This window comes from Tachypleus tridentatus, chromosome 10 (genome assembly GCF_004210375.1).
Source record: "Tachypleus tridentatus isolate NWPU-2018 chromosome 10, ASM421037v1, whole genome shotgun sequence".
NCBI classification, from domain to species: Eukaryota; Metazoa; Arthropoda; class Merostomata; order Xiphosura; family Limulidae; genus Tachypleus; species Tachypleus tridentatus.
The window spans coordinates 18,953,374-19,005,411 of record NC_134834.1 but is presented as its reverse complement, the minus strand read 5'-3'; the positions used below and the strand labels follow the sequence as shown (position 1 = coordinate 19,005,411).

At 36.2% G+C, this 52,038-nt stretch overlaps 1 protein-coding gene across 1 annotated transcript; it reads left to right on the top strand.

The window, feature by feature from the left end:
* The first annotated feature begins 19,783 nt into the window (after positions 1–19,783).
* On the top strand, positions 19,784–49,811 carry LOC143228020 (tyrosine-protein kinase Abl-like). The gene is made up of 5 exons (XM_076459364.1): positions 19,784–19,979; positions 20,407–20,705; positions 26,930–27,202; positions 47,842–47,926; positions 49,305–49,811. Exons 1-5 carry the CDS (start codon positions 19,787–19,789, stop codon positions 49,682–49,684), a joined length of 1,230 nt encoding a protein of 409 aa, XP_076315479.1. The 5' UTR covers positions 19,784–19,786; the 3' UTR covers positions 49,685–49,811.
* Positions 49,812–52,038: the final 2,227 nt, after the last annotated feature.

The window sequence follows — 52,038 nt, the reverse complement described above, 5'->3', positions numbered from 1 at the left end:
TTAACAGACAACTGTAAATTCACAGTTTGTGTTAGATATTATACAGCATACTTAAATGCTTACAATAGAAGTGTTACTTTATAATGAAACAATTTATTTAAAAAACAATTTTGAATTAAAACTATCATTTTGTTCTTAGAAAACTATCAAATGTATTATAGTTTACACAATGTTTTGTATTAATTTACAATACAACTTTCATAAATGTATTAATGAAGTAATAAAATGCTTTATTCATTATTTAAGGTATATTAGTTTGTGGTTTAAAAATGTTGCTAGTGACTTATTATATAAAGTGTGTTGTTATAGTCATAAATGTTCTCTGGATGGAAGAGTGTGCCTTTGTGAAGTTTGTCTTCATGCCTTCTATAATCGGTGTAATGAAGGCGTGTATCTGGTTTTAGAATACTAGTGAGTCATTGCATTAATCAGATAAAATACGAACTTGTACAAGTGTATGCTTACCTTTGTAAATGAAAAGGTGAAGTAATGAACTAATGTTAAACTATGGCATCATTTTTTGGCACATTTCAACAAGTATTTCTTTTAAGTTCCACTAATTTAGCACAGACATGTTTCTAATACTCTTAGGCTTAACCATGTGATTGAGATAAACAGGTTTTTCTCTTTCCGTGCTATTATTGAAACTAAGATAAAAAAATATGACTTACTAGTAGTTTAAGTTTTGTTTTTTACCTGAGTATAGGTGGTTAAGCCTAATAAAAATAGTAATTTATTAGCAGTTTTTTACCTAAACATTCATTGGCTAAGCCTAATAAAAATAGTAATTTATTAGCAGTTTTTTACCTAAACATTCATTGGCTAAGCCTAATAAAAATAGTAATTTATTAGCAGTTTTTTACCTAAACATTCATTGGCTAAGCCTAATAAAAATAGTAATTTATTAGCAGTTTTTTACCTAAACATTCATTCATTGCTCTAATGAAAATGCAAAAGATCTTTGCACAAATTATTTAAGAAGATTTAGTAAAAGGTGTTTAAATCTTTTGCAGGGCTACTAAAATAATAAAACCAACAGGTAATAAATGCTCTTTTTTTAATAGAAGTATCAAACAAACTTTTGGTGCTGTATTGATTTGTGGTACTTGAATATACTCTTTTGATCTTTACCAGTGTGCTGAAAATAACATTATCAGTAGGTGAGTAATATCAGTTTCTAGTGTGGTACCCTATCAGTAGTAAACACTAAAATTTAGATTTATAAAAACTAGTTCCAAAATTCAACTGTCATTAGTACATTTTACATAGTGCACGTTAAATCCAGCAACATTTAGAAAAAATTCTTCAAAATTTGTAAACTTTTTTATATTGGAGATATTTTTTTCTAACATTAGTCTCAGAAGCACTTCAGTTGAAAAGTGTTCATTGTATTTTTTATATGACGTGGAAATATTAAATCAGACACTCAGTTCTCACCACACACACAGAGAAAAAACATTTGCTGGTCTTGTTTCTTAGAGCATTTTCTTTTTTGTGTATGTGTCTCAATCTGTTCTCTTCGCATTAAACACTTTTCTGTGTTATACAGTTTTTGTGTTATTTATGTTACCTAAACAAATCTTTAATTGTGTCTGTAGAGAGACATACAATTTTTCTGTTTTTTCTTCTTCCTATTGCTAATCAATCGGTCACCATTCCTATGTTTTTCAACAGATTGACCTGAAACTTGGTTCAGTTATAACTTGGTCTACTTTTTTAAATTTTTTGATTTAGGGCTTTTTAAGGATTTTATGAGGTCAAAAGTCAAACAACCCCAAAACGTAATTTTCGGCTTTAGTACAATAATTGTTTTCAGCAATGAGGATGAAAATTGACACAATTGTAAATTTCACAAGTTCAACACACATTTATATGCAACAAGATTGGTTTTGCATTCCCTTAATGTTTTTTTCAGGGGAGTCAGAGCTTACAAGATGTTTAATTTGTGGTATTTGGTCACTTACTAGTGATATTTTGACTAATTTATATGGGAAGGGTTCTCCACATCAACAAACAAAAATGGTGGTTTTGCCCATTTTTGGGGTGGGGTGGTCAAAATGACACAAAAAGCATAGGTTTAAAGGTTTCTATCAATTACTTTAATGTATTTTGGCCAGTTTACATGGGATGGGGTACAAAGATGTTTTTGCAGGTCCTGTATATATACATACAGGATTATGTACATTATTAATTACTTAGCCACATTTTGACTGATTTATGTGGGATTCAGTATTAGGATACTCTTTGCAGGCCCAAAATAGATCTACAGATAATTTTGGAATTTTTCAGTGAGGAAAGCACAGTTTCAGGTTTTTTGTGAACTTTTCATATGTACATCAACCAACTTGCATGGAATTTTGTACAAAGATGCCTTCTTGGAGATTCCAAGAAATGATACAAACAGTTTTCAATTTTTTTCTGAGTTTTTCACAGTTTTTATTGTGTCAGAATTGGTCATTCTCAGATTGCTTGGCAGAGACATGTTACATTTGTCTGTGAATGTTGACCTCTTTAATCAAAGTTTAGTTGATCCAACTCTAATAATGTTAGAAATATAATAGTTTTTAGTGAGCATTCTATTGCTAAAGAAGCCTCTTATGGTTTAGCTCAAACAACATGTATGTGTGTGTGTGAAAGTCACACAATGTCAGTTTTTAATTTTTTTTTAAAAATTAGTAGATAATTTGATTGTCTACTGTAACTTGCTTTGTGTGATCAAAGATCCTTTGTATTCTGTTTACATATACAAGCAAAGTTGCTCCATTATTCTCAGCTACTTCTGTATCTCTGGGGAAGGGAGGGTGAATATAAAAACATACGCCCCAGAAGAATACTTGTTTGTGGTGCCTGGGCAAGTGCAGTATGTTTGGTTGTGCTAGTGTGTGAGAGAAAGGTTTGAACTGTTTCCAGACATAGCTCCTGGGCCCAACACGGCCAGGTGATTAGGGCACTTGACTCGTAAATCTAAGGGTCATGGATTGAAATTCTCTTTACACCAAATATGTCTGCCCTTTTAGCTGTATAGGTGTTATAATGTTATGGTCAGTCCCACTGTGTGTTGGTAAAATAGTAGCCCAAGTTGGCAGTGGTTGGTGATTATTAGTTCTTCTTTGTTCTAGTCTTATGCTGCCAAGTTAGGGATGGCTAATGCAGTTAGCCCTCGAGTAACTTTTGCGCGAAATGCAAAACAAACAACCATGGGGCTAAATCTTACTGTATCACGTTTAGAAATGTCTCACAGAAGTAAAACTTTTTCACCTGTTTAAAGTTTACCTTTTTTGCTTCTATCGTCCAATACAGAACATTAACTATTTTCTGGACGCAGTAAAAGCAGTACAGACTTGTGATTTAAAATGTGTTAAGAAATAAACATTTCTTAATGATTTTAAATGTTTATAAAAACTGTTTGCCATGTAAAATATTTAACGTAACTTTACAATATTTAAAACGGAATATGTGAAATTGACAGTTTTCTCTCTTCTTTTTTTTTTTAAATTATGACAACGTGGAATTGTCCAGTACTTATGTAGGACTAGTTTGAGGGCACTATTTAAAGTTACTATAAAAGAAACTTGTAAAAGTACTAAGTAAATAATACTATGAAAATATAATTTTTACAAATGTTTCCACATAGTATAAAATCTCCAAAAATCAGCCTTTAATACTATAAAATTTGTTTTTGTACTTAGTTGTCGAAGACGGTTTTTGATCGACTAAAATAACCAACCCCTGGCCTCTCTTCTAGCATAGAATATAATAAGGATCATAATTTAACTAATATATTAACATTGTTTATATTTGTTAGTTTTAATAATGTTGGCTGTCTCTTTTATTTATCTGTGAAAACGTTTTACGGCATCAGAACTCTCAGGTCTTTAGAAATTTTTTGCCCCACGTAAGTTTCATTGGTATAAGTATGCAGTGAAAACATTTATCGTTCGGGTTCAAAAAGAATAAATAAAATAAGTATTTTGTCAAAGGCAAATTTTTATTTTATTTTTGTTCTGAACATGTATTTAAAAAAATCGCATTATGAATAACGAAACTCGTAAAGTTCTTGAAACTGACCATTGTTACGAGTCTCTCACGATGGTGGTTTTTGGAATGTGGACAAACGAATAGATTGACTCCGCCTAAAATTTATGCCTCATGTAGAAGCTATGCAGAGGAGTTTTCCAAGCATGAATTTATTTCTGAGTCATTTTGCACCGCTAAGTAGCGAGTACGTCTATAATTATATACTTGAGCGATGTTTTTAAAGTAACTGGGTTTTGATAAATAAATTAGATGGAGTGAAATTAATTATTTTGAAGACGTCAAACCAATCGTTCATGTATAATGGCAGTGAAATTAGTTCAGTTGGTAGATATGGAGAGTTATAAATATAAAGTTAAGAAAATTGGAGATTGGAGTTTAAAGCAGCATAACATATATTTTATTATATAATTTACTGTAATCCTGTTCCTGTACTCATTTAACATAATTAATGTGAGTGCACGGTATTGTACAGCCATATGGAGTGTAACGTTCCGTTTCTTACTGTGAACGTGGAGAAGGGAACACGACCTAACCGTTCCCCAGGTGCTGAATCCCACCGGAAGCTGACAAGTTTACCCGGCGTGCTGTTCTGGTAGGGGTCATATAGTGGTACACGTGGTCGTGACGTCATTGTACTCGTATTCAATAGGATGTAAGAACGTGGGCATCAGATTCCCTTGGTTACTTTTGTTTTTGGTTAAACATCTTATGTTTCCTGTTTCGTCATACTCTTAAAGCTATTGCAAAGGTTTTCTGTCCGATAAATCAACCTCTAAAGTAATTCGCTCTGTATTATCTGTAAATAAAAACATATTTGTATTCTACTAACCCGACCTTTTGTATTCAAATCATTTGCATGATAATTAGCAGAACTTGAAATTGAACCTAGTCAACCGAATGTGACTCTAAACGCCCTTAAAGTATCTTCCGAACCTGTTCAGGCCAGTCCACGGTCGACTGGGTGCATACATGATAGAAACACCTTAATTTTTTTTTATGAGATCGGGCAAGGTGACGACCTTACTTAGTCAGCAGGGTCGTGTAGGTTGTTTCTCTTGGATTGTGTCCTGTTTTGTTCTATAGTTCACATGTTGCGTTACCTGCTCAGTAATGACTATCTGCGTTTGGTGTAACAGTAACATATGAAGCTTGTTACTGGAATTTGATCGATTCGTTTAACATAACAGCTTATCAGAAAATCAGTGCAAAGATATGTTTGTCGGAGAAATAACCAAGAAATTGCACGTAAAAAGGTACTTTGTTTTTATTCGCATAAATTTTTGCAACTTGCGTCATCAAAGTCGTAAATATGTATCTCAGAACGGCTGGTATGGGTATTAACACTTTTATTGATAAGGAGAGAACAACGTTTCGACCTTCCTAGGTCATCTTCAGGTTAAGAAAGAGAAACATGATTACAATTAATTATACTTAAGATATTACTGTTAGGCTTACTATATTTTTAGCACTGTATTCTTTATATGCCTAGTAATAATGAGTGCATGTATTAGTTATCTATAATATTGTTTGGTAGCACCAAAGTATGTTTGTCAGATTGCAGTTGAACCGCAGGCAGAAGTGTGTTGATATACTTGGACAATGGAACTACTTTTGACCTTATATAAAATAAACCTTCATTTTAGAACCTTATCAAAACGTTGCAGTACAGAAACACACATGGCCAGGTTGTTAAGGCACTCGACTCTTAATCTGTGGGTCGTGGGTTCGAATCCCAGTCACACCAAACATGTTCGCCCTTTCAGACGTGGGGGCGTTATAATGTGACGGTTAGTCGCACTGTTCGTTGGTAAAATAGTTCACGAGTTGGCGGTGGGTAGTAGTGACTAGTTGCCTTCCCTCTAGTCTTGCATTGCTAAATTAGAAACCGCTATCGCAGATACCCCTCGTGTAGCTTTGCGCGAAATTCAGAACAAACAAACAAACAGAAACACGCACACATAAACGAGTTTTGAACTTGTATTCTAAGAAGTTTTGTTTATGGTATCAGCCTTCTGTTTCATCAATCAGAGGAATGGTTCTCTGGTCCAAAGAACATTAAAACAACTGTTTATCAATTTCCTGTTTTTACAACGTAAAGAATGTAACGCTATAAATGTTACAAGCTAAATATTTTGTTAGTTTTAAAAATTACAAAAAAAATCAAAAAAATTTTTTGAAGTTAGAAGTGTTACCTTCAAGTTAGTAATTGTCGTTACAAACACCATCCTTTGTTTCTATTGATTTTAGGGTGTGTTTTATGTTCCTTTGAAGTCTTTTGTTTTTGCTCCAGTGTTGAAGTTGAAAAGGCAGGTTTCACTTATTTGTTTACAACGTTAATCCTAGTATCTTCGAACATTCAAAATGACACAAGACATAAGAATTTAACATTCTGAAACTCGAACGTGCCAAATAAGAGCATGCTTCTCATTACAAAAAAAATCCTGTAAAATAATAGTTTTTACACTTTTCCATCACCCGAAACGCATGAAAGAGGTTTATAATTAACGAACAGAAACTGGTCCACCCAAGAACCAACAAGCCACTACATGACGATTAAATGACCTGCAGAATACATACAATATACTTTATATAAACGCCATTTGAAACTCGCACAGACACAAAAGAAACTCGCCATCCACCAGTAGTAAATCATCACTAAAACTAAACCTAGTCATACCACACATCAGTAACACATCACTAAAACTAAACCTAGTCATACCACACAACAGTAACACATCACTAAAACTAAACCTAGTCATACCACACAACAGTGACACATCACTAAAACTAAACCTAGTCATACCACACAACAGTAACACATCACTAAAACTAAACCTAGTCATACCACACAACAGTGACACATCACTAAAACTAAACCTAGTCATACCACACAACAGTGACACATCACTAAAACTAAACCTAGTCATACCACACATCAGTAACACATCACTAAAACTAAACCTAGTCATACCACACAACAGTAACACATCACTAAAACTAAACCTAGTCATACCACACAACAGTAACACATCACTAAAACTAAACCTAGTCATACCACACAACAGTGACACATCACTAAAACTAAACCTAGTCATACCACACAACAGTAACACATCACTAAAACTAAACCTAGTCATACCACACAACAGTGACACATCACTAAAACTAAACCTAGTCATACCACACAACAGTGACACATCACTAAAACTAAACCTAGTCATACCACACATCAGTAACACATCACTAAAACTAAACCTAGTCATACCACACAACAGTAACACATCACTAAAACTAAATCCTAGTCATACCACACATCAGTGACACATCACTAAAACTAAACCTAGTCATACCACACAACAGTAACACATCACTAAAACTAAATCTAGTCATACCACACAACAGTGACACATCACTAAAACTAAACCTAGTCATACCACACAACAGTAACACATCACTAAAACTAAACCTAGTCATACCACACAACAGTAACACATCACTAAAACTAAACCTAGTCATACCACACAACAGTGACACATCACTAAAACTAAACCTAGTCATACCACACAACAGTAACACATCACTAAAACTAAACCTAGTCATACCACACAACAGTGACACATCACTAAAACTAAACCTAGTCATACCACACAACAGTGACACATCACTAAAACTAAACCTAGTCATACCACACATCAGTAACACATCACTAAAACTAAACCTAGTCATACCACACAACAGTAACACATCACTAAAACTAAACCTAGTCATACCACACATCAGTAACACATCACTAAAACTAAACCTAGTCATACCACACAACAGTGACACATCACTAAAACTAAACCTAGTCATACCACACAACAGTAACACATCACTAAAACTAAACCCTAGTCATACCACACAACAGTGACACATCACTAAAACTAAATCTAGTCATACCACACAACAGTGACACATCACTAAAACTAAACCTAGTCATACCACACAACAGTAACACATCACTAAAACTAAACCTAGTCATACCACACAACAGTAACACATCACTAAAACTAAACCTAGTCATACCACACATCAGTAACACATCACTAAAACTAAACCTAGTCATACCACACAACAGTAACACATCACTAAAACTAAACCTAGTCATACCACACAACAGTGACACATCACTAAAACTAAACCTAGTCATACCACACATCAGTAACACATCACTAAAACTAAACCTAGTCATACCACACAACAGTAACACATCACTAAAACTAAACCTGGTCATAACACACAACAGTAACACATCACTAAAACTAAACCTAGTCATACCACACAACAGTAACACATCACTAAAACTAAACCTAGTCATAACACACAACAGTGACACATCACTAAAACTAAACCTAGTCATACCACACAACAGTAACACATCACTAAAACTAAACCTAGTCATACCACACATCAGTAACACATCACCAAAACTAAACCTAGTCATACCACACATCAGTAACACATCACCAAAACTAAACCTAGTCATACCACACATCAGTAACACATCACTAAAACTAAACCTAGTCATACCACACAACAGTAACACATCACTAAAACGAAACCTAGTCATACCACACAACAGTGACACATCACTAAAACTAAACCTAGTCATACCACACAACAGTGACACATCACTAAAACTAAACCTAGTCATACCACACAACAGTGACACATCACTAAAACTAAACCTAGTCATACCACACAACAGTAACACATCACTAAAACTAAACCTAGTCATACCACACATCAGTAACACATCGCCAGAAGTAAAAATAGTAATACCATTAGTGACATATCAACAAATGTAAACCTGATCATATTGTATATCATTGATACATCACCAAAAGTAAAACTAGGTATGCCATACCTCAGTGACACAGTAAAAGCTTAACTAAAAAATCTCGCCTTCAGGTTAATGCAGACGTGGGTAAAACCTCAAAGAACAGTTGCCCACTCTACTTTTAGCTCGGGGGAAGGGGGTCTATTACCAGAAACAACGGAGCTGGAGAAAAATGTGTAGCCCAAAATATAATATACGACGTCGAATGGAAGTCTTGTGGAGAGAGATGTATATCGGTGACAGAACGACCCTGCACACTGTCTTCAGTAGTCTACACAGGTTCTCTTGTTAAACTTTAAAATGATCATTGCCCTTCACCAGTAAGTTAAAATTAAAATCAACCTTTCCCATTTAAACAGTACAACTCAGCAAAGACAAAATACTTCAGAGACAGAAATTATCCGAAGTAATCCATATCTGGGGGGGGGGGAACAAACAACAGCAACAAATACAATCAATAGAAATAAAGTATTCACATCAACTAGTTGCTCTTTGGTAAGTTTACGGTCTTCCAGCGCCAAAAATCGAATTTATACACCTGGGGTGGGCATAGCACAGACAGCCCATTGTGTATTTTTTATAACTAGTTTGTGTCCTGAATTAGAATTACAGTTTGACACAGCTGTGTGTCATTTTGAAAACTGATAATGTTTTTTTAACTTACCGTTCAAACATCGAGAGATGGCGCTGTTGAACCGTTAAAGATTAATAGGCCTAAATCTCTAACTGTCACGCATATGAATCTGAATCGGAAATGGGCAAATGAAGAGAAATGTGTAAGAATATGGATGTTTACGTACCTTATATAATGAGAAATGTGCAAGAATATGGAGGTTTACGTGCCTTATATAATGAGAAATGTGCAAGAATATGGAGGTTCACGTACCTTATGTAATGAGAAATGTAAGAATATGGAGGTTCACGTACCTTATGTAATGAGAAATGTGTAAGAATATGGATGTTCACGTACCTTATATAATGAGGAATGTGCAAGAATATGGATGTTTACGTACCTTATATAATGAGAAATGTGTAAGAATATGGATGTTTACGTACCTTATATAATGAGGAATGTGCAAGAATATGAATGTTTACTACCTTATGTAATGAGAAATGTGTAAGAATATGGAGGTTTACGTACCTTATATAATGAGAAATGTGCAAGAATATGGAGGTTTACGTGCCTTATATAATGAAAAATGTGCAAGAATATGGAGGTTTACGTACCTTATATAATGAGAAATGTGTAAGAATATGGAGGTTTACATTTACATATAATGAAAATGTGTAAGAATATGGAGGTTTACGTACCTTATATAATGATGTAAGAATATGATGTTTAAATATAATGAGAAATGTAAGAATATGGATGTTTACGTACCTTATATAATGAGGAATGTGCAAGAATATGGATGTTTACGTACCTTATATAATGAGAAATGTGTAAGAATATGGAGGTTTACGTACCTTATATAATGAGAAATGTGCAAGAATATGGATGTTTACGTACCTTATATAATGAGGAATGTGCAAGAATATGGAGGTTTACGTACCTTATATAATGAGAAATGTGCAAGAATATGGAGGTTTACGTGCCTTATATAATGAGAAATGTGCAAGAATATGGAGGTTTACGTACCTTATATAATGAGAAATGTGTAAGAATATGGAGGTTTACGTACCTTATATAATGAGAAATGTAAGAATATGGATGTTTACGTACCTTATATAATGAGGAATGTGCAAGAATATGGATGTTTACGTACCTTATATAATGAGAAATGTGTAAGAATATGGATGTTTACGTACCTTATATAATGAGGAATGTGCAAGAATATGAATGTTTACTACCTTATGTAATGAGAAATGTGTAAGAATATGGAGGTTTACGTACCTTATATAATGAGAAATGTGCAAGAATATGGAGGTTTACGTGCCTTATATAATGAGAAATGTGCAAGAATATGGAGGTTTACGTACCTTATATAATGAGAAATGTGTAAGAATATGGAGGTTTACGTACCTTATATAATGAGAAATGTGTAAGAATATGGAGGTTTACGTACCTTATATAATGAGAAATGTGTAAGAATATGGATGTTTACGTACCTTATATAATGAGAAATGTAAGAATATGGATGTTTACGTACCTTATATAATGAGGAATGTGCAAGAATATGGATGTTTACGTACCTTATATAATGAGAAATGTGTAAGAATATGGAGGTTTACGTACCTTATATAATGAGAAATGTGCAAGAATATGGATGTTTACGTACCTTATATAATGAGGAATGTGCAAGAATATGGAGGTTTACGTACCTTATATAATGAGAAATGTGTAAGAATATGGATGTTTACGTACCTTATATAATAAACTTTAGGCTCACTGGTTTCTAATGCCTTACGTGTATTTTAGATTATTTATTATGTAAATACCAACTGAGTGATACTCCATCCGAGTTTTGGTATTGTGCGAAAGATCTCTTGACACTGACTAGTGTTAGACAAATGATAGATGTGCAATACAATCTTATCGTATTTAATTACTGTAATGCATGTACCTAAATAACTTATCAGAAGATACATCATGTCTTCCCGTTCATTCCGAATGATGAGGTGTTGTACGAAAATCCTCTGTCAATGATTTGTGTTAGATGTGGAAGACTAATTTCACACGTCTATGATTCTGAACCCGAAATGAAGACAAATGCCGAAAAAAAATTAGTTTAAAGATTTTTATGACGTCACACGTTTAAATTGTAACATTCATAACAATGCTTAAAAATGTGGTGTACAAGAACTTGCAAGAAACTTTCGTGTTTAATACACTTTCATTCTAAAAATATATCGTCAAGTACACGTTTGAGACTCATATCTCGTTTGTTTCTCTAGCCAAGCCTCTAGATGAAGGTGTCTGACCAAAACGTTAAGTATTTCGTCTACCCGGCATAGACAGGTGGTTAGGGCGCTCGACTCGCAGTCTGAGAGTTGTGGGTTCGATTTCCCATTTTACCGAAAATGCTCGCCTTTTTAGCCGTGATGGCGTTATAATGTCACGGTCAATCGCACTATTCATTGGTAAGAGATTTGGCGATGGATGGTTATGATTAGCTGCCTTCCCTCTAGTCTTAGATTAGGGATGGCTAGCGCATATGGCCCTTGTGTAGATTTGCGCGAAATTCAAAACAAACAGGTATTTAGTCTGAAATCATATGTCGCACAGTTATTCATGCTTTAAGATATGTATCTGTTCATCTATTTTTTTAAAAAGTTTCCTTGAACGAACTTTCGTAACCGTTGGACTTTGATAGCCGGACTCTTCATAATAAGTCGGAAGTATTAGGTTCGTTCAGAGTTGCTGACATGAACTTTGTATTTTATTAAGCACTTCAGTGAGGTACGTTACGCTTGTAGGGAGTGTTTGAGTTTATACACAAAAATCGCGGTCATTGTGGCCTTAATATCTGACCATACAATCAACACTGATTCTACAGGGTGTTCGGAAAGTCACTGTGCAGTTTTGAAAGCAGCGATAACAGCATTCATTCAGTCTATTTCAAGCCAGCAATTGATAGCGGTGTTTAGAAACAAAATAAGAAGGATACAGGCCTGTATTGATGCCAACGGGGGTCACTTTCAACATTGTTTATAATTATCATTCATATTTACCTCCTTTATTCTATATTGAAACAAGTCTGTTAATAAATATACAAGTGCACAGTGACTTTCCGAACACCCTGTTAAAGCCTGTCCTGTAGAAACCTGATCAATATTACATCCTGTCTCTCCACAGCTCGCGTAACAGTATTTCACAATTCGCTGTTGACTTGTAGTTTCGTGTATTAACGTATAAAGTTTCAATTATTTTTTTCTCATTTAGAAAAGCATGTACATATTTTAATTTTTGATTACTTTTTCTTCTGAAACGTCATCAGTACGTTTGTGCCATTTTTCTGTTAAAAGGAAAGAGTATGGGTTACAGCAAGAAGGTTAGTTGTAGTAGGTTTTGTTTTTGTTATCACAATTTGATTCCAGTGTCACTTCAAGCGGTCAAAATGTAAAAGCGAAGAGAACGAAAAGTCGCCCTGTAGGAAAATCGTGCCCATACTATTGTGTCTGCCGATGACACATATACGTATGTATGCTTCGTAACCTAGGAAAACTGAGCTATATATCAAGTTTGCATAATACAGTGACAGCCTAGATCAGATAAGTCTTTCTATAAAGTTGCTTTACGTAGGGTTTGTGGAAGGATTTTTTGGTGCAATACAGAGTGAAAAGAGTGTACGTTGCAGATGAAAATTAGCCTATAAATACTCTAGTAGAGAGAGAGCGGAACGTGATGATAGATTTCTTGGCCTGCTTTCGAAAACGCGGGTCAAAATAAGTTAAGAATGTGCGGTATATTTGTACATATATTCACACGTGCGAACATGAAAACTCGAATCCCGTGTAGTGAGCAAGGGATCTTGTTGATACAGACATGCGTGTATGCACGTTCAGTCGTGCTTCCGTTCTTACTGTTTTCAAAACAATCTGTTTAGAATGGAGTAATGGAGTGTGATACGTCGATTTGTATTTCACGGTAATACAGTGCACATAGGATGTCGTCTCTTAAGTTTATTATGTATGATTCAAGACTCGTGTTCTTTTCCGGTACAATGCGTTTTAAACGTGAGATTTATGAAATGTCGGTGTTTTAAGATTCAAATGTCAGATACTTTTGACGCCATTTTTACGATAGTGCCACCTATCGTAACAAACATAACGACAATAAAACAAACGAAAAAATACCCTTTGATAACGTTCGACCATTTACTAGTTTTTAATTAAAGACATAGATAAAATAGTTATTTACGACGAAAGGCACTAATTAGGCACCTTTAAAAAAATCCATATAAACTTGTACACTGAACGTGACGATTATGTGTTTATAACTTTTTAAAAGATTTTTTTGACGGATCCAAGTTTGTTAATGAAACTGTGCTGAACGATAAACGTTCTATCTCTTTCAAGTTATTATACACGTCACGCACACGTGCTGGACTTAACTGGTTTGTAGTCGTGATCGTGTTACGTTCGTGAACTATTACCATATTCTACGCAAACTATGCCATTATAAACTGTTAAGATATAAGTAAGTATGACCCGCCAAGATGGTGCGTACCGAAACTCGCATTTCTGCTTCTACTGAAAGTGTTATATTCTTCTCGTATAGGGACCAGGTGGTTAAAGTACTCGACTCGTAATCCGAGGGTCGCGGGTTCGAATTCCCGTCACACCAAACATGCTAGCCCTTTTAGCCGCGGGGGCGTAATAACGTTACGCTCAATCTCACTATTCGTTGGTAAAAGAGTAGCCCAAGGGTTAACTGTGGGTGGTAATGATTAGCTGCCTTCCCTCTAGTCTTACATTGCTAAATGAGGGACGGCTTGCCCAGATAACCTTCGTGTAGCTTTGTACGAAATAAAAAAAACCAAAAACGTCTCGTATATTTTTACTGGTTCTTTCACCTCCACCACCGAAAGTGGACGGAGGTTATGTTTTCACCCCTCCGTGTCTGTGTATTTGTCAACAAGGTTCCTGATAAAAAAAACAAAAAAAAACTGAATAGATTTGAACGAAAGTTGGTATAAATTTGAACTGTGCCTCAACTTAGAAGTGTGTGTTTTTTTTTCTTATAGCAAAGCCACATCGGGCTATCTGCTGAGCCCACCGAGGGGAATCGAACCCCTGATTTTGGCGTTGTAAATCCGGAGACATACCGCTGTACTAGCGGGGGGCAACTTAGAAGTGATTAGCGTTTGGGGATCAAGGTCAAAGGTTACGAAAATCCGAAATATCCCTCTGCTGACATGGAGACGGATTTTTCACACTTTTTTATCTCTGTAACTCGAAATATTCTGATTTTGATGAAACGTGACAGAAGTATGCCCTTTACCGACTGCTCCTCTAGTTAATTTTTTTTTAAAACCTTTAAGATATACAACTGGCCCAAACTGCATGAGGAATTACACTTTAAATAATCGTTGTTGAAAGCTGTGGATGTTGGTTATATCCATCTTACATTTAAAATATATACTTCGAGTTAATATGTGAACGTATGGTTAATTCCGTAAACAAGACAGACCTGCGAATTTAAACTTCGTAAAATTATGGATTTTTTCATAATTCAGCAACGCAGATTTCCAAAATAATACATATTTTTTCCACCACTTAGGGATTTTGTTTTTCACAAATTGGGATCCCGAAAAAAACCTTTTACTCGGGTCAAATTATTATATCCTTTACCCCAGTGAGTATGTTTAATTATTGTGTTTATTAACAAAACTACAAACAAACTGAAGGAAAGGGTAGAGCGTTCGTTGATGTTACACGAGTATGATATTGTGTTTGTTAAACATGCGTCTTTTAGTCTCAAAACCACGTGTTGTAGTCTTTTATGTCTTGTGTCTGGAGATTCTTGTTTCAATGTCCATCAGTAATCAAACATCATGAAGTCAATTTTCTGATCTAAGGTCCAACAAAAATCACTTCAAGTTTTGTTTCTGAAACAACTAGGAATTGTCCGCATAGATACCTGAAACAGTCACCGCCTTTGTCTGAAACATTTACAGACTGCTTCTTCGAGTCCAGTTTTATATGAAGTGGAGCTAATAGGACTTCTTTGTGTTAACTTTCACGTTCAATGTGTTTCGATCCTTGTGTCAGACTGACTCTGTATGACCATTACTTCTGTATCCAAATCTGATTTCGTGCTCTGCTGTCCCATTCACACAAAAAACATAGAAACTTTGTATAATCAGATCGTCGAATTAACAATATACAAAGGACTTTTAAGTCTTCACAAAGTAGCCAACCATGTTATTTGTATTTGGTCTTGTTAAGAAGTTGGAGATTTACGTACGTTTCCTTCAAGTGAACCGAATGAGCAATAGGAACAGATGCACATACGTTACCATTGTAAAAGGGAACAAATTTTTAGTTCTTTTGGAGAAATCAATGAACAGTCCATATTCACTTGGTTCACAGACTGCAGCTCCTAGTAATAATATTAATTCAGTGATATTGTTGTAATAAGTAGGTTGACATTTGTGCAAAAAGTATGTCATAAACTCTTTCTCACCATTTCTGTACCAGTAGAGTAATGTCCACGGAGAAAGTAAAGTTCTTACCTCAAAGTATGGACTCCAAAATATTTGAATAATTATTTGGAAGGCCCATATCTCTCACCAAATAAATCATTAAGTTCACCTTGTGTGAAAAGTTGTGGTTCACCAGATGTTTCAGGTTGAAAACAATCTGTCATAATTTCTGTTGACATCAGATTCAGAACCAGATGAAACTGTATCAGCAAATGGATATGTGTTGTATACCGTGTTATAGGTACAACAGGTCGATGGTTTGGATAAGAAAGTTTCTGTTTATTTTAAGTGTTATAGTCTTGCATGTTACTTGAGGAAAGGTAACAGTCATCTTTGTGGTTTCTAGGCTCCCGCCAGACCTCTTTAATTTCAAAAGGCAAATATATGTTTTCTTACCTTTAGTCCATTTCCTCAACGCTATGACACAATTGTGCAAATTTTGTAGGAACACGATTTGTGTTGGTCCCCAAGTTTTATTCCAAAATATGCATTATATGCTTTTTTGACACATACTGTAGTGTTTTGCCTTTATTTCTTTACCACAAATATAACAGTATGTTTGGATTATTTGCATGACCTCTTGTTGACATAGTGACGAATAAATAGTATTGAAGATAACAAAATAATGTCAAATTGCACGCATAAACAAATAATAACCAGAAATGGCACCCCTTGCGGCCTGTTAACCGTTTATACATTAGCACTGTGTCGTTTATTGGTTCTAGAATGATCGATAACAATCGCGTCGCGATTGGTCCAAAGGAATCTATAGCCAGTGGTTGTCAGCATTTTGAGCATAACAAAATGAAACTCGACTTCAATGAAAACGATTAAATTATGTAAAAGTACATATGATAGTTTGTGAAAAGCTGCACGTGGTGGAGAAAAACGGACATTTTCGAATTCAGCGTACAAGAATTACCATCTAACGTAAATATGTTAAGACAATAAAACCATCTCAAGCCTGTGTTATATATTATATAAGGCGAGAAAAGATTAGCATATTGTGAAAAGTGTTTAGCTCGTCTGATACCAAATGGGTATTTCGGCGACGATCTAACGAAAAAAGAATTGGACCTAGCTGGTTTTTAGTCGCCTTGTTGTTTGGTGATCAAAGGCTGTGATAAATTTTCAATACAAATTTAAAAATAAAGACATACGTCATCACAGTATTAACATTATGAACGTATAATTTAGTACAATCGTCACAAGTTTTTAGTCAAATCTTTTACAGGCAGAACTTCTGATGCAGTTCAAAATGATAGGTATAATAATTGGGTTTTGAACTGGTTAACCCACAAGCACTCACACTAAAAACGGTCTTGTAATTTTTCTGGTGAAACAATTTGTCTAAAAGTTATTATACAAATAGTTTCGTGTGTTTAGCTTCTATCTGATGTTTAACGAAACCTCGTATGAACTTAAAGACCTTTTATGTGTTCTTTATTGTAACGTGTAATACACCCAGACGCATCATAGTTTCGTTTTCTGTGTACATTTTAAATGGAACAACAACTAAGCGTGCTGAGCAGTTGGTGACGTGTTTTTCATTTTTCCTCTTCCTGTTCTTCACCCCTTTAATTACTACTTATTCAAATAAGCAATTCGTTTATTAAGTAAGACAGCGTTTCGTTGACCGACTATTCAGAATGATGTCAAAGTTATAAACTGTTTTGAACGGTGAAATGTATATCAAGTGTTGAGTTATTTAGTTGCGTTTAAGCCTCTCTTTTGGGTTATGGATTGAATAGAGACTGGATAGCCACACATTTTGCTTTAAAATTCCTCGTTCTTTGTGACAATAGCGCGTTCGTTTCAAAAGATATCTGCGGTGCTTTGTTGTTAACGCTGCTTCTTTACCACACGTTCTGTTGCAGAAGTGTGCATACCTTAGTGGTCAAATTCTAAGAAACGACGTATGTATTTTAAGGTTAGATAATTTGGCAGGCTGATGCATGCATGTAATATGTTCCCTTCGCTTGATTTTGTAGGTTCGCTGAGCCGAAACTTTCAGCCCGTCCAAATAAAAGGCGGCACCGGCGCTTGTTTTGCTTGATTAAATGTAGCAAGAAGACGTGTGGTTCCTTTTTAATTTTCCGTTCGTTTTTTTTTTTCCCTCATTTAGAAACGTGTGCTTACTCCGTATGAAATGGTAAGCCTAAGCCTAAATGAGGTTATCACGCATGAAACTGATTCATAGAAATACCGTCCTTCATTCTAAATGTGTTAATATAACAAGAATGTAACACGTTTTTATAATTATTGTTATTTGAGACCTTTAAACGTAAATGTATGCTGGCAAGATTTCAAAACCGGTAATAAATGTAAAAAAACGATAATCATTTGTGTACTGGTATTAAATAATACAGTGTTAAAAATATGCCGTTTTGTATATAAAAAAAATGAATATTTCACAGTCGGCTTATATTAACCAAGTAAAATATTTACAGAATTAAACTCCACCATATTATTCAAACGTCCATAAGAAAACTAAGTGAAAAGAAACAACTCGAATCTTTCATTGAGTAGATAACATTAAATATGATACATTAAAGACTCGTGTACTGTTAACTTGTATACTTTATGTTTGAGGTTAATGTACGTACATGAATTTTTGTCAGGATTTTTCTGTGTAACAAAAAGATGAGTAGATAGAAAAATAGATGAAAAGCTAGAGAACACACTTTCATGGAATAATCTTTTAACTTGTGAATGAAAATGTTTAATCCCTGTTTCACTGTTCTGGAGTTCACAACCTAAACTTAATTAACTTTATTCTGGTTAAAATTTCAAGAATAGAATGTATTGTTTGTTTGTTTGGTTTTTTTAAATCTTGCGCAAAGGTACACAAAGGCTATCTGTGCTAGCCGTCTCTAATTTAGCAGTGTAAGACTAGAGGGAAAGCAGTTAGTCATCACCACCCACTGCCAACTCTTGGGCTACTCTTATACCAACGTATAGTGGGATTTACTGTAACATTATAACTCCCCCCACGGCTGAAAAGGCGAGCATGTTTGGCTCGATGGGTGGAGCAAATAGAATGTAATTCAGTTTTATGAGTTTTAATTACAAAAGTTACACTGAAATTATCTAAACTTAATGCTAAAAACAAAGTCTATAGTTGCATGGAAATTAATGCTTAGCATATCACTATGTGAATTAATAATAATTTCTACTATATTTGAGTTTTTGTGTGAGTTACCTTCCAGACGTTAAGTGGTTCATGTAGAAAATGAATGAATGAATGATATACTTTGTGAAATTAAGTTAAAAAATATCAATGAGTTGTTGAAGGTATACCAAAGGGACCATAAAGCATAAGGTGGATATATTATTATGTGATTGATATATAACATCTTAGACAGGTAACCTTTGTCAGGTATAGGTGCCACTAAATATATGACTTACCAATTTTCTACTTAAGGATGAACATCTTTTTTATCTGTTGAATGTGAGCCATATAATAATATACTTTAATGTCTCTGTTGGATTTTTCAACAACTTAGTGTTGTAACATACATGTAGTATTTATTGGATAGGTTTTTTTTAAATTATTTCGTTAGGTAAAATTGAGCAGAGTTGAAAAAGCAGGATATAATCTGTGCAATACGTTCAGTTTATTTAATGTATTTTATGAAAACCAGAGTAAAGGTAATATTTAAATACATATGTATGTCAAAACATTAGCTTTTATTTTAATCACTTGTTTCCAGAAGCCCTGATGCAAAGCAGGCCTTTGCCAGATATTCCAGACTTTGGAGATCATATTAGTAATTTATCCATCCCTAATGATGGATCTTCACGGTGGATGTCCAAGGAGAATCTCCTGGCTCCAGAAGACTCCGATCCACAATTGTTTGTAGCACTGTATGATTTCCAGTCTGGTGGAGATAACCAACTTTCTCTCAAGAAAGGTATAGTGTGGTTATATTTCAGTTCTTTTAAGTTAAATATAGAAATATTATTGAAATATTAGAATTAAAGATAATTTGAGCATTGTTTGATTCAAAATTTGTTTTCATTTGTTGTTGTGCTAAACAAGCATCATGAGTTTGGGCTGTTTTTTTTCATCATGATGTTTCCATATACTTAGCAATACTGCTTGTTCAGCAAAAGGCTTAATGTGAAGGTAAATGTACATACTAAAACCTTTTTCCTTTTTCATTTATATGTTTAATCACATGTTCAAAATTAAATTGAATTGTTTTGGTGACTTAAGGTAATTATACACTTAGCACCAAGTAACCCTAAGTTTAAAACCGCAATCTTAAACCTGTAAATGTATGATGATAATTTTGCTTTTAAGTTTCTTTATCTTTTGCTTTCAATTTTGTTAAATAGGGGACCAAGTACGAGTGTTATCGTACAACAGAACAGGCGAGTGGTGTGAGGCGCAATCACGCTCAGGTCAAGTTGGTTGGGTCCCTAGCAACTACATCACTCCTGTCAACAGTTTGGAAAAACACTCTTGGTACCACGGACCCATCTCTAGAAATGCAGCGGAGTACCTTCTCAGCAGTGGGATCAATGGAAGCTTTTTAGTCAGAGAAAGTGAAAGTATTCCTGGTCAAAGGTCAATATCTCTACGCTATGATGGACGAGTATACCACTATCGAATTAATGAAGATGGTGAGAGTAAAGTGAGTATGTCATCATATGCAAGTATTTTGTACAGTTTATTGTGTGTTTTCTAATAGCAAACCCACATTGGGCTATCTGCTAAGCCCACCGAAGGGAATCGAACCCCTTATTTTAGCTTTGTAAATCGGGAGACATACTGCTGTACTAGCGGGAGGCATTTTGTACAGTTTAGTAGAAGGCAATCAGTGTTGAAAACCCATGCTAAACTGGCTTTTTAATCATTAAATTTTCCATAGGTTTAAATATGGTGGCCTATTTTGAAACAGTTTAGTTCAGGGACGAAATCTGTCACCTTAAGGACAGAGTGTACATGACGAACTACACAATTTACCTGAATAATAACCAAATCTGTTAGTTTTTAAAATACTAACAATAATGGTAATTTGTGTTTCAGTTTAGCCAAGTTTATAAAAACAGCTATTAAAACAAGAACTAGCTAATGTATGAAAAACATCACACAAATATAAGCCTACATATGTAAAAACAGCTGGTATGGGTAGAAAAAAGCGGTATGTAGAGGAGCGAACAATGTTTCGACCTTCTTTGGTCATTGTCAGATTCACAAAACCTGACAAAACATTTTCTTCCTGTTGAATCCTTATTGACTCCTTTACTTTATAATTTTTCTCTGTAAGACGTATTTTATGCCTTTGTTTGAAGTGAATAAAAGGCATTTGGATATCTATGCTCTTCGAGAATCTTATTTTTCATTTTCTTTGATTTTGTATTTCTATAAAGATAGAGCCTCTCTACTTAAAAGATGGATTTTAAAAGAGAGGGTAGCCATGTTTTCAATTGTTGTGTTATCTGTTCTGACTGACCCAGATTCTCATTTGGAAGATCATCTCTTATCAGGGCTGTTATTTTGCATGCAGGGATCTTGGTCAGAAAAAGACTGATTTCATGACAGTTTTTTTGTTTTTTTACTCTGATGTACCTAAATGTATCTTTTGTGCTCATCAGATTTGACTTTCTGAAGAATGTCTTGTATATCTGTTGATGGACGAATATGAATATTTTTTAAACCTTTAATTGCATCTCATCTCTTCAGCTTTAGGATTCTGTTTCTTTGTTCCAGTTATCCAAACCAGGTGCAGTGTTTAACGGATAAAGTTAATTACTTTTAAGACTTCTCTCTTCTATCAAGAGATCCTATATTTCAGTATTTCCACCCATTAAGGACTCTCATATATTCTGGTACATCTGTGATTGTCTTATACACTATTTCACTTTCTGTGCCTTAACTACATGATAAGGTGATGCCATGTTGGAATGAATAAAGGATACTGTCACTTAGTAAATGACAGGTGGGAATTTTCCTGTCTGTGTATGCGTGTCCTTGTATGGCACTAAAGACATCAGAGGTGAGGCAGCCATTCACCATATGATGTTTCTTAGTTCCAACTAGTATGAGGAACAGCTTACAATTTTAATTTTTTATCTTTGCTTAACTTTTTTTTTCTGGTATGTCCATTGAACTTTTCTTTATTTTGAACCCATTGTCAGACTTGTTTTTTTAATTCTTTCTGAGTTTCTGCTGACTTGGCTAGTTTCATGACTTACCTTTTTAGTTTCAGAAGATGGCAAGTTTACTTGTAGGAGCACTTAGGTTCCTACTTAATTACTGGTCTTCTCCAATAAAAATCTACTGACAAGAAGGTATGTGCAACATCTTGTGGTCTTACCCTAGATTCCTATCTAGCCATCTTCTGGAACCACATCTACGTAAGTGCATGGCTTTCTGGAATATCTCAACCTCCCCTATATATTTCTAATTTTAGGACATATACAACAAAAACACTGTCAAGAAAAATAATTTTAGCTCTAATATCTGTAACTTTTAGTCTAGTCTTTTCTAGAGACTGTTCTTCTGCTCATTTCTTCCAGATAAATTCAGTGTAGCATTTATCATTTTGATTCTAAATTCTCATTGGGCTATGCTGGATATTGTCCATCAGTGTTGTTATGGTCTGGATCGGTGTTTCCCAATCTTCTTGACCCAGTGATACTTAATGTGATATTTGAGTCTGCTTAGCTGTACACTGAAGTTTTACTTGTATTGATAGTGCTTATGGCTGCTCAAAGCTCCTGATCAACTTTTTGTTTTTTATGATATATGTAGAACAAAACAGTCATAAAACCCATATTGCTTGAAAGTTAATAGCAGGATATTGGCTGGTCACAAGCAACCAGAACTTTCCCAGTGTCATTTCAGAAAATTTCATTTTTAAGTTTTTATCCATACTTATTTCCACCAATTCTGTCTGTTCTTGTATTTCTGACTTTTCAGCACTTTAAATAATACTTTTGAAAACAGATTTCTATCCAGTCGAAGTTACTGACTTCAAGTGATGAAAAACAATGTTTCAGGCTTATCCTGAAGCATTGCTAGATGCTATTCAGTAGTTTCTTTCACTTTGATCCAGATGTGCAAAATTATAAAACATATCCAAATGACCTTTTCTCAATATTCTTCTGCACAAACATAACATTAAACCCATTCAGCTGATCACAGAATGTGATAATTTTATTTTAAGATTTAACATATTCAGTAAACCAAGTATTTTGGAGAGATGTGCTAATTTTGCACACCAGTAATTGTCACATAGAAATTTAAGAAAACACGAGTTCTCTTGTGAAAATAAAAAACTTTCAATTCTTGATACAATTCGTACACTCTTGTAGTACACTTTTCTGTTTGAAAACCATCAAAATTCTGTGTGTGTTTGAATAGAGAATTGTTCTCAGATTCCATTTTTAAAGGTAAGATAAACTTTTGAAGGTAAGATAAACATGAACTTCAAGTGCAGTGTGTCACAGTGATTGAAAGATTTTCCTCTAACCTTAGCTGTGAACTTGCTTGTTTTTCCAGCTATAAATGCTGCTCTCTCAATACAGACTCCAATACAACTTGACCTCCAGACGGTCTTGACCATTTTTTCCCTCTACATAATTATTCATGACATTGAATACTTCTTCACCTGTAGTCCTTTGCAAAATAAAGAAAACAACCAATAAAGTTAGATAAAACAACTTGCAAAAAGTAGAAATACACATTACAACTTGGTGAGCATTGTGGCACACCCTGGGTCTAGATATATTACTGTCCTGTCACCAAAACTCATCACCCAGTGTGTTCTGTTGCCTTTTATGCACTCTTTGGTTCTGTCCTTTAATATAATGTGTATATTCTGACTTACAATAATTTATTGGGAGGTTTACTAATGTAAGTTTAATATTTTTAGAATTATATTGAATTTCAAGTATGTACTTCTGAAATATAGTCCTAACCACAGTCGAGGGAAATGTTTTCATGACATCATGACTGAGAAGTAAAGAAATCTGATTAGTAGTGGAAAAGCAGAGCATGTGCGATCTTCCTTGCACTGTGCAATAAATCATGTGAAAAGTACGAGAGATAAGAATATGGTAGTGTATTTAATACTTTAAATACATTCAGAACCCAAAGCCACATGGTCATTGACAAAGTGAGAACAGTGTTTCTGATGTAATTACCACTTTAAAATTCATTTTCATTCTGAAAAGGTGAAGTTCATATTTTTGTAGTGTACTTAATTTCAGCTATGTATATACAACCTACCTCTGAATAGATTGAAATAAAGCTGATAGTTTTATTTTACTTAATAGCAACAGTAAAAACAGTGCTGGATAATTTAATGTTTTTCACTTAAAATTGTTACAAAGCTAACAGAATTATACATGTGATTAGTAAGTGGTAATTTTTGGTGTATGCATGTGCAGTTTGACGAGCCATCTTGTCTTTAGCACTCATTTTACACAATCATAAGAGTCGTGTGGTTAATAAATGTCAAAGATTTTCCTACCTCTTTTAAAATGAATCTGTGTCTGTTTTGTTTGGAAAAGTTGATGCTTATAACAATCAAAACTGGATGTTGCAGTAATGTATTTTTGAGTGTTTCAACTGAATCATCTGCTATTGTCTTTGACTCTCCCCTCCAAACACACATTACATCATCTAAAAAGGAATGTGGTAGCTTGTTTATCAATCTTCTGGAAATATATAAGTGATTTTAAACATAAAGTAGTTATAATGTTATTCATGTTTATCCAATCCCCTCAGTGTAACATGTGTGAGTAAAGTGAGATAGGCTTCTGGTAAGAAGCAAAATGTTTTTATTTGCATCATTTAATCCTGATGTAACAATTTATAGCAATTACAGTTTTTCCTTCCATTTCAATAAACAATTTATTTTGAAAAGTGTTACTACCTGATTGAGGATTTTCTACTTAAAATTTGAGGCTTTTTAAAGCAGTGAGAATGGGAGCAAATATTCATCCTCAGAACCAGCCAATGAAAATCTTTGGACATGATCATATCATATTACATTAAGCCATGTAAATATTGTTCAGTACAAACAAAATTATACATTTATAATGGGTAGTTCACATTGTTTTAGTTCCATAATTTTATGTAATTTTTATCATCTATGTAAGAATTTAATTTACAAACTTTTAAAGTTGTTTTAGTTGTAATAAATCATTTTTAGAAACAGGCAACATACATTGCATTGCCATATACACTTTAGAAATGAATATGTTGCTTTTAAATGGATGTTTATAGTAATATGTATGATATTTTTGCAAAACACTCGGGTGTTATAACAAATATAAAAAAATTTATTAATTTTTCTGTATAATTTAACTTGTGCAAAGTATAAGGTGGTAATTCCTGTTCAACAGTAAGTCAGTTATACAAGGTAATCTCGCTAACTCATATTTTGCCTGTCATTTGTACATTTTTTGCTAAAATTTATTATCTAAGTAAGCTTGTACAAATAATGTATTGTCATTTTTTTAATCTGCATTTCTTCTGTTTAAACTTACTTGTTAACCCACATAAAATCAGTAGAATAAAGTAAAACTTGAATAGTTATTTATTATGGAGGTAAGTAACAAAATGCAAATACATGGATACATAAGTTACTGATGTGACAAACTTTGGTTAACATACTGTGATGTATATGTAGAAATTACAATAAGGGTTCAGCAAGTCGTGGGTTCGATCTCCATACGGGCCAGTGACGTACAAATTTTTTTATGCACCCTGGTGGTGAAAGTTTTCTTGGGTTACTTTAGATCTCAGCCAAGGCAACATCCTTGCCCAGCCCTGAACCATTTCGTTTAAGTTAATGTTTAGTGTCGTCTGCCGTCCAGCTTTTTGGACTCTGGCCAGGCCTACTTCCCTTGTGCAGCCTGTGTCTCACTCTCCATTCTCACCCATCATTTTCGTACCGCCCCACTTCACTTCATCACCTTAAACAGGTCAAATCAAAATACAGGAAAACTCCCACATAAAGGTAAATAATCTTCCATGAGCAGCGACGATGAGAAACTACAATGAGTTCATCAGAACTAGAATTCATCAGACTTCTCCCTCTCTGAACTAAACCCCTGACAAGATTTCATTTTGTTTCGGGCTCAGCAAGGTTCATGGCTGTGGAAAATAGAAACAAATTTGAGTAAGGATTATGGGTATGAAGGAAATGAAATGTTGAGTGATAACCATGCTTATAGAAAAGAAAAGAGTTTGATAAAAAAACATGGTTTTGAAGAAAGAAAGTAAGGATAATGGACACTTATAGTTTTGTAAGTTATCTATCTAACTGGCAGGCCCAGCATGGTCAGGTGGGTTAAGGTGTTTGACTCGTAATCTGAGAGTCATGGGTTTGAATCCCTGTTGTGCCAAACATGCTCGTCCTCTCAGCCATGAGGGCATTATAATGTGATGGTCAATTCCACTATTTGTTGGTAAAAGAGTAGCCCATGAGTTGGTGGTGGGTGGTGATGACTAGCTGCCTTTCCTCTAGTTTTACACTGCTAAACTAAGGATGGCTAGAGCAGATAGCCCTCGTGTGGGAAATTAAAAAAAAACAAACAATCTAAGTGATCTAAATTTTTTCTGAAAGTAAGATTGAAAATTATTTCTCAATCTGATCTCATTTAAAGTTTGAAATGTTCTTATGGTAAATATAAATCCTGCGTAGTTGATTTATTGTTTCTTTTGAGACTAAACTTTTTTAGTGTATTTAACATCTTAATATTAGGTCAGTTATAGCTGAACTTGTCTTTCTGTTCTAAAATATTAAGTTTTATATTTTCCGGACAGTTATCTATAAGTAGGTTAATTAAAAAAGAATACAACTTCATTGAACTCTGCTTCAACAGTACATTTTTTGTTCAGGTGTATGTGACATCTGAGTGTCGATTCAATACTTTAGCGGAACTTGTCCACCATCACTCCATGCATTCCGATGGTTTGATCACCATGTTGCTTTATCCAGCTCCTAAGAGAAACAAGCCTGCCGTATTTGCTCTTAGTCCAGAACCAGATGAATGGGAAGTGGACAGAACTGGTATTGTCATGAAACACAAACTTGGAGGAGGACAGTATGGAGATGTATATGAAGCTGTATGGAAGAGACATAACATGACAGTAGCTGTTAAAACACTGAAAGTGAGTTTGTTCCCTCAACTTACTTTGTAACAAACTTTTTTTATATTTGCTGTGATAATTGAGCAGTAAACTAATTTCATTTTTTTGGAGTAGGTTTTTGAATTGCAGTATCATTATTTTATATTTTACCTAATTATTTATTTTTCTTTTATTTAAAAATTGTAGTTGTCAGGATTTCATTTCATAAAACAAGCATACTTTTCTCATCATATTTCTGTAAATCAGGTGATATATTTTGTTTTTCAAAATTTAAAACTCCAACTTTCCGGTTTCACTTTGCACTCTAGAATTAAGCTCTTAAGTTAATAAAACTAAACGAGAGATTTACCTCTGAAATACTGAAAAACTGTTCTTGTTGAATTTGCCTTCACACTTCCCAAAAGAGTAGCTTTAGACTTCTTCACTCTCCTAGCTTCCACCTGGTTTATTATACATTCTTGTGGAGAATGTACATAAATTGTATTTTCCCATAATAATCCCATATTATAATATGTATAGTTTTACATCCCCGGGACTGTGCAAATTGACCAACTCTGTTCTTTTAGGGTTACCTTTAATTTCTGAAGAAAATATACAACTCTCACCTGCTCTGTTTTGTATCTGAAGGTTTGCTATAGGTGTGTAATGTCATAAACAATGAACTAACACCTACATAATTATTAATTTGTTTGAGATTGTCTATCAAATTAAACTTTGGAGAGTTTTGAAGACAACCTACACATGCTTACTAATTCTACTAAAATGTTACCTGAACTTAATTTTACTTTTACCTCATAATCATAACCAACTAGCACATAGGGCACTTCATAGACAAGCTTAGGGCACTTTATAGACAAGTACATAAATTTATTTATGACTTTATTAATGAAATGCTAGAATCTTAAAAATTCAGAAACGTTGATCCAAGGCCATGTGTTCAGAATTTCAAATGAGGAGTCAATTTACATAATTCTGTGCCTGAATATAATCTATGAAAGACAAAGTTTTTGTTGGTTGTGTTTAATACAAACTTTTCCTTGTGCAATTTTTGGATGTTTATCAATTTTTTATAAGCAGTTTTGGAAACTTCATTAATATTTGAGGTGATATATGAATAATTCATAAAATAAGTGTATTATACAAGTTTCTGTAGTAAGAACAGAAGGACTGGATTATCTTATCTTTACAGTACAATCTAAAACTAACTCTAACTTGCATTTCTAATGCTCACAAACCTAATACTGTTACAAAAGTCAAATTATCCCACTTGTACTAATTATGAACTTACTCCTCTTGTATAGTGTAATAGACAAAATAGTAGATTAATGTATTTCTCAAAGATAAGTTGACACTCAAAGTAGTGTGTAGATAGTATATTTTATCAACTCACCCAGTTTTCTTGTTTATTGAAAAATATTGCCATCATGTGGTGCTTCAAATGCTGTTTTTCTCTCTTGAAAATAATGTTTTTGTAGGTGTGTGCTACTACTTGTGTTTTAACTGTTCTTCTCTCTTGAAAATATGTTTTTGTAGGTGTGTGCTACTACTTGTGTTTTAACTGTTCTTCTCTCTTGAAAATATGTTTTTGTAGGTGTGTACTACTACTTGTGTTTTAACTGTTCTCTCTTGAAAATAAGATGTTTTTGTAGGTGAGTGCTACTACTTGTGTTTTAACTGTTCTTCTCTCTTGAAAATAAGATGTTTTTGTAGGTGTGTGCTACTACTTGTGTTTTAACTGTTCTTCTCTCTTGAAAATAAGATGTTTTTGTAGGTGTGTGCTACTACTTGTGTTTTAACTGTCCTTCTCTCTTGAAAATAAGATGTTTTTGTAGGTGAGTGCTACTACTTGTGTTTTAACTGTTTTTTCTCTCTTGAAAATAAGATGTTTTGTAGGTGTGTGCTACTACTTGGTTTTAACTGTTCTTCTCTCTTGAAAATAATGTTTTTGTAGGTGTGTGCTACTACTTGTGTTTTAACTGTTCTCTCTTGAAAATAAGATGTTTTTGTAGGTGTGTGCTACTACTTGTGTTTTAACTGTTCTTCTCTCTTGAAAATAAGATGTTTTTGTAGGTGTGTGCTACTACTTGTGTTTTAACTGTTCTTCTCTCTTGAAATAAGATGTTTTTGTAGGTGTGTGCTACTACTTGTGTTTTAACTGTTCTTCTCTCTTGAAAATAAGATGTTTTGTAGGTGTGTGCTACTACTTGTGTTTTAACTGTTCTTCTCTCTTGAAAATAAGATGTTTTTTGTAGGTGTGTGCTACTACTTGTGTTTTAACTGTTCTTCTCTCTTGAAAATAAGATGTTTTTGTAGGTGTGTGCTACTACTTGTGTTTTAACTGTTCTCTCTTGAAAATAAGATGTTTTTGTAGGTGTGTGCTACTACTTGTGTTTTAACTGTTCTTCTCTCTTGAAAATAAGATGTTTTTGTAGGTGTGTGCTACTACTTGTGTTTTAACTGTTCTTCTCTCTTGAAATAAGATGTTTTGTAGGTGTGTGCTACTACTTGTGTTTTAACTGTTCTTCTCTCTTGAAAATAAGATGTTTTTTGTAGGTGTGTGCTACTACTTGTGTTTTAACTGTTCTTCTCTCTTGAAAATAAGATGTTTTTTTGTAGGTGTGTGCTACTACTTGTGTTTTAACTGTTCTTCTCTCTTGAAAATAAGATGTTTTGTAGGTGTGTGCTACTACTTGTGTTTTAACTGTTCTCCTCTTGAAAATAAGATGTTTTTGTAGGTGTGTGCTACTACTTGTGTTTTAACTGTTCTTCTCTTGAAAATAAGATGTTTTGTAGGTGTGTGCTACTACTTGTGTTTTAACTGTTCTTCTCTCTTGAAATAAGATGTTTTTGTAGGTGTGTGCTACTACTTGTGTTTTAACTGTTCTTCTCTCTTGAAAATAAGATGTTTTTGTAGGTGTGTGCTACTACTTGTGTTTTAACTGTTCTTCTCTCTTGAAAATAAGATGTTTTTGTAGGTGTGTGCTACTACTTGTGTTTTAACTGTTCTTCTCTCTTGAAAATAGGATGTTTTTGTAGGTGTGTGCTACTACTTGTGTTTTAACTGTTCTTCTCTCTTGAAATAAGATGTTTTTGTAGGTGAGTGCTACTACTTGTGTTTTAACTGTTCTTCTCTCTTGAAAATAAGATGTTTTTGTAGGTGTGTGCTACTACTTGTATTATAACTGTTCTTCTCTTTAAAATAAGATGTTTTTGTAGGTGTGTGCTACTACTTGTGTTTTAACTGTTCTTCTCTCTTGAAAATATGTTTTTGTAGGTGTATGCTACTACTTGTGTTTTAACTGTTCTTCTCTCTTGAAAATAAGATGTTTTTGTAGGTGTGTGCTACTACTTGTGTTTTAACTGTTCTTCTCTCTTGAAAATATGTTTTTGTAGGTGTGTACTACTACTTGTGTTTTAACTGTTCTTCTCTCTTGAAAATATGTTTTTGTAGGTGTGTACTACTACTTGTCTTTTAACTGTTCTTCTCTCTTGAAAATAAGATGTTTTTGTAGGTGTGTGCTACTACTTGTGTTTTAACTGTTCTCTCTTGAAAATATGTTTTTGTAGGTGTGTACTACTACTTGTGTTTTAACTGTTCTTCTCTCTTGGAAATAAGATGTTTTTGTAGGTGTGTGCTACTACTTGTGTTTTAACTGTTCTTCTCTCTTGAAAATAAGATGTTTTTGTAGGTGTGTGCTACTACTTGTGTTTTAAAATGAAGTGAAAAACATTATTGATACCAATTAATTTTCAGATTCATAGTTTATATTATAATGTTCCTTTTAGTTTATGTAACTCAAACGATATGATAAAATAAGGTAAACCTCAGAGGCATCATTTGTCACTGACACACAGAGCTGGTGTTATGAATCTTCTCCAGCTAATGCCATGAAAAGAAAAACCATATCAATGTGATACTGAAATGCTGAGAATTGTCACACCTGTGGGTTCGAGCTATGAATCTCTTAAACACCCAGCGACACCTGTTCTGTTTCTTATTCTCAAGGTTACTTTGCTTTATTTTTAAAAATAAATAAAACTGAAAAACAAATTTGAATGCAAGCTTTTTAAATGCATTTTGAACAAAACAAATACATATCTAATATTATTTTAAAAATGTATTCCAAATAAAGCTGGTATGGGTATTGAAACTTTATTTAAAATAAAGTACCCGAACAACGCTTACAAAACCCAGAAGATGACCTAAGAAGGTCAAAACGTTGTTCTGTACTTTAATTAATGTTTTAATACCAGCCATCTAAGGAATACAATTTTCACTTCAAGAAGGTTTCTCGTCATCATAACATATAAAGAAAAGTCAGTCTCCTTATCAGCATTCTGTACTAATATTGAGTGTGGCTTACAAGTGAAAAGTAGTTAAGTCATATTGCAATGTGAAAGCTAGTTTAATGTTAATGTTAAAATATATATATATATATATATATATAAACTTCACTGAGTATTCTGAAACACCAATATTTATAATAATAAATTACAGAGGATATTAAGGCAGGCTTTGACAGATATTTTCAGATCTAGAAGCTAGCCCAAAACACAGGAGCCAGGTGTGCCTAATCTAACTTTGCTACTATTTATACCTGGAAATGAGGGCTACCCTAGTGCCTCAGTTATTCATGCTTTTCTCTCTCTCTTTCCTCCCCCCCCCAAAAAAAAAAGTTATAAAAATAATTATGCCATTACAATTCTAAACAGTTTCATGTTTTAGAGAAATTATTGCTCAGAAATTTTGGTTGCAAAAGTTAAGGTACTGCAAGATATCCATGGTTTTCACATCACATACAGGATCTGGTGTACCACAAAATCATAAGTCAACTGGTTCAACCTCAACCTTGCCTCTCTTTTGTTAAGGCAACAAAACAAAATATTTGTCCTTGGTTATCTTTATTTGATTAGTGGTTAAAAACATACAAAATACACATTAAAGATTTATTAAAGATTTCATTTAATCTTACTTGTTGACCACTGTTCTGTACTGCATGATGGGTGTCATTTAACCACATGTGCATGTTCAAGTTGTGTTGGAGTGTTGTCTAGTTAGATATTGTTCTCTTCCCTACAGATTATTTATATCTGCAGGCTATTTTAACAAAGACCTTTTTTTATAACAGTTCCAAAGCATAGATTTGTAATAATTTTTTAGTTATTTCGACAGGTTGTTCTCTCCTTGTCAGTAAAAGTGTTAACACCCATACCAGCAGCTCTGAGATACATTTTTATTTTGAGTGTTGATGGGGTATGAATACACTTCTGTGTCTGTAACAGAAAAAAGTACCTAAATTCAGGAACTATTTAATCTTATTTAAGGAATAAATTCAACTAAAATGGGAACAGATAATCAAAACGTAGGGAAACCAACTGACTGACCAATTGAAACTTGACTTTTATTATTATGATTGTGATGACTTTTATAATTTTTCATGACAATGTAATTAAACAAGAGTAAAAATATTATATTTTAATTTAAAACGAGGAACATAAAATATTTAGAAATATTTTAGTTAGGTTTAATAATAAGTTTGTTAGTGAGATGCACTAGTTCCGTAGTTGTCTGTGGTTTGTTAGTGAGATGCACTAGTTCTGTAGTTGTCTGTGGTTTGTTAGTGAGATGCACTAGTTCTGTAGTTGTCTGTGGTTTGTTAGTGAGATGCACTAGTTCCGTAGTTGTCTGTGGTTTGTTAGTGAGATGCACTAGTTCTGTAGTTGTCTGTGGTTTGTTAGTGAGATGCACTAGTTCTGTAGTTGTCTGTGGTTTGTTAGTGAGATGCACTAGTTCTGTAGTTGTCTGTGGTTTGTTAGTGAGATGCACTAGTTCTGTAGTTGTCTGTGGTTTGTTAGTGAGATGCACTAGTTCTGTAGTTGTCTGTGGTTTGTTAGTGAGATGCACTAGTTCTGTAGTTGTCTGTGGTTTGTTAGTGAGATGCACCAGTTCTGTAGTTGTCTGTGGTTTGTTAGTGAGATGCACTAGTTCTGTAGTTGTCTGTGGTTTGTTAGTGAGATGCACTAGTTCTGTAGTTGTCTGTGGTTTGTTAGTGAGATGCACTAGTTCTGTAGTTGTCTGTGGTTTGTTAGTGAGATGCACTAGTTCCGTAGTTGTCTGTGGTTTGTTAGTGAGATGCACTAGTTCTGTAGTTGTCTGTGGTTTGTTAGTGAGATGCACCAGTTCCGTGAGTTGTCTGTGGTTTGTTAGTGAGATGCACCAGTTCCTTAGTTGTCTCTGGTTTGTTAGTGAGATGCACCAGTTCTGTAGTTGTCTGTGGTTTGTTAGTGAGATGCACCAGTTCCGTGGAGTTGTCTGTGGTTTGTTAGTGAGATGCACTAGTTCTGTAGTTGTCTGTGGTTTGTTAGTGAGATGCACTAGTTCTGTAGTTGTCTGTGGTTTGTTAGTGAGATGCACTAGTTCCTTAGTTGTCTGTGGTTTGTTAGTGAGATGCACTAGTTCTGTAGTTGTCTGTGGTTTGTTAGTGAGATGCACTAGTTCTGTAGTTGTCTGTGGTTTGTTAGTGAGATGCACCAGTTCCTGTAGTTGTCTGTGGTTTGTTAGTGAGATGCACCAGTTCACTAGTAGTTGTCTGTGGTTTGTTAGTGAGATGCACCAGTTCTGTAGTTGTCTGTGGTTTGTTAGTGAGATGCACCAGTTCTGTAGTTGTCTGTGGTTTGTTAGTGAGATGCACTAGTTCCTTAGTTGTCTGTGGTTTGTTAGTGAGATGCACCAGTTCTGTAGTTGTCTGTGGTTTGTTAGTGAGATGCACCAGTTCTGTAGTTGTCTGTGGTTTGTTAGTGAGATGCACTAGTTCTGTAGTTGTCTGTGGTTTGTTAGTGAGATGCACTAGTTCCAGTAGTTGTCTGTGGTTTGTTAGTGAGATGCACCAGTTCTGTAGTTGTCTGTGGTTTGTTAGTGAGATGCACCAGTCTCTGTAGTTGTCTGTGGTTTGTTAGTGAGATGCACCAGTTCCTTAGTTGTCTGTGGTTTGTTAGTGAGATGCACCAGTTCTGTAGTTGTCTGTGGTTTGTTAGTGAGATGCACCAGTTCCTGTAGTTGTCTGTGGTTTGTTAGTGAGATGCACCAGTTCTGTAGTTGTCTGTGGTTTGTTAGTGAGATGCACTAGTTCTGTAGTTGTCTGTGGTTTGTTAGTGAGATGCACCAGTTCCTTAGTTGTCTGTGGTTTGTTAGTGAGATGCACCAGTTCTGTAGTTGTCTGTGGTTTGTTAGTGAGATGCACTAGTTCCTGTAGTTGTCTGTGGTTTGTTAGTGAGATGCACCAGTTCTGTAGTTGTCTGTGGTTTGTTAGTGAGATGCACTAGTTCCGTAGTTGTCTGTGGTTTGTTAGTGAGATGCACTAGTTCTGTAGTTGTCTGTGGTTTGTTAGTGAGATGCACCAGTTCTGTAGTTGTCTGTGGTTTGTTAGTGAGATGCACCAGTTCCTTAGTTGTCTGTGGTTTGTTAGTGAGATGCACCAGTTCTGTAGTTGTCTGTGGTTTGTTAGTGAGATGCACCAGTTCTGTAGTTGTCTGTGGTTTGTTAGTGAGATGCACCAGTTCTGTAGTTGTCTGTGGTTTGTTAGTGAGATGCACCAGTTCCGTGAGTTGTCTGTGGTTTGTTAGTGAGATGCACCAGTTCCAGTAGTTGTCTGTGGTTTGTTAGTGAGATGCACCAGTTCCGTAGTTGTCTGTGGTTTGTTAGTGAGATGCACCAGTTCTGTAGTTGTCTGTGGTTTGTTAGTGAGATGCACCAGTTCTGTAGTTGTCTGTGGTTTGTTAGTGAGATGCACCAGTTCTGTAGTTGTCTGTGGTTTGTTAGTGAGATGCACCAGTTCTGTAGTTGTCTGTGGTTTGTTAGTGAGATGCACCAGTTCTGTAGTTGTCTGTGGTTTGTTAGTGAGATGCACCAGTTCCTTAGTTGTCTGTGGTTTGTTAGTGAGATGCACCAGTTCTGTAGTTGTCTGTGGTTTGTTAGTGAGATGCACTAGTTCTGTAGTTGTCTGTGGTTTGTTAGTGAGATGCACTAGTTCTGTAGTTGTCTGTGGTTTGTTAGTGAGATGCACCAGTTCCTTAGTTGTCTGTGGTTTGTTAGTGAGATGCACCAGTTCCTTAGTTGTCTGTGGTTTGTTAGTGAGATGCACCAGTTCTGTAGTTGTCTGTGGTTTGTTAGTGAGATGCACCAGTTCTGTAGTTGTCTGTGGTTTGTTAGTGAGATGCACCAGTTCCTTAGTTGTCTGTGGTTTGTTAGTGAGATGCACCAGTTCCTTAGTTGTCTGTGGTTTGTTAGTGAGATGCACCAGTCCGTGAGTTGTCTGTGGTTTGTTAGTGAGATGCACCAGTTCTGTAGTTGTCTGTGGTTTGTTAGTGAGATGCACCAGTTCCTTAGTTGTCTGTGGTTTGTTAGTGAGATGCACCAGTTCCTTAGTTGTCTGTGGTTTGTTAGTGAGATGCACTAGTTCTGTAGTTGTCTGTGGTTTGTTAGTGAGATGCACTAGTTCTGTAGTTGTCTGTGGTTTGTTAGTGAGATGCACCAGTTCTGTAGTTGTCTGTGGTTTGTTAGTGAGATGCACCAGTTCCGTAGTTGTCTGTGGTTTGTTAGTGAGATGCACTAGTTCCGTAGTTGTCTGTGGTTTGTTAGTGAGATGCACCAGTTCTGTAGTTGTCTGTGGTTTGTTAGTGAGATGCACCAGTTCCTGTAGTTGTCTGTGGTTTGTTAGTGAGATGCACCAGTTCTGTAGTTGTCTGTGGTTTGTTAGTGAGATGCACCAGTTCTGTAGTTGTCTGTGGTTTGTTAGTGAGATGCACCAGTTCCGTAGTTGTCTGTGGTTTGTTAGTGAGATGCACCAGTTCCTTAGTTGTCTGTGGTTTGTTAGTGAGATGCACCAGTTCCGTAGTTGTCTGTGGTTTGTTAGTGAGATGCACCAGTTCTGTAGTTGTCTGTGGTTTGTTAGTGAGATGCACCAGTTCTGTAGTTGTCTGTGGTTTGTTAGTGAGATGCACCAGTTCTGTAGTTGTCTGTGGTTTGTTAGTGAGATGCACCAGTTCTCAGTAGTTGTCTGTGGTTTGTTAGTGAGATGCACAAGTTCCGTGAAGTTGTCTGTGGTTTGTTAGTGAGATGCACCAGTTCTGTAGTTGTCTGTGGTTTGTTAGTGAGATGCACCAGTTCTGTAGTTGTCTGTGGTTTGTTAGTGAGATGCACCAGTTCCTTAGTTGTCTGTGGTTTGTTAGTGAGATGCACCAGTTCCTTAGTTGTCTGTGGTTTGTTAGTGAGATGCACCAGTTCCAGTAGTTGTCTGTGGTTTGTTAGTGAGATGCACCAGTTCCGTAGTTGTCTGTGGTTTGTTAGTGAGATGCACCAGTTCCTTAGTTGTCTGTGGTTTGTTAGTGAGATGCACCAGTTCTGTAGTTGTCTGTGGTTTGTTAGTGAGATGCACAAGTTCTGTAGTTGTCTGTGGTTTGTTAGTGAGATGCACCAGTTCCTTAGTTGTCTGTGGTTTGTTAGTGAGATGCACCAGTTCTGTAGTTGTCTGTGGTTTGTTAGTGAGATGCACCAGTTCTGTAGTTGTCTGTGGTTTGTTAGTGAGATGCACTGTAGTTCTGTAGTTGTCTGTGGTTTGTTAGTGAGATGCACCAGTTCTGTAGTTGTCTGTGGTTTGTTAGTGAGATGCACCAGTTCTGTAGTTGTCTGTGGTTTGTTAGTGAGATGCACCAGTTCCGTGTAGTTGTCTGTGGTTTGTTAGTGAGATGCACCAGTTCTGTAGTTGTCTGTGGTTTGTTAGTGAGATGCACAAGTTCTGTAGTTGTCTGTGGTTTGTTAGTGAGATGCACCAGTTCTGTAGTTGTCTGTGGTTTGTTAGTGAGATGCACCAGTTCTGTAGTTGTCTGTGGTTTGTTAGTGAGATGCACCAGTTCTGTAGTTGTCTGTGGTTTGTTAGTGAGATGCACCAGTTCCGTTAGTTGTCTGTGGTTTGTTAGTGAGATGCACCAGTTCCTTAGTTGTCTGTGGTTTGTTAGTGAGATGCACTAGTTCCGTAGTTGTCTGTGGTTTGTTAGTGAGATGCACCAGTTCTGTAGTTGTCTGTGGTTTGTTAGTGAGATGCACAAGTTCTGTAGTTGTCTGTGGTTTGTTAGTGAGATGCACAAGTTCTGTAGTTGTCTGTGGTTTGTTAGTGAGATGCACTAGTTCTGTAGTTGTCTGTGGTTTGTTAGTGAGATGCACCAGTTCTGTAGTTGTCTGTGGTTTGTTAGTGAGATGCACAAGTTCCGTAGTTGTCTGTGGTTTGTTAGTGAGATGCACCAGTTCTGTAGTTGTCTGTGGTTTGTTAGTGAGATGCACCAGTTCTGTAGTTGTCTGTGGTTTGTTAGTGAGATGCACCAGTTCCGTAGTTGTCTGTGGTTTGTTAGTGAGATGCACCAGTTCCTTAGTTGTCTGTGGTTTGTTAGTGAGATGCACCAGTTCCGTAGTTGTCTGTGGTTTGTTAGTGAGATGCACCAGTTCTGTAGTTGTCTGTGGTTTGTTAGTGAGATGCACAAGTTCTGTAGTTGTCTGTGGTTTGTTAGTGAGATGCACCAGTTCTGTAGTTGTCTGTGGTTTGTTAGTGAGATGCACCAGTTCCGTAGTTGTCTGTGGTTTGTTAGTGAGATGCACCAGTTCCGTAGTTGTCTGTGGTTTGTTAGTGAGATGCACCAGTTCTGTAGTTGTCTGTGGTTTGTTAGTGAGATGCACCAGTTCCCAGTAGTTGTCTGTGGTTTGTTAGTGAGATGCACCAGTTCCTGTAGTTGTCTGTGGTTTGTTAGTGAGATGCACCAGTTCCGTAGTTGTCTGTGGTTTGTTAGTGAGATGCACCAGTTCCTGTAGTTGTCTGTGGTTTGTTAGTGAGATGCACCAGTTCCGTAGTTGTCTGTGGTTTGTTAGTGAGATGCACCAGTTCTGTAGTTGTCTGTGGTTTGTTAGTGAGATGCACCAGTTCCTTAGTTGTCTGTGGTTTGTTAGTGAGATGCACCAGTTCTGTAGTTGTCTGTGGTTTGTTAGTGAGATGCACCAGTTCCTTAGTTGTCTGTGGTTTGTTAGTGAGATGCACCAGTTCCTTAGTTGTCTGTGGTTTGTTAGTGAGATGCACCAGTTCTGTAGTTGTCTGTGGTTTGTTAGTGAGATGCACCAGTTCCTTAGTTGTCTGTGGTTTGTTAGTGAGATGCACCAGTTCCTTAGTTGTCTGTGGTTTGTTAGTGAGATGCACCAGTTCTGTAGTTGTCTGTGGTTTGTTAGTGAGATGCACCAGTTCCTTAGTTGTCTGTGGTTTGTTAGTGAGATGCACCAGTTCTGTAGTTGTCTGTGGTTTGTTAGTGAGATGCACCAGTTCCTTAGTTGTCTGTGGTTTGTTAGTGAGATGCACAAGTTCTGTAGTTGTCTGTGGTTTGTTAGTGAGATGCACCAGTTCTGTAGTTGTCTGTGGTTTGTTAGTGAGATGCACCAGTTCTGTAGTTGTCTGTGGTTTGTTAGTGAGATGCACCAGTTCTGTAGTTGTCTGTGGTTTGTTAGTGAGATGCACCAGTTCTGTAGTTGTCTGTGGTTTGTTAGTGAGATGCACAAGTTCCTTAGTTGTCTGTGGTTTGTTAGTGAGATGCACCAGTTCTGTAGTTGTCTGTGGTTTGTTAGTGAGATGCACCAGTTCCGTGTAGTTGTCTGTGGTTTGTTAGTGAGATGCACCAGTTCTGTAGTTGTCTGTGGTTTGTTAGTGAGATGCACAAGTTCCTTAGTTGTCTGTGGTTTGTTAGTGAGATGCACCAGTTCTGTAGTTGTCTGTGGTTTGTTAGTGAGATGCACCAGTTCTGTAGTTGTCTGTGGTTTGTTAGTGAGATGCACCAGTTCTGTAGTTGTCTGTGGTTTGTTAGTGAGATGCACTAGTTCTGTAGTTGTCTGTGGTTTGTTAGTGAGATGCACAAGTTCCTTAGTTGTCTGTGGTTTGTTAGTGAGATGCACAAGTTCCTTAGTTGTCTGTGGTTTGTTAGTGAGATGCACCAGTTCTGTAGTTGTCTGTGGTTTGTTAGTGAGATGCACCAGTTCTGTAGTTGTCTGTGGTTTGTTAGTGAGATGCACAAGTTCTGTGTAGTTGTCTGTGGTTTGTTAGTGAGATGCACCAGTTCTGTAGTTGTCTGTGGTTTGTTAGTGAGATGCACCAGTTCTGTAGTTGTCTGTGGTTTGTTAGTGAGATGCACCAGTTCTGTAGTTGTCTGTGGTTTGTTAGTGAGATGCACAAGTTCTGTAGTTGTCTGTGGTTTGTTAGTGAGATGCACCAGTTCTGTAGTTGTCTGTGGTTTGTTAGTGAGATGCACCAGTTCTGTAGTTGTCTGTGGTTTGTCAGTGAGATGCACCAGTTCCTTAGTTGTCTGTGGTTTGTTAGTGAGATGCACCAGTTCCTTAGTTGTCTGTGGTTTGTTAGTGAGATGCACCAGTTCTGTAGTTGTCTGTGGTTTGTTAGTGAGATGCACCAGTTCCTTAGTTGTCTGTGGTTTGTTAGTGAGATGCACCAGTTCCTTAGTTGTCTGTGGTTTGTTAGTGAGATGCACCAGTTCCTTAGTTGTCTGTGGTTTGTTAGTGAGATGCACCAGTTCTGTAGTTGTCTGTGGTTTGTTAGTGAGATGCACCAGTTCTGTAGTTGTCTGTGGTTTGTTAGTGAGATGCACCAGTTCCTGTAGTTGTCTGTGGTTTGTTAGTGAGATGCACCAGTTCTGTAGTTGTCTGTGGTTTGTTAGTGAGATGCACCAGTTCCTTAGTTGTCTGTGGTTTGTTAGTGAGATGCACCAGTTCTGTAGTTGTCTGTGGTTTGTTAGTGAGATGCACCAGTTCTGTAGTTGTCTGTGGCTTGTTAGTGAGATGCACCAGTTCTGTAGTTGTCTGTGGTTTGTTAGTGAGATGCACCAGTTCCTTAGTTGTCTGTGGTTTGTTAGTGAGATGCACCAGTTCCTTAGTTGTCTGTGGTTTGTTAGTGAGATGCACCAGTTCTGTAGTTGTCTGTGGTTTGTTAGTGAGATGCACCAGTTCCCCAGTTGTCTGTGGTTTGTTAGTGAGATGCACCAGTTCCTTAGTTGTCTGTGGTTTGTTAGTGAGATGCACCAGTTCTGTAGTTGTCTGTGGTTTGTTAGTGAGATGCACCAGTTCCTTAGTTGTCTGTGGTTTGTTAGTGAGATGCACCAGTTCCGTAGTTGTCTGTGGTTTGTTAGTGAGATGCACCAGTTCTGTAATTGTCTGTGGTTTGTTAGTGAGATGCACCAGTTCCTGTAGTTGTCTGTGGTTTGTTAGTGAGATGCACCAGTTCTGTAGTTGTCTGTGGTTTGTTAGTGAGATGCACCAGTTCTGTAGTTGTCTGTGGTTTGTTAGTGAGATGCACCAGTTCTGTAGTTGTCTGTGGTTTGTTAGTGAGATGCACCAGTTCCTTAGCTGTCTGTGGTTTGTTAGTGAGATGCACCAGTTCCTTAGTTGTCTGTGGTTTGTTAGTGAGATGCACCAGTTCCTTAGTTGTCTGTGGTTTGTTAGTGAGATGCACCAGTTCTGTAGTTGTCTGTGGTTTGTTAGTGAGATGCACCAGTTCTGTAGTTGTCTGTGGTTTGTTAGTGAGATGCACTAGTTCTGTAGTTGTCTGTGGTTTGTTAGTGAGATGCACCAGTTCTGTAGTTGTCTGTGGTTTGTTAGTGAGATGCACCAGTTCCTTAGTTGTCTGTGGTTTGTTAGTGAGATGCACCAGTTCTGTAGTTGTCTGTGGTTTGTTAGTGAGATGCACCAGTTCTGTAGTTGTCTGTGGTTTGTTAGTGAGATGCACTAGTTCCATAGTTGTCTGTGGTTTGTTAGTGAGATGCACAGTTCTCAAGAGTTGTCTGTGGTTTGTTAGTGAGATGCACCAGTTCTGTAGTTGTCTGTGGTTTGTTAGTGAGATGCACCAGTTCCGTAGTTGTCTGTGGTTTGTTAGTGAGATGCACCAGTTCTGTAGTTGTCTGTGGTTTGTTAGTGAGATGCACTAGTTCTGTAGTTGTCTGTGGTTTGTTAGTGAGATGCACAAGTTCCGTAGTTGTCTGTGGTTTGTTAGTGAGATGCACTAGTTCTGTAGTTGTCTGTGGTTTGTTAGTGAGATGCACCAGTTCCAGAGTTGTCTGTGGTTTGTTAGTGAGATGCACCAGTTCTGTAGTTGTCTGTGGTTTGTTAGTGAGATGCACCAGTTCTGTAGTTGTCTGTGGTTTGTTAGTGAGATGCACCAGTTCTGTAGTTGTCTGTGGTTTGTTAGTGAGATGCACCAGTTCTCGTAGTTGTCTGTGGTTTGTTAGTGAGATGCACCAGTTCCGTGAGTTGTCTGTGGTTTGTTAGTGAGATGCACAAGTCCGTGTAGTTGTCTGTGGTTTGTTAGTGAGATGCACCAGTTCTGTAGTTGTCTGTGGTTTGTTAGTGAGATGCACCAGTTCCTGAGTTGTCTGTGGTTTGTTAGTGAGATGCACCAGTTCTCAGTGAGTTGTCTGTGGTTTGTTAGTGAGATGCACCAGTTCTGTAGTTGTCTGTGGTTTGTTAGTGAGATGCACCAGTTCCTTAGTTGTCTGTGGTTTGTTAGTGAGATGCACCAGTTCTGTAGCTGTCTGTGGCTTGTTAGTGAGATGCACCAGTTCTGTAGTTGTCTGTGGTTTGTTAGTGAGATGCACCAGTTCAAGAGTTGTCTGTGGTTTGTTAGTGAGATGCACCAGTTCTGTAGTTGTCTGTGGTTTGTTAGTGAGATGCACCAGTTCTGTAGTTGTCTGTGGTTTGTTAGTGAGATGCACCAGTTCTGTAGTTGTCTGTGGTTTGTTAGTGAGATGCACAAGTTCTGTAGTTGTCTGTGGTTTGTTAGTGAGATGCACAAGTCTCCGAGTTGTCTGTGGTTTGTTAGTGAGATGCACCAGTTCTGTAGTTGTCTGTGGTTTGTTAGTGAGATGCACCAGTTCTGTAGTTGTCTGTGGTTTGTTAGTGAGATGCACCAGTTCTGTAGTTGTCTGTGGTTTGTTAGTGAGATGCACCAGTTCCAGAAGTTGTCTGTGGTTTGTTAGTGAGATGCACAAGTTCCGTAGTTGTCTGTGGTTTGTTAGTGAGATGCACCAGTTCCTTAGTTGTCTGTGGTTTGTTAGTGAGATGCACCAGTTCCGTAGTTGTCTGTGGTTTGTTAGTGAGATGCACCAGTTCCTTAGTTGTCTGTGGTTTGTTAGTGAGATGCACCAGTTCTGTAGTTGTCTGTGGTTTGTTAGTGAGATGCACCAGTTCCTTAGTTGTCTGTGGTTTGTTAGTGAGATGCACCAGTTCCTTAGTTGTCTGTGGTTTGTTAGTGAGATGCACTAGTTTTGTAGTTGTCTGTGGTTTGTTAGTGAGATGCACCAGTTCCTTAGTTGTCTGTGGTTTGTTAGTGAGATGCACCAGTTCCTTAGTTGTCTGTGGTTTGTTAGTGAGATGCACCAGTTCCTTAGTTGTCTGTGGTTTGTTAGTGAGATGCACCAGTTCTCAGAGTTGTCTGTGGTTTGTTAGTGAGATGCACCAGTTCCTGTAGTTGTCTGTGGTTTGTTAGTGAGATGCACCAGTTCCTTAGTTGTCTGTGGTTTGTTAGTGAGATGCACCAGTTCCGTAGTTGTCTGTGGTTTGTTAGTGAGATGCACCAGTTCCTTAGTTGTCTGTGGTTTGTTAGTGAGATGCACCAGTTCCTGTAGTTGTCTGTGGTTTGTTAGTGAGATGCACCAGTTCTGTAGTTGTCTGTGGTTTGTTAGTGAGATGCACCAGTCTCCGTAGTTGTCTGTGGTTTGTTAGTGAGATGCACCAGTTCTGTAGTTGTCTGTGGTTTGTTAGTGAGATGCACCAGTTCCGTGTAGTTGTCTGTGGTTTGTTAGTGAGATGCACCAGTTCCTTAGTTGTCTGTGGTTTGTTAGTGAGATGCACCAGTTCCTGTAGTTGTCTGTGGTTTGTTAGTGAGATGCACCAGTTTCCAGAGTTGTCTGTGGTTTGTTAGTGAGATGCACCAGTTCCAGTCTGTGGTTTGTTAGTGAGATGCACCAGTTCCTGTAGTTGTCTGTGGTTTGTTAGTGAGATGCACCAGTTCCTGTAGTTGTCTGTGGTTTGTTAGTGAGATGCACCAGTTCCTGTAGTTGTCTGTGGTTTGTTAGTGAGATGCACCAGTTCTGTAGTTGTCTGTGGTTTGTTAGTGAGATGCACCAGTTCTGTAGTTGTCTGTGGTTTGTTAGTGAGATGCACCAGTTCTGTAGTTGTCTGTGGTTTGTTAGTGAGATGCACCAGTTCCTTAGTTGTCTGTGGTTTGTTAGTGAGATGCACCAGTCTCTGTAGTTGTCTGTGGTTTGTTAGTGAGATGCACCAGTCTCCGTAGTTGTCTGTGGTTTGTTAGTGAGATGCACCAGTTCTTAGTTGTCTGTGGTTTGTTAGTGAGATGCACCAGTTCTGTGTGTTGTCTGTGGTGTTAGTGAGATGCACCAGTTCTCTAGTTGTCTGTGGTTTGTTAGTGAGATGCACCAGTTCTGTAGTTGTCTGTGGTTTGTTAGTGAGATGCACCAGTTCCTTAGTTGTCTGTGGTTTGTTAGTGAGATGCACCAGTTCCCTGTAGTTGTCTGTGGTTTGTTAGTGAGATGCACCAGTTCTGTAGTTGTCTGTGGTTTGTTAGTGAGATGCACCAGTTCCTTAGTTGTCTGTGGTTTGTTAGTGAGATGCACCAGTTCCTGTAGTTGTCTGTGGTTTGTTAGTGAGATGCACCAGTTCTGTAGTTGTCTGTGGTTTGTTAGTGAGATGCACCAGTTCTGTAGTTGTCTGTGGCTTGTTAGTGAGATGCACCAGTTTCAGTAGTTGTTTGTGGTTTGTTAGTGAGATGCACCAGTTCTGTAGTTGTCTGTGGTTTGTTAGTGAGATGCACCAGTTCCTTAGTTGTCTGTGGTTTGTTAGTGAGATGCACCAGTTCTGTAGTTGTCTGTGGTTTGTTAGTGAGATGCACCAGTCTCAGTAGTTGTCTGTGGTTTGTTAGTGAGATGCACCAGTCTCCTGTAGTTGTCTGTGGTTTGTTAGTGAGATGCACCAGTCCAGAAGTTGTCTGTGGTTTGTTAGTGAGATGCACCAGTTCTCAGTAGTTGTCTGTGGTTTGTTAGTGAGATGCACCAGTTCTGTAGTTGTCTGTGGTTTGTTAGTGAGATGCACCAGTTCTGTAGTTGTCTGTGGTTTGTTAGTGAGATGCACCAGTTCCTTAGTTGTCTGTGGTTTGTTAGTGAGATGCACCAGTTCTGTAGTTGTCTGTGGTTTGTTAGTGAGATGCACCAGTTCCAGTAGTTGTCTGTGGTTTGTTAGTGAGATGCACCAGTTCTGTAGTTGTCTGTGGTTTGTTAGTGAGATGCACCAGTTCCTGTAGTTGTCTGTGGTTTGTTAGTGAGATGCACCAGTTCCTTAGTTGTCTGTGGTTTGTTAGTGAGATGCACCAGTTCTGTTGTTGTCTGTGGTTTGTTAGTGAGATGCACCAGTCTCCGTAGTTGTCTGTGGTTTGTTAGTGAGATGCACCAGTTCCTTAGTTGTCTGTGGTTTGTTAGTGAGATGCACCAGTTCTGTAGTTGTCTGTGGTTTGTTAGTGAGATGCACCAGTTCGTGAAGTTGTCTGTGGTTTGTTAGTGAGATGCACCAGTTCCAGAGTTGTCTGTGGTTTGTTAGTGAGATGCACCAGTTCCAGTAGTTGTCTGTGGTTTGTTAGTGAGATGCACCAGTTCCTTAGTTGTCTGTGGTTTGTTAGTGAGATGCACCAGTTCTCGTGAGTTGTCTGTGGTTTGTTAGTGAGATGCACCAGTTCCAGTAGTTGTCTGTGGTTTGTTAGTGAGATGCACCAGTTCAGTAGTTGTCTGTGGTTTGTTAGTGAGATGCACCAGTTCCTGTAGTTGTCTGTGGTTTGTTAGTGAGATGCACCAGTTCTGTAGTTGTCTGTGGTTTGTTAGTGAGATGCACCAGTTCCAGTAGTTGTCTGTGGTTTGTTAGTGAGATGCACCAGTTCCTGTAGTTGTCTGTGGTTTGTTAGTGAGATGCACTAGTTCTGTAGTTGTCTGTGGTTTGTTAGTGAGATGCACCAGTTCTGTAGTTGTCTGTGGTTTGTTAGTGAGATGCACCAGTTCTGTAGTTGTCTGTGGTTTGTTAGTGAGATGCACCAGTTCTGTAGCTGTCTGTGGTTTGTTAGTGAGATGCACCAGTTCTGTAGTTGTCTGTGGTTTGTTAGTGAGATGCACTAGTTCTGTAGCTGTCTGTGGTTTGTTAGTGAGATGCACTAGTTCCTGTAGTTGTCTGTGGTTTGTTAGTGAGATGCACCAGTCTCAGTAGTTGTCTGTGGTTTGTTAGTGAGATGCACCAGTTCCGTAGTTGTCTGTGGTTTGTTAGTGAGATGCACAAGTTCCTTAGTTTTCTGTGGTTTGTTAGTGAGATGCACCAGTCTGTTAGTTGTCTGTGGTTTGTTAGTGAGATGCACTAGTTCCTGTAGTTGTCTGTGGTTTTGTTAGTGAGATGCACCAGTTCCTTGTTGTCTGTGGTTTGTTAGTGAGATGCACCAGTTCCTTAGTTGTCTGTGGTTTGTTAGTGAGATGCACCAGTTCCTTAGTTGTCTGTGGTTTGTTAATGAGATGCACTAGTCTCAGTAGTTGTCTGTGGTTTGTTAGTGAGATGCACCAGTTCTGTAGTTGTCTGTGGTTTGTTAGTGAGATGCACCAGTTCCTTAGTTGTCTGTGGTTTGTTAGTGAGATGCACTAGTTCCTGTGAGTTGTCTGTGGTTTGTTAGTGAGATGCACCAGTTCCTTAGTTGTCTGTGGTTTGTTAATGAGATGCACCAGTCTCAGAAGTTGTCTGTGGTTTGTTAGTGAGATGCACCAGTTCCTTAGTTGTCTGTGGTTTGTTAGTGAGATGCACCAGTTCCTTAGCTGTCTGTGGTTTGTTAGTGAGATGCACTAGTTCCTTAGTTGTCTGTGGTTTGTTAGTGAGATGCACCAGTTCCTTAGTTGTCTGTGGTTTGTTAGTGAGATGCACCAGTTCCTTAGTTGTCTGTGGTTTGTTAGTGAGATGCACCAGTCTCCTAGTTGTCTGTGGTTTGTTAGTGAGATGCACTAGTTCCTGTAGAGTTGTCTGTGGTTTGTTAGTGAGATGCACCAGTTCCTTAGTTGTCTGTGGTTCTGTTAGTGAGATGCACCAGTCTCAGAAGTTGTCTGTGGTTTGTTAGTGAGATGCACCAGTTCCCTAGTTGTCTGTGGTTTGTTAGTGAGATGCACCAGTCTCAGAAGGTCTGTGGTTTGTTAGTGAGATGCACCAGTTCTGTAGTTGTCTGTGGTTTGTTAGTGAGATGCACCAGTTCTGTAGTTGTCTGTGGTTTGTTAGTGAGATGCACTAGTTCCAGAGTTGTCTGTGGTTTGTTAGTGAGATGCACTAGTTTCGTAGTTGTCTGTGGTTTGTTAGTGAGATGCACTAGTTCTGTAGTTGTCTGTGGTTTTTTGCTTTCCCTGAGCCAGCACAGATAATTGAGGCTCATGTGTATATTTGTTTATTGTAACAGTAACAAGTTCATACTAACAACCGCTTGATAGTATTGCAATCTAACTAACTGCCTTTTGGTTCTGTCTGCTTAAACACGGCAACCGATTGCTTGAATTGAAAGAATGAAGAAAACCAAATGACATCAAAATTGTGACATGTTGCTCAATAGCAATATTTGTTCTTTAAAAAAAATGAAATACTGAATGTACTATTAAATTTATAGAAAAAAATTTGATTTTGGTCTTGAATGTGAAAGCAGTTGCTGACTGCCAAGAGTCCAGAAGAGCTCCATATTTGCATTTTATTTAGTACAGTCCTATGTAGGAATAAAGTAGAAGATAAAACTAGACATCACAATAGAATATTTAGTTGCCATGGTAATCCTTGGGCCCAGGATTTGTCTAAGTCTGTATTAAAGTTATCCGAAAAGAAAAACAGCAAAAGTTATTGGTTAAAGTACTTTGTGAGGTTAAAGAAATATGTAAGTACAGAAGATATCACAAACTGTTATCGATAAAAGATGATTAAATAATAGTAAGAATGCTATGGCTCAAAATAGTATGTAGGGCAGCTTGTTCCTTCATTTATAATAATAGTAGTGTTTTTAACAACTGTATATTGCAGTTACTGAGTTTACCACCCTCATGAATACACTTGATGTCATGGCATACAGTTAACAGTTGTTTCTATTGAAAATGACAACAATGATTAAATAGTTTCAGATACAGTTTTATATTGTTTTAGTTTGTAATAATTAGATAAACATAGTATAAAAAAAATTAAATGAATGTATAGATGTTTAAATGTGAATGAGTTATTGAAGAAAGGTGGTTATTTTGTAAGTGTTGTATAATGGATATTACCCTATCATATTTACTTTTCTTGTGCATTGAAGTTCAAAGTGTCATTAATGTTTTAAAAAAAATATTTTACAAAACTCAATGTAATTTAATAACAAACTTATTTAATGTTCATGAAAAGTTTTAGAATTTTCACATATTTTTAGTTAATTTCACTAATATTGTAATTGTTTGAAATCTTAGCACTTGTATGAACCTGCTACATTGAGAGAGGTTGTTCAAAAAAGTTTTTAATTTTTCTTAAATATTTACAGGAAGACACAATGGCCCTGAAGGATTTTCTGGAGGAGGCAGCTATTATGAAAGAAATGAAACATCCAAACTTGGTCCAGCTAATTGGTATTCACATTTTCAAAATCCAGTTAATCCATGTTTTTGTTTAAACACAAGCTTTATACTTTACACAAGAGAACTATTGTTTATTTTATATACTCCAGATCATCAAGAAAATCAGTTCCTGCTCTTACCCATAAGAGTCAATGAACACCAGTTTGTGGTTAGTATTCCTAACATACAGTTTGTGGCCAATGTTAGAGTATGAATTTTATGTGTAACATTGGAATGTCACTTAGCAGTACCTTATGTATGTATTAATAGAGACATTTAACCAGTTAGCAAACAAACGACAGAATGAATTATATTTGTTACTTTTAGTATATATGTGTGTGTGTGTGTGTTTTAACTTGTAACCTTTTGTAAAGACGTGTTTATGAGATTTGTATAAATTTAAACTCCTGAACCTTAATCGTAAAAAAACTTAATATTTTGGGTTCTTATGAGTGAAAGAAAAGAAACTTATGCCAACCAGATGTGCATATTCAATGCCATCAGGCCTATTGTCCAATACAAGGGCTCATCAGGCCTACTGGGTAATGGAAGACAGATTAGTGGTGGAGACACTATTATATTACTGGTTTTGCAAACAACAGTTGTTATAATGTGGATTAGATTAAATAAAATTGTAATTATTATCAACTATATTTTAAGTCCTTTACAAATCAGAAGGAAGTAAGGGGTAATAATTGTTTCTCAAGCCCTAATGATGGTAACTGTGTTACCAAAACTAATCGACCAAAATAACTAATAAAGATTACCTTCATTGTGCTGAAAAATAATTTACCCGCTTTGAATGTTGTACTATCACATGCAGAACGACATCCCATCTTTCAGGAAACAGATCTTCTGCATTGTTGTTGTCAGCATTTTTGCTTCATAGACCAGCAAAATCTTTGTAGAAAGGATTATGAACTGTTAGGAATGTATAGATCTACAGTGTTGTTTTCTAGTTTTTCTTCATCAAGAAACTGTAATTTTTGAGTCTGACTTGTTTCACAATGAAAGTTACACCTGTATTAGTAAGCTACTTTTATCTTTATGTGGTTTTAGCAAGTCCTTTTCAACTCACATATCGTAACCTACAATAATTTATGTATATCAGTAATATTGTGCCTAATTTATTACATCACATTATGCAGTGGACCAACTTTTAATGTATATAGTTAAAATTTTATTTTTTCCACAAAAGATGAAAATATCCATAATGTTGAGGTCTCATGCATTCTTCAATTTACCGTGTTTGTAATCTTATTGCATTATGTACACCTATTTGATTGGCAGCAAATGTAGCATTTAATTCAAAGGTTTGAATAGTGACACAGAAAAAAGTTTTACAAATGAAAACATTTCTCAAATAATTAATTATTATCAATACTTTCAGGTGTTTGTACAAGAGAACCTCCATTTTATATAATCACAGAGTTCATGCCTCATGGAAACTTGCTGGACTTTCTGAGGAACGCCATTCGCGATGATATCACGGCTGTGGTGTTGATGTACATGGCCACGCGAGATAGCTTCGCAATGGCTTACCTAGAACCCGTGAGTTTCACACACAGGGACCTAGCAGCAAGAAATTGTTTGGTAGGAGAAAATCATCTTGTAAAGGTGGCTGATTTTGGTTTGGCTCGACTTATGAGAGACTACACTTACACTGCACACGCTGGGGCCAAGTTTCCAATTAAGTGGACTGCTCCTGAAGGCCTTGCTTATAATAAGTTTTCTACCAAGTCTGATGTTTGGGGTGAGTTCTACTTTTAAAAGAATTAAAAATAATGATATTGGTATTGACAGTCAAGTCATAAGTTTTAGTTTTGGCTTCAAGTAGTATTATTTTACTAAATCTTTAACTTGCTGCTTGTAAATTAGCCCTGTAAGGTGCTTAGTATAATAATGTATGCATAGTATATGTCAGTTTTAAATGTCATAGTTTAAAGAATCATAAGGGGAAAAAACTGGTTTGGCAAAGAAACATTTGAAACTGTGTAATAATTTTGGTTATTTTCAGGTAATAATATTTTCCAAAGTGTAACTTTCAATTCACTTTACTTCTCTCTAAAACATGATGCTTTGTTTGATTTACATATTTTAATAAACTGTGGTTCATAATTATTTAGAAAACAGTTCTTCTCTGTTTATGTTTTAAATATCTAATTCAAGCTACTGTTTTGTCATAAAAGTTATTTATTTGTGATTATTGTCCTCTCCCATTTTTATTTGTTATTTAATTTGTTTTATGTAACACTTAACACTTGTTTTATTTGATTAACTGATGTTGCAGTAAGTTTTGTCTCACTATTAGTCATTCAGATATGTTGTTACATACCATACCTCCAGATATCCCTCAGAGTATTCTGAAGAACATCATAAGTACATGATCGTTATTTATGTGTCTTGCTTGAAAGCACAGGCTTGTATTTGCTGAGAACTATTATAGTTTTGTTTTCTCTGTGAACTTCTTTTGATGTTTTCAGGACAACTAATTGTTCCCACCCATTTATGACATTGTAACATAGTGAGGACAACTACAAGATAGCTATGTTTTAAAATAGTTGTAATCAAAATTTAAAACCATTAGAAAGAGCAAACTAAGTTGTTGAAGTTAGAGCAAATAAAATGGTGAAAAGTAATTTATTGTTTTGTATGAAAGTAATAAAATATAATTTGTGAACAGTATAACATAATATAGTAAGGAGTTTAGAAAAGAGGAATAAACACAGAATCTGGGAATTTTACATAGTTATTTAGATATCCTTTCATTCATGAAATGTTTTCTTCAGTGACAGATAAGCCTTATTATGTTCAGAAAGTTTAGTAGGTGAATACAAGATGTTGGAGTGACTCAAATTCTTATTGTGCATTGTTGTTATGGTTATATTGTATTTAAACACTACACATAAATAAACTTTTTATGTATTAAAGAGAAAGTGTATTTATCAGACATCAATTCATTTCAAGCAAGATTATTGTTAGCAAAAAATATTGATACAATCTTACCTCATTGTGACAGATTAGGTTGTAAGTTCATTGATACATCTTTGTCAGTTTTAGCTGTGTTTCCTCCTGTTTATTTCCAGACGTCTTGGATTTTGTAATTGACAAACCAAATGTGTGAACTAATGTTGCATTGAAACTGATTGGATATATAAAATGGAACTTTCTGATCAGTGTAAAAAAAAAAATTAAAATTCTAAAATGTAACAAAAACAACATAAAAATTAATTAATAAGCAAATCAAATTCAGTTATTTTTTTTAGTTCAAACTAGATTATGTTTAATAATTGTATCGTAAGTTTCACACACTTTGGTTTAGTATTTTCACTGTGAAAGGAACACAAGTTAATGGATATTTTGACACCTTCCTAGTCCTGAAAGGGTTATGTATGTTTAGGTGAAAACAAACAATGCTATGAAATCACGAAAGTGATTCTTCAATTGAAGGATGATGCCACCAGGTTTAAAATTGTCCTTCAGTTGCATGTGGAATTAAACCTCATCAGGTCATGTATATTTCATATGTTATCCAGAAGAGCATCATTGTTGGGTCATGAGTACCTCTTAGCTACAACTTAAAGACAATTTTCTCCTAGCATTAAGTACTTCAAGCTGTCTAGAAGATCGGTATCATCAGGTAATAGATGAATCTTTTGTTTCTGAAAGAACAACATTATCTTCAAATCATGAGAACTACTTTAGTTGTTTTTAGAAAACAGACATTCAAATATAATACTTTATTATATGTTACCCTTATAACCCGAAAGTAAGTGGGCTGCAGATTAAAATTGGTATTGCATTTCATATAAAAAATATATAAATAAAAGTATTATATTTGAATGTCTGTTTTCTAAACAACTAAAAAAGTGAAGTTCTCGCCAAATTTGAAGATAATGTTGTCTTCAGAAACAAAAGATTCATCTATTACCTGATGATACCTGTCTAGACTTCAAGCAAGTACTTAATGCTTAGATAAAATTGTCTGTTGTAGCTAAAGAGGTAATCAACCCAACAATGATGCTCTTCTGGATAAACATAAAATACACACCTGATGAGGAGTTTAAATACGCAACTGAAGACAATTTAAACCTGGTTAATCATCTCCAATTGAAGAATCACTA

Excerpts from the sequence above, each read along its gene's own strand:
- LOC143228020 (XM_076459364.1), top strand. The coding sequence starts at position 19,787 with ATGCAAAGCAGGCCTTTGCCAGATATTCCAGACTTTGGAGATCATATT. Across the intron at positions 19,980-20,406 it reads CCAACTTTCTCTCAAGAAAG|GGGACCAAGTACGAGTGTTA; the intron begins GTATAGTGTGGT and ends TTTGTTAAATAG. Across the intron at positions 27,203-47,841 it reads TAGCTGTTAAAACACTGAAA|GAAGACACAATGGCCCTGAA; the intron begins GTGAGTTTGTTC and ends AAATATTTACAG.